The sequence below is a fragment of the Leptodactylus fuscus genome, chromosome 1 (genome assembly GCF_031893055.1).
Source record: "Leptodactylus fuscus isolate aLepFus1 chromosome 1, aLepFus1.hap2, whole genome shotgun sequence".
Lineage (NCBI taxonomy): Eukaryota > Metazoa > Chordata > Amphibia > Anura > Leptodactylidae > Leptodactylus > Leptodactylus fuscus.
In genome coordinates, this window is record NC_134265.1 from 336,101,980 (window position 1) to 336,163,453 (window position 61,474).

General features: G+C 40.7%; 4 protein-coding genes across 5 annotated transcripts in view; 2 read left to right on the forward strand and 2 right to left on the reverse strand.

The window, feature by feature from the left end:
* Positions 1-17,936, forward strand: part of SMYD1 (SET and MYND domain containing 1) — a 21,744-nt gene extending 3,808 nt beyond the window's left edge. The window contains exons 2-10 of one of the 2 annotated variants that reach the window (XM_075261304.1): positions 4,400-4,576; positions 7,105-7,318; positions 8,507-8,637; positions 11,072-11,110; positions 13,473-13,665; positions 15,294-15,386; positions 15,772-15,935; positions 16,857-17,025; positions 17,561-17,936. In XM_075261304.1, the coding sequence (XP_075117405.1) occupies positions 4,400-4,576; positions 7,105-7,318; positions 8,507-8,637; positions 11,072-11,110; positions 13,473-13,665; positions 15,294-15,386; positions 15,772-15,935; positions 16,857-17,025; positions 17,561-17,719 (1,339 nt within the window). In that variant the 3' untranslated portion in view covers positions 17,720-17,936. The remainder of the gene's footprint in view (positions 1-4,399; positions 4,577-7,104; positions 7,319-8,506; positions 8,638-11,071; positions 11,111-13,472; positions 13,666-15,293; positions 15,387-15,771; positions 15,936-16,856; positions 17,026-17,560) is intronic. The other variant, XM_075261307.1, reaches the window with a different exon arrangement.
* A 5,481-nt stretch (positions 17,937-23,417) lies between these two features.
* LOC142196214 (fatty acid-binding protein 1, liver-like) lies at positions 23,418-29,261 on the reverse strand. The gene is made up of 4 exons (XM_075266433.1): positions 29,195-29,261; positions 25,933-26,105; positions 25,662-25,751; positions 23,418-23,468 (listed from the first exon to the last, which is right to left on the reverse strand). Exons 1-4 carry the CDS (start codon positions 29,259-29,261, stop codon positions 23,418-23,420), a joined length of 381 nt encoding a protein of 126 aa, XP_075122534.1.
* A 2,986-nt stretch (positions 29,262-32,247) lies between these two features.
* Positions 32,248-37,203, reverse strand: LOC142196235 (fatty acid-binding protein, liver-like). Its single transcript, XM_075266451.1, has 4 exons — positions 37,137-37,203; positions 36,487-36,662; positions 35,283-35,372; positions 32,248-32,301 (listed from the first exon to the last, which is right to left on the reverse strand). The coding sequence occupies exons 1-4, from the start codon at positions 37,201-37,203 to the stop codon at positions 32,248-32,250; spliced, it is 387 nt and encodes a 128-aa protein (XP_075122552.1).
* Positions 37,204-45,188: 7,985 nt separating this feature from the next.
* On the forward strand, positions 45,189-46,441 carry LOC142196224 (solute carrier family 35 member E1-like). Its single transcript, XM_075266442.1, has one exon. It carries the CDS (start codon positions 45,251-45,253, stop codon positions 46,412-46,414), a length of 1,164 nt encoding a protein of 387 aa, XP_075122543.1. The 5' UTR covers positions 45,189-45,250; the 3' UTR covers positions 46,415-46,441.
* Positions 46,442-61,474: the final 15,033 nt, after the last annotated feature.

Here is a 61,474-nt window from a genome sequence, read left to right on the forward strand (position 1 = left end):
GCATATTCTTCCCATGGTCCTTTGCAAAGTGGAGTGCTAAAGGCTTAATAAGCCTCCACACACCTATATGGTGGTCTCTCCCTAAGGAGTGATAATATCCTCTTATGTGCATGTAAAGGCAACCTTAAGGCCTTTGATAAGAATATTACTATGCTGAATCGGATCCTGGAGAGCAATGGGCAATGTTCTTTCACAAGGGTCATCTGATTTACCAAATATTTTTAGTATCATAGACATAACGATTGTCACCGACAATTAGAAAAATAATGTCTATAGCCACTTTATTACCAAATATTACACTAGCCATTATCATTTTAGGTTATGTATTTAGGATGTTATATGTAACAAGAGTATTAATGTCATGTTGGGCCAATATATGTTTCATGATTCCATGATGTATAGTGCTATATACTCCTGATGAAAAATGGGAAAGAATAGAGATGAGCGAACAGTAAAATGTTCGAGATTCGAGATTCGTTTCGAGTAGCCCCTCAATATTCGACTACTCGAATCGAATATCGAATCTTATTATACCCTATGGGGGGAAAATGCTCGTTTCAGGGGTAGGCAACGTTCGATCAAGTTACACTTACCAAGTCCACGAGTGAGGGTCGGGCTGGATCCTCCGAGAAGTCTTCTCCCTGCGCAGCGTCCCCGCGGCGTCTTCCGGCTCTGAATTCACTCTACCAGGCATCAGGCCTGGGCAGAGCCGACTGCACATGCCTGCACTACAAGCGGACAAGCTGGCAGAGTGAATTAAGAGCCGGAAGACGCCGCGGGGAAGCTGCACGGAGAAGACTTCTAAAGGTAGGAGAAGAACCAGCGTTGATTGGCCGACTGTATAGCATTCGGCCAATCAATGCTGGTTCTGCATCGAATTTTTCCATTCGAATAGCGAGTGGTACTCGATCAAGTACGAGTATTTCGAATACCTACTCGATCAAATACTACTCGCTCATGTCTAGGAAAGAACATTCCAGGTCAAGAATTACTGGGCACAACTGATCCAATGTGTTATGCCTTGATGGGTGTGAGGGACATGACACAGGGACTCCACTATCGGATTGTGACCCCTGGACCCAGCAGATAAAATAATTCTGGGCCTCACCCTCCAAAAAAATAGACAATAATACCCTCCAATTCTGGTGTCTCTGCTAGACAATGACAGTATTTGAGCCTGGTACTCTGATGGCCAGGGCATCAAAGGAAACCCCTGTCTCATGAGCCACTTCCTTGGATCCTGTGTGGGGTATAACGCAGTGGATCATCTTTGTTCAGAGTGTTCCTTTAACAAGAAGACAAATACAAGGAAATTTTCAAGTGTAAAAATGGGAAAAGAGCAAACAGAATGATCTATTGAGATGTGGAGAGAGAAGTCTGCGGTGCCCTTTAATAAAGCTGTCATAGGCTCATTCACTAAGAAGCCAGACAGTCTATGTTTGACTTCAGAAACATCTAGGAAAACAGTCTCCTAAGCATTTGCTATGGTCTGCTTAGCATCCAAACATGAGAAGAGATTCCATCCCTGTTGTATTATTCAATGTTTTATATCTCTATGTCACCAGACTGAATGTTACACCAAAAACTATGTTCACATCTGCCCTGGAGACTTCATTTTATCTGGTAAAATACTGACACCCCGATGGAAACCCAATAGGCCCTACTACAGTCACTGGGGTCCACCAGGATCCATTTATATCCATCATTTGACAGATCTGGTCCTTCTATATTTGCTATGTTTCCTATAATGGAGCAGAATAATGGAAATAGTTAGTGCAGATCTGAACACAGACATACACTTCGAATTCTAGACATATTTGCAGACTGGGAACAAAGATTTGAACTGAAATAATAGGTAAAAATCACATGTTGCCTTTAAAGGGGGTCTCTTCAGACACTGGAGTATAATAAGCGGAGGACTAGAGGAGGTGCTTTGGTGTCCGGACGCCCCACTTGTCTGCTGAGGCCCAATCACAGGCCTAAACAGTCCTCCGGGGCCTGTGAAGTTACAGAAGAAGCCAGGAGAGTCTATGGCAATGACTGTACATAGGGGCACTATATACTTTAGCAGAGGTTTGGGAAACTGGAACTCAGAACTAAGAGATATCAGCGAGGCACGTCCAGCCCTGCGGAAGAAATAGCTGGGATGAACATTGCTCAATGACATCACACTCTATGAGAGTGGTTTTCAAGGAAAAGTATATCGCCTGCTTATCTTTAGGATAGGACTTCAATATCGGGTGGTAGTTGATTCCCGGCACCCTCTGCCAGTCAACTGATTGTGGGGCTATGGCCTTCCATCCCACATACTTATCTCTATTTACTAGGAACAACTCCTCAGCAACTCACTTAACCCCTTCGGAAAACACAGATGGTAGGGACAGTGCACATAAAAGAAGATGACCAGTCACAATAAGGACATCATGGCCAGGTTTCTAACAGGTCCTAGATCATAGAAAGTTCCTGTATTCATGGTCATATCCATTGCCAACCTCTGAATTTTTTTTACTTATTTATATTTATGCAAATTTTAAGTTTTGTCTATGTATTTGCATTGGGTTGTGCTCATGGTATACAAAACTCTCATGCACATGAGTGTACAGGCCAAGGGAGGGGAGGGATGATTTTATAGTGGAATGCACGAATGCGCCATCTGAGTGACTTCTGTACCCCATTGATTTCAATTTAGAATTCCGTTGCATTCTGTTCCAATGTCATGATGCAGGATAGAACCGGGTATATAATGATAAGAATGGAGTGGATCATTGAAAGTCCCCTTGGATGACACACTTGGTCATGTGCATGGGGCATTAAAGAAGTTTTCCACCAAAGCTAGTTTCATGGATCTATGGATACTTGGGGAACGTTCAAAATGGAGCATTTGCTATATTAATTTCAATGGAAGGCCAGGGATAGCAGACTGCTGTACTTTGTCTATATCTATTCTCCTTATTGGTTGGGGTCTGAGAAGTCGGACCCCTACTTATCTGCAAATTATTCCTATTCTATGGATGGCGATAATTTGCTTTGGTAGGAAAACTTTTAAGGGAAAGTTCACATGGAGGAATTTGGGGAAGAATTTGAGGCAGTCTTTCACTTTAGATTCCCGTCCAAATTCCAAACCAACAGAAATAAAGGGAAGAGAGTCTGACCAGAATTCGGAGGTAGTTTTGAGCCAGAATCCACTTAAAAATCAACCCCTTCAATCAAAAGGTTAGTTTTGGAACCAGAGGTTAGAGACCCCTAACAATTTGATATTGGTGGCTTATTCTAAGCATATCCTAGTCCTGAAACCCCCTTTAACAATTTATTGAGAAATTGTAGTTTCAAAACGGCCTGAAACTTCTGGACACCAATGCAAAATTAGCACCAGAGTCCCTGATCACCCGAGAATGGTTGTGAAACCTTAAAGTCTCCAAGGCCCTTGTGCAAATATTGGCACACCCATGACTGCAAATGGAAAGTAAATGTTTGTGGACTCCAGATGTTTCGATGTCTTAGCCAATGGCACTCTGGCTTGCACCTTTCTTGTGCCTATATGAGCTATCGGAGTGACAACTTATTTTAGCTCTTACCATATAAGGAAATTCCTGGAGGTTATATAATCCGCCACAAGTTGTTTCTACTGATAACACTTATCTATATCTTGACTATATATAAGGTGAAGGAACCACATGCCAGTATTGTTTCTGAATTCCCCAACTGCTGTGCAAACCCAACAATTCTGACACCATTATCCATTATCATAGGGTCTACTATTTAGTTCAAAAGTTCCAAAAAATTCCAAAAGTCCAAAAATGAACTACAAGAAATATGGAAGGTCTTAAACATACAATTTATCAGAAAATAACTAAAGGTTTTAATTTGTATACTTGGGGGACAGGCGTCCATCAAATTCACCCTATAATCCTACAGCGTTGATCCAGAAGAAGACAAAAACCTCTACGAGACAGATGTCAGTACCCTAATATAAGGGGAAAAATTCCTTTCTCTTTCCATATCGCTCAATCAGAATATATCTTCTGATCTCGGAAAATGTAATTATTATAATAAAAATTAAATTGCAGTAATATAAGGAAAGCCTATATGGACCTTTTTATGAATACGCACCATGTACCGTCACCCCATAGACACTGCTATACTGCACTTGACTTGCTACAGACTGATTATAAATAGGATCTGTAACATATAAGAGAGAAATATAATCCCCATTCACAGATTACTTCATAGAGCTAGCATATGACTGATGAGAAGTAAGCAAAAGTCATGGAACAAGAGGACTAGAGTACAGAAATAGAGGACATGCCAAGGAATGACCTGGGGACAAGTAGCTGGTAAAGAAGGTGTTGATGGCATTATGGTATATATAGTACATGTCATGTTATAATTGTCTTTTCAGCCTTACACATTGTGTGTGCCATTCATGCTTCAAGAGGCAAGAAAAGCTCCAGCGCTGTGGACAGTGTAAATTTGCGCATTACTGTGACCGCACCTGTCAGAAGGACGCCTGGGTAAACCACAAACATGAATGTGCAGCCATCAAGAAACTCGGTAAAGCTCCGAATGACAATATCAGGTAAGACTGTGGTTCTAATGAAGATGCCCTGTAAAATCTGATGAATCTGTGGTCCAAACAAATGCCTTCATGTTTGCCAAATTTTATTTATATAGCGCCAACATATTCCGCAGCGCTGTACAATTTGTAGGGTTCAAATATAGACTGAAAGATGCATTACAAAGAAAATCATTTCACACAATGGGACTGAGGGCCCTGTTCGCAAGAGCTTACAATCTATGAGGTAGAGGGGGTGACACAAGAGGTAGCAGGGGCGGCATTGCTTATACAGAGGTCAGACAATTTTATAATAGAGGTGACTGTCATTACACAAACATAAAACTTTATGAGCCGTCACTAGTGGTGTCCTGTAACATGTGGATAGAGCTTGGACCTATAAAGTTATCCTGAAAAGACATCATATCATGTGGGGTAATGTGGGAGCGGGACAGAGGAGGGTTACATTTTGGGGATTCTAATTATAGTACAGAAGGGTTTACGTTAGAAATTGTGATAGGCCTGTCTGAAAAGATGCATCTTTAGTTTGCGTTTGAAACTGTAGAAATTGGGAGTTAATCTGATTTTCCGGGGTAGAGCATTCCAGAGAAGTGGTGCAGCTCGGGAGAAGTCTTGTATACGAGCGTGGGAGGTTCTGATAATAGAGGATGTAAGTGTTAGGTCATTGAGTGAGCGGAGAACACGGGTTGGGCGGTAGACAGAGATGAGGGAGGAAATGTAGGGAGGTGCGGCATTATGGAGACCCTTGTGGATGAGAGTGATAACTTTATATTTATTCTATAATGAATAGGCAGCCAATGTAGCGATTGGCACAGACCCGAGGCATCGCTGTAGCGTCTAGACTGATAGATGAGCCTGGCCGCTGCATTCAGAATAGATTGTAGAGGGGAGAGTGTAGTGAGGGGAAGACCGATTAGTAAGGAGTTACAGTAGTCAAGGCGAGAATGAATCAGAGAGACAATAAGTGTCTTTAGTGTATCTCTGGTAAGGAAAGGGCGTATTCTGGAGATGTTTTTGAGGTGGAGGTGACATGAGCGTGCGAGTGATTCAATATGAGGGGTGAAGGAAAGGTCTGCGTGAAACCTGACCCCAAGGCAGCGGGCCTGCTGCCTAGGAGTTATAGTAAGGCCTGAGACTGCAATGGATATATCAGGGACAGATCTATTAGATGGTGGAAACAGTAGTAGTTCAGTCTTAGAGAGATTTATTTTCAGATAGAGCGAGGACATGATATTAGAGACAGCAGAAAGACAGTCACTGGTGTTCTGTATGAGTGCAGGGGTGATGTCACGGGAAGATGTGTATAATTGGGTGTCATCAGCATAAAGATGGTACCTGAAGCCAAATCTGGTGATGGTTTGAAGATGGTGAAAAGTTTCCTTTAAGGCAAATAAAAAGAGACTTGATGGAATCCAATGTCCTAAAGCAATGCACTGCTTCTGTCACTAAAGTTGGCCATATACATTAGATATTACAGATTTCATCAGGTTCTCCTGATCCTATAATGTATAGGGGAGCTTCCCTACTTCCCAAATGGCAGATGTTGGGGAAGATTAGGTTTGAGAATTGGATATCAGCTACCTGATCCTTTTGTTCTCTGGGCAGTAGAGGACTCTGGATGCAATTTTCTCCTTTCTCTCAGACCAGTTCACAGTCATTGCCTGGCCGAGATGAGTGTACATGTATAGGGTGAGTCCGGCAAGATAGCTGTAGCTGTCAGAGGAATGAGTGTTTGGCCAACAGCTATCTAGAGCATAATATTGCCTGCCAAACTTGAGTGAAACTTTCTTACGATTCTCCCTATTTGGGGGGGGGAGAAGTGGGGCCCTATTTTTCTCTATTGTCTCTCTTTGAACTTAAAAATAGCTTAGTAATGGCTATTACAGCCATCTGGAAGATGTCCTACTTTAAAGTGGACCTGTTATTTCTCCTGACAGTCTCCTGGTCCTGTTATTCCTCCTAGAAATTCATGAATACTTTGACAACGATGCGTCACCATTCCTGTTGTCAGAGGGACATAATAATATTTCATGGGGAATAGAAGTATTTACTGAAGCAGCCATGTCAGGAGAACAGAAAGGAACCTGTCGGGACACGGTGTCCCATTTTATGGAAGCGATTTGTATGTTAAAAGGAGTCTATCACCACAACCCAGCACTTCAGCCATGAGGATGAATAGGTTAGGGTTACCTGAATCCATCGATGTTTTCCACTTGTGAGTCGGTTCCTCTATTGCCAAGCTATAGCTATTTTTGTCATTACGTCAATGAGATCTTATAAGCAACGAGGGCATTGTTATTTCTCTAAAGAAGGAATCTCATTTTCATATTCACAAAAATGGTGACGTCCTTTAATAAGTGTAAGCGTTTGGTCATTTATAAGAGGAAGTGTTTCCATGAATGATAGTATGTGTCCACAATGTAGGTCCAGCGCACAATAAAACCATAAAAACATAGTACATTGTATGGATATTGTACATTATAGTCATATGACCAGCCCTAAATAATGAATAATATCTGCGTTGTGGCCAGGCTTGCAGCTAGAATCCTGTGGAGGATAGAGAGAGAAGGAAGTGGCCTGACAGAAGGATGCTTAGTCTCCGTGGAAGATCTTCAAAACCACATAGAAGACTTTGATACGGAGGAGAAGAATGGACTGATGGAAGACGTTCAGAGTTTTCTGGATTATTGGCCCAGTCCAAATAAACAGTTTAGCATGCAGTACATCTCACACATCTTTGGAGTGGTAAGTGTTAATTGGGAAGACCAAAGTGATGTCTATCTATGGGCTGAACTGGATATTGTCAGTGGAACAGCTAAAAGGAGTTAATTCGTTGAAATACAGATGCCATTAGATAGTGACCATAATATCAGGACCAGAAGTGAACTTGGGAATTTTGTAATTAGGACCTGTGTACTGTAGGTCTCTTGTACAAGACCATATTGTGTATCCATGTGCTACAGATAGTTATTATGACCCTCTGTAAACTGTTAATGTACCTTAGATTTTACATGGAGACACCACGTGGCACCACATAGTGTTGTTGGTTCTATAATAAGAACTTGTAAGCACTACATGTGTTGCTAAACAGGGCCCAATGCACTTTTTGATATAATTTTCATCTATACTATTATGGTGCCAATTAGAGAGGAGTGAACTGATTCCGATGATCGAACTAGATTGGACCCGAATTATCAAAAAGTTTTATGCTTGGCCAAAACCCAAAACTTTGGAGCTTCGTCACTCATGAACCACTATTATAGTCTGGGGTCTCTTCAGTCTTCACATAATATTAAGCGGAGGTGTGGAAACAATATATAGTTATGCTCAAATTCCCCTATCTTTCTTGGGCATCCTATCAGCATCTGGTACCCCTTTCTGGGTCCTCTTCTGGTCTCTTGGCTGATGTCACATGCCTCTGTGGGTCCACAAGACATTGGAATACCCCATGAGGTCCCATCACAGGTCTCAGGGTTCCCCCCACTGGGTGTATGATGTCACCCAGAAAGCTAGAAGACGAACCTGGGGGACACTGCATGGAAACAAAACAAATCTTCAGAGGTTCACCAATCTTTAGTAGCAATGAAGGTGCTTGGATCTTGGAGAATGAGGTAGGTCAGAACATGATGAGATATAGTCATTGCATCATCACTGTAGATAACCTCAGACTACCATTCAGTGACCTCATACTTCAGTGTCTGGATAGGAGTATACGCTTATCTTTCCTTGAGTAGATGCCATTGGATGCCAGTAAGTATTGGCATTGGGTGTTTGGCAGCTACAGCAATTGTTTAGACCGGAATTGTTGGTGGGTATGACACTGAGCTTAGAAATGTTTTTATTGAGCTGATGTAGTATCAGGTCACATATTTACTCACTAATGTTTTCTCTTTTATGTCTTCTTGCCTCCCTCTGGTATTTTTCTATGGAAAGATAAGCTGTAATGGATTTACTTTGAGTGATCAGAGAGGTCTTCAAGCTGTCGGAGTTGGAATTTTCCCAAATCTCTGCCTTGTGAACCATAACTGCTGGCCAAACTGCACGGTGATATTCAACAACGGCAAGTACGTAGATGATTTCATGGAACAATGGAAAAAATAAAATAATAATTACAATAATAAAATAATGCAAGGAATCTGAGAAGTAAACCATTAAATACTAGGTCATGGGGAAGTTGGGCATTGATACTGGTCACAATGAATTTGGGTTCCATAGATTTAGACATCAAACTAGTGGATGGGCCTCTGAATAACTAGGACCGGGACACTACTGGAAACCAAAATACCGAGCATCAGGGATCAGAAGATAAACCCAATATGGCCACACTCATGGGAATTTGGCACCTGGGATTGCTCTAGTTTTGCTTTTGAAGGCTTCAACATGACAAAGGTACTTAGTATGGGCGTTATATTCTGTTTTATTGGAAAATATCCCATTCAAGACATATATATTCCTCTATGTGTAGGATCTTCTCATACGACCTTTGCCAGAAGAGAGTACAGTGAGGCAAGGTGGAAGTATGTTCTGTAATACTATCACACCTATCATTTACCAGCTCTTCTTGGCTCGGCCCACTACAGGGAGCTGTGATACATGAATATCTGTTCCTCTCTATTAGTGAGTTAGTTCAGCACACAGAGATAAAGCCAATTTATGAGGCTTACCCTCCGTGCTCTTATCCCTTGACATTTATATGACATTTCATTCATAGAGATGTCACCTCCCCTGCTTAACCTCACCGTACTAAGAAACGACCCCTGTTTCTAGCTGATAACACAGGGAAGGTGGAGGAGACCTTAAATAGTAGCTAGCTATGCTTTATACGCCACATACAGAGCTGTGTTGTACATTTTAGGGATTTTTGTATACAAGAATGACATATTACTGTCCTTTTATTCCGAGAAGAATAGCTATATGGGGTGCAGAGGTACACGACCAATTTGTGTCCTGGTGCATGAGGGTACCCTAAAACCTTCTACACTTGTCTACATTATATATTACATAATAGTATAGCACAGGTGAGGTCTAGGGTTGAGCTTTCAAGATCGATTTTAAAATCCGATTTCCGATCATTTTCCAGCCAATCTCGATTGTGAAATTTGCTCGATCGCCGATCGGAATCCGATCTTTTCCGATCCTGATCCTCAACCCTAGTCAATGCTTTTCTATGTGAAAAGTCACTTTTGGGGTTGAGCCGATCTTTTGATAACCTCCGATCTCGATCCTGCTGGAAAAGATCGGGTCGGAATTCCGATCGCGATCGTGAAATTTACTCGATCGCCGATCGGAATCCGATCTTTTCCGATCCCGATCGCTCAACCCTAGTGAGGTCCTGTTACAGATTTTGCACAGGTACCCAGGAGCTTCACGTTATTCTGCCCTTTTGGATGGATAGTTTTTGTTTACCATTAGCTTTGGCATTCACACCATCTAAACAAGTTATCCATAGGATAGGAGAAAAGTTGCAGATTGATGGGGTCCAAGCCACTCACACACCCATTGATCGGGAGAACAGGGGAGTTCTGCATGGAGTGGTGTGTGGGCAGTGTGCACACTGCTTATGGCAACGCAAAAGATAGGTAAAGTACAGAACCTGCCTCTCCCATTAAAATGAATGGAATGATGTGCAAGATGCCTGACTACTGGTGTATTCAGAATAGGGGATATAACTCTCCTGTTCTCCTGATTGGTGGAGGACCTCTTAGACCCTCAATGATCATGAGAACAAGGTAGTTTTGTCCCCATTCTGAATGGTCCAATGGGCGGGCAGCATGTTCACTGCTCCATTCATTTCAAAGAGAATACCGGGGATAAGCGAATTAAGAGTGCTGAGCTATCACTGGTATTCCTATTTAAATTAATGGAGCAGAGGCTACCCAACCCCTAGCGTAAAAGCAGTTCAAGATAGGCCAGCGCTTCCTCTCTCCTCCCTCTCCTTGCACAGAAACTACTGCACATGTCACTGAGCATGCTCACCACACCTTATCTGAGAAATCAATATGACATTTTCTTTTTAGTTTCACGTTGTATCGTAAAACAAGTCTCGGCTAATGCTGTTTAGATAATTGTCTAAAGAAAAGATCAATTTCCCTACAAAGTCCTTACAAAGTCCTTTTCCTGACCTAACCCACTTTGTTCGGTGTGCAAAAAAAGTAGAGTAATTGTGACTTCTTTCCATCTATACGGAAAAGACTTCTATTAAGGTAATGTACAAATATGGCGTCCAATGGCTTTAATGGTTTTGGGGGTATAAATGCTGAAATGGTACAGGCTATGTATCAAACTCTTAACGATATGTTAATTATCACCACCACATAGATTTTATACAAAAAAGTGGCTACTAAGCCCAGTACATAGTGAACGTAGTGAAATTTTGCTCCTCTGGTGCCCATACTGGAAGTTGATGCATAGCCTCCATTTATATTGTGATCCCAGAATCTCCCACCCTTTTCGATGGAAATTTTTGTACCCATTGTAGACTCTTGTTTTGTTTTTCAGTCATGAGGCTGTTAAGTCAATGTATCATACACAGATGAGGTGGGTCGGTGTCACAAGAATCGTTGTGAAATCCCGCACTCCTCCCCCCTATTGTTTCTCATGGAATCAGTAACCCACACAATGTCTCCACTCCCATATCCCATCAAATTCTACCAATATCTTCCTTCACGTATAACTTTACAGTGTATGAGACCTCCATTAATACTCACCATCCTGTCCTAATCCCACCCCCTGTGCTGTGTTCTCCACCTCCCACCTCAATGAATACTTGGTGCACAATGGCGTCCCATGTGGTCCTCTGAAAGCATGGAGCATTGATGATGATGTTTGGAAGTCGCCATTAGACTTTTCTATTAATGTGGTTCTGACCGACTAATTTTTTTCTAACAAGAATAAAAATACTAAAGTTTTTCACACATTAATGATGCCAAATTTAATGACCGTATATGTCAATTTTTTGAACGATGAAGATAGTCATAGGTAGACCTATAATGGAAATTTGCAATGAAATGGTTGACTGGATTGAGTTTTCTGAGTGTCTAGATGACCCATAAAATGATATAGTGAAAATACTTGTTGTTCTTTCAAGTATATAAATTTTTAATTTATACGTGAAGCTGTTTGGTGCATCGGGGGAGTGGCTATGTCTACCAAAGCACCTATTCTTGCCTATGGTTTCCAAACATCAGGACTAGAGATGAGCGAGTAGTATTCGTTCGAGTAGGTATTCGATTGAATACTACAGTATTTGAAATACTCGTACTCGATCGAATACCACTCGCTATTCGAATGGAAAAATTTGATGCAGAACCAGCATTGATTGGCCGAATGCTATACAGTTGGCCAATCAACACTGGTTCTTCTCCTACCTTTTGAAGTCTTCTCCGCGCAGCGTCCCCGCGGCGTCTTCCGGCTCTGAATTCACTCTGCCAGGTATCGGGCCTGGGCAGAGCCGACTGTGCATGCCCGCGCTACAAGAAAATGGCCGCTTTGACTGTAAGCGGCCATTTTCTTGTAGTGCGGACATGTGCAGTCGGCTCTGCCCAGGCCCGATGCCTAGCAGAGTGAATTCAGAGCCGGAAGATGCCGCGGGGATGCTGCACGGAGAAGACTTCTCGGAGGATCCAGCCCGACCCTCACTCGTGGACTTGGTAAGTTCTATTTGATCGAATGTTGCCTACCTCTGAAACGAGCATTTTCCCCCCATAGACTATAATAGGATTCGATATTAAATTCGAGTAGTCGAATATTGTGGGGCTACTCGAAAAAATATCGAACATTTTACTGTTCGCTCATCTCTAATCAGGACCTATTAATCTGTATAGAATGTTAGGGGGCTATTCTGGGGGACAACCATAGGTGAAAATAGGTACTCGGCCAGAACCCACCATACCCTGGGTCATACACACTTAACAAAACTTTAATCGACTTAGCTGGTACTGTATTGCACTGCGAAAATTTGCAGCTAACATGCAGAAATCCTGAGGCTTCCGCATTACTAAGAAACTTATTGCGCAGCGCATTGACTGTAACAATGCAAAAACGACAAGCGCATGTACCAAAAATACCAATTTAAAGGATAAAGGGGTGTTCCAAGTCCTTGTTTTTACCCCCTATAGAGGCTTAAAATAATGAATGGAGACTCCGCGCCCAAGCTGAGTAGTGGGTATATAGCATTTAATTTTTTTTTAAAGGGGTAAAAAATAGTTCTTTGAATACCCCTTTAAAACTAGCAGGACTTACACAAAAACATACATGTGGCAAATTTTTGCCTCTTATTAATCCATTGTATTGAAGGAACGTATTACTCTATGCATATTTAACCCTAATAATGATCTAAATCTAATAATCCCAATGATAATGATATCGGTAACATTTGCTTTCATGAAACTTTTTGTAAAATGATGTAACAACAATAAGAGAGACTAATTCTCTGACTGTTTTTCTTTTGGCTAATCCATTGTATTTCCGATATGTCCTGAAATTAAACAAGAACAAATGTATGTTAATCCATTCCCTATGCTTCTTGAGCATGGTTAATTCTTAAAATTTTTGGGAAAAAACAAACCAAACTTGTGAAAGCCCCAAAAGAAAATGTACACTCTATAGAAGTTCTAACCTATGCAATGACCTAGAGATGATGGTGATGACTGGGATGATGAAGATAATGGTTATGGTTTGGTCACATCGATGACGCATGAGTATCAAAGCATCAAACTAATATTCATTCACGTACTCAGAGAAACCTTGGTGCACGGCCAGGAAACCTTTGGCACTCTAACAGTTGTTGATAGGTCAAGGATTGGACAGCTGGAGTGTCAAACGTTACCTGACCTACACTGAAGTCTTCTCAGAACCTCTTACTGAAATATTAATTGGCCTTCTGCTTATCCAATGACAGAATCGAGCTTCGTTCCCTTGGAAAGATCAACAAAGGAGACGAACTTAGTGTTTCCTACGTGGACTTCCTCAATCTGAGTGAAGAGAGAAGAAAACAGTTGAAGAAACAGTACTATTTTGACTGCACGTGTGAACATTGCACAAAGGGGACCAAGGATGATCTGTTACTGGCTGCCGTGGATGGAGAGAATAAGGTAAGAACGTTGTCTTAATAGTCATTTGCATCTATGGCATGTAGCAGCCTTATAACCTGATGGAGAAAAAGTACTCAAGTCGTGAAAATGGGATGAGGGATGACGTGGCGATAAATTTGTTGGTGTGAAACAGCTTTTATCTTTGCTATGGGTCTATGGATCCTCTGTGTACACTACTGGAAGTATGAGTAGTATTAGAAGAATGAAGTTAGACTGTCCATTATATGATATGGTTTGAAGAGTGTGATAAGTCTTGCAAGGAACTCAGGTGCCTTGAACCATACCGATGCTAAAAGCCTAGAGGTAGCCATAGACTGAAGATAGCTGGCCTAGAAGTACTCTTAGCAGCTATATCTCACAGCTTTCCAACCCCCTCACACATGTACGTGTAGATTGGCTAAGCAAACATGTATTCTAAATAAGGAAGGGGAAATAAGCCACTTCCAGATACCGCTGATGGCTACTTATCTCTTTTAAGAACAGGGATTGAGCACAATGAAATCCAATATGTCTAAGTCTTCTTTCCCCCAACATCTGCCATCGGGAAGAGTCAGGAGGACACCACCATAAACATGTGATAGTCAACTTGTCCTACAGATTCGGATGATATTTTTTTTAATGACCACGGTCACCTTTAGCATTGTATAGAGGCCCCTCTATAAATTACCTAGTATTTCCTATGCAACCTCAGTTCTTGGGTATTCTTCAGTATTGGAGTTGCCAACATGTACCCCAAGCTTGAATTGGATCATTTTTGGACCCAACTGAAATTTATTGACATAGTCCGAACCATGTATATTTTGTAGAATTCATTTTGTATGTTGAACATATAGCGTAATGAAGTATGAGGAGTGTTTATCTGAAAGAATAAAATGAATACTCAACTGGGAAAACATTCAAAATCTCTCCATTCTCTCATATGGAATCAGAGACCACGGAGAATACGGTAAGTATCCCATGGGGTTCAAATAGACTGGAAGGACTCCACGGTGTTGTTCAAAGTGGCTACAAGGAACTCCAGGCTCTTAACATCTTTAATACAAGCAACCAAAGAAGCGTGGAAGGCAGGTTGAGGAGGTAGATCAAGGGGTCTAAGGGGACACCTTGGAAAAAGAGTGCATCAGTCATGCGCTTAACTTCTACCCTGAAGGGGTGAATCAAAGGGCAGCTCCAAAATATAAGCTACAATGTTCCCATACCATTTCCAGCAGATTTGGGGAACACTGGGATTGAGAGTATGGAGAAGGACCAGGGTATGGTACCAATGCATCAAAATCTTATATTGAGTTTCACGAAAGATTATGCAAGTAGACGACTTAGCAGCACGAGACCAAATGATCGGCTTGCCCAAGGCGTCATTCCAATGAACCATATATTTGTGGGTCAGATGGGACCGTCCTTCCGGTGAGGATAGTAATTGATACATGTCTGAAATCAGACCCTTAGTGGAGGTGCCTGTGCAACACAACCTCTCAAAGCGGTGGAGCTCCAAACATCCTGAGCAAGAAGTGATTCATCTGTTGGTAGTGGAACCATTCCGATCCAGGCAGGCACAGAGCAGAGGTGAAGGAGTCAAAGGCCTCACATGCATTTTTATAGACTAACTTATCTCATTTCTGGTTTTGCAGCCTGCCGAAAATGTGGTAAAAGAAGTCATCCAGTTTTCAAAGAGTACCCTGGAGAAAATAGACAAAGCACGGGCTGAAGGCTCTTACCATGAGGTGTGTACAATAAGTATGTAAAGGAAACATGGACATTTTGCTAAAATTTAGACAGCTGTCTAGGAATTTGTGTCAGCAGCAGTGGGTGAAAACATTTTATCTCCATTGTCCCTCTGTGGACTTATATGGTGTCACCCATCATAATATAGAAAATCTGCTGTCTTGTATCTCCGTCAATGTTAAGATGACTTCATAGCCTGGCCACCTTTCTCCATCACTGTCAAATCTTTTTAACGCTCTAGTTCAGTCGAGTATGACAGTGGTCATCTGTTTTTATGGACTGACCCTTAGATGAAGCTATGTCTTCTTGGTCACCTTCACTCAGTTGTTCCATGAGATTTGGTTCTTGTTTTTACTAAAATATATTTTCCCATTTTGATATCAGGTGGTGAAACTTTGCCGTGAATGTCTCAAGAGACAGGAACCCGTCTTGGCAGACACCAATATTTACATGCTGCAAATCCTGAGCATTGGTTCTGAGGTGCTCTCCTACCTTCAGATGTTTGAGGAAGCTGCTGAGAATGCCAAAAAAATGGTGGACGGCTACCTGTAAGTAGTTAAAGCGGAAGATACAAGTAAATGAGCATTTGACAAATATTCAATGGAAGATACCAGTTTGGAAAATGGGAAAAATATGTAAAATTCCAAAAAGGAAGAAAGAAAATTGTTTCTAGTGATACCTATAGGCGGACAACCTATGTCAATATCCAACCAAGCATTGTTTCAGAGTTTTGGTAGTCATCCTATATATCACATTATATGGTACATATATATACACTCGCCATGGCGGTATTATATGAGCACTGTGTTATATTATTCAGGCATTCTCCATTATATGGAAGTCTCACATACTATGTCCTCAGGTCTAACCAGACCTTGATACAAGTAATTGTTTAGTAATTGTAGTTTTTATTATTTTTATGGGTTTGTAAGGAATTCTAGATTGGGTCAACCAAGCCAAATGGGATTGCTCAAATGGTTTGTTCCTACTGACATGTAGATATGAAAATTATTTGGGTGGGCCGCACCAATTGATAAGAGCCATCTCCATTTGGAGGCATGGTTATAGCCCAGCCTTTACTCCAGACACTTTCACGTAAGACTAAAAGGAAACGTTGTCAGCTTATCTAAAGTGCATGACTTCTTTTTTGGAGATTTTACATACCGCCACATCTCAGCCCATAAAGAACCCCCTTTTCTCCAGAAAGTCCCCTGTTGTGGTGATATATGGTGGCATGTAGAAGCTTCTAATAAAGGAGATCTGGTTAGTGGAATGGTCTCCATGGCAGAAAGAGCAAAACCTAAAACTGGAACAGTACAGTGCTAGATTTATTTTTGGTCATATGGTCAAGGGAAATATGGAAGTACGGTAAAAGTCACACAGCTCTGGGACCTAGTGATGATTTTTCTATAGATATTTAAGTAGAAAGGAAAAGTTAATTTGATTAATGATTCCCATTTATCTTATAGGAAAATATACCATCCAAACAACGCCCAGCTTGGAATGGCAATTATGAGAGCCGGAGTCACACACTGGCATGCTGGGCTCATTGAAGTGGGTCACGGGATGATCTGCAAGGCTTTTGCTATTCTTTTAATTACTCATGGGCCTACACACCCCATCACCAAAGATCTGGAGGTGAGTATATTATATCTGTCACTGAACTTTATACACAAATTGTATATAAGGGACAGTATTATATTACATATATTCCTGTACATAGGAGGTATAGTAGTTATATTCTTGTACATAGGGGCAGTATTGTAGTAGTTATATTCTTGTACATAGGAGCAGTATTATAGTAGTTATATTCTTGTACATAGGAGCAGTATTATAGTAATTATATTCTTGTACATAGGAGGCAAATTAGAAAACAATGTAGAAACTAGTGTTAGGGAGCATTCACACGGCGTAACGTCCCACGAGATTTGGCACGTGTACGCCGCGTGACCCTTTGCATTTATTCACGGCCGCAAACTAGCGCGGCGCATACGCTCCCCGCTCCCATTGAAATGAATGGGAGCGTGTACGGCACGCAAAGGGTCACGCGGCGTACACGTGCCAAATCTCGCGGGACGTTACGCCGTGTGAATGCTCCCTAAGTGAGAATATTACGCAGCAAGTTTTTGCATGTGACAAATCTTCAGTTACATCTGGGAACGTCTCATTTCAGGCTATGCGTGCACAAACAGAGATGGAGCTTAGGATGTTCCAAGAGAATGAATTTGTCTATTATAAGATGAGGGAAGCCGCTCTCTCCAACAAACCCTTTCAAGTCATGGAAGAGCCAACTAACGAGGCCGCACCAACCGTTTTCCATAAGAAATCATAGGCTGACATGATTCTTTCCCTCATTGGATCCTTCCTTTCCCCCAACCAGGGCCCAGCAGTGTCCAGTGCACGGTGCAGATCCCTGAAGTATCTACACTGAGAAGTTATATAGGCTTGATCTGCTTGGAGTGATAAGTGATATCTGAAGTCAATATTTGTAAATGATGAATTGAGATTCTAATCTCTCAATAAAGACTGTGTAACAAGTTTAAGTTTCAGGAGTATCTGCTGTCTATTAAACAGAGTGGTATTTATTACTGAGGCTAACTAGACATTTGCCTATTTCAAACTTATCAACTATCATGGATTCAGTGGGACCACCCGGGTTTTGGGTGCTGGTCTGCTGTCCCAGGCAGTGGGTGGCATGTCCTCAGGACTCAGAGTTGGATACAGTGGGGATGCTGTTGCCCCCTCCTGCTTCAGCCTTTAGCCCCATCACTGCTGCCGGTGGCTTGGCTGCAGGCAGATGCAATATAGAGGCATCACTATATCATACATGCTGCTCCAAGCCACTGAATGTGGAGAACGTGTAATGCATAGCAGTTGTAAATCCAGTTACCCAATTGACTTGATCGAATTATTCCCGGGGGCATTGTCAAAGTGCCTCCTTGTTTTTCACCTTTAAACCCCTATACAGGGATTTGGTCTTTTGCTGCTTCTAAAAAGTAATCCAAATGTAAGTGACAGCTCACTTGGGCTGGTTGAGAGACAGTGGGATATGGCACCAAGGGACATAATACTGTGTGCAGGGGCCACTAAGGGACATAATAGAGTGTGCAGGAATGCAGAGGAGGGGGTCGGTCAAGGTCTTCGGTGTCGGTTGGGGGGGGCTCATGTCAAAAGTTCGCCACGGGGCCATTCCTAGTTACGCCACTGTCCCTCACATTATCACCTTGGGTGCCAAACATACTGATGCGCCATACAAACAGTAATGTAAGTTTGTAGTAAGGCATTGCTTTCCTATATTTTGCACAAATTTCTTGGTTTCCAAGGAACTCCTTCTAAGGGGCACACTCCATCATGGTATATCCACGGTGCAGGGAGATCAATTTTTTATCATGGTGAGGGAATAGTATAGTGAGGGAATGGGGTCCCCTCTACTGCTGGAGATTAAATAAAACTCAAGCCTGTTATATTGTATAATGTGCTAGTCAGTGTCTCGTGTGCAGAATTAGATGTTGCCGTCCATTCACAGTCTCTGCCAGTAGGGGGCAGGAAATCACATTACACTGTCTTATTCACAGCAGAGTTTTCTATTACTGAATAGGACTTTATCCACTAATATGGGATCACCTCAGTCCTCAGCTCACCTGGGATTGTTTTTACTGTTTTTCTACTGCAACGAAGTCCTGCAAAGTACCTGCTACATGACAGCCAGATACATGAGGTACAGTCTGTAATGGAGAAACAACTACTGGTACCAGAAATGTGCTGAGATAGGTCCAAGTCAGTCCGGTACTATGCAGTGGAAACGTGTCATCTATCTATCTATCTATCTATCTATCTATCTATCTATCTATCTATCTATCTATCATCTCCTATCTATCTATCTATCTATCTATCTATCTATCATCTATCTATCTATCTATCTATCTCCTATCTATCTATCTATCTATCTATCTATCTATCTATCTATCTCCTATCTATCTATCATCTCCTATCTATCTATCTATCTATCTATCTATCTATCTATCTATCTATCTATCTATCTATCTATCTATCTATCTCCTATCTATCTATCATCTCCTATCTATCTATCTATCTATCTATCTATCTATCTATCTATCTCCTATCTATCTATCTATCTATCTATCTATCTATCTATCTATCTATCTCCTATCTATCTATCATCTCCTATCTATCTATCTATCTATCTATCTATCTATCTATCTCCTATCTATCTATCATCTCCTATCTATCTATCTATCTATCTATCTATCTATCTATCTATCTATCTATCTATCTCCTATCTATCTATCTCCTATCTATCTATCTATCTATCTATCTCCTATCTATCTATCATCTCCTATCTATCTATCTATCTATCTATCTATCTATCTATCTTTCTAATATCTATCTATCTATCTATCTATCTATCTATCTATCTATCTATCATCTCCTATCTATCTATCTATCTATCTTTCTAATATCTATCTATTATCTATCTATCTATCTATCTATCTATCTATCTATCTATCTATCATCTCCTATCTATCTATCTATCTATCTATCTATCTATCTATCATCATCTCTTATCTATCTATCTATCTATCTATCTCCTATCTATCTATCTATCTATCTATCTATCTATCTATCTATCTATCTCCTATCTATCTATCTATCTATCTATCTTTCTAATATCTATCTATCTATCTATCTATCATCTCCTATCTATCTATCTATCTATCTATCTATCTATCTTTCTAATATCTATCTATTATCTATCTATCTATCTATCTATCTATCTATCTCCTATCTATCTAATATCTATCTATCTATCTATCTATCTATCTATCTATCATCTCCTATCTATCTATCTATCTATCTATCTATCTATCTATCTATCTATCTATCTATCATCATCTCTTATCTATCTATCTATCTATCTATCTATCTATCAATCTATCTATCTATCTATCTATCTATCTATCTATCTATATATCTATCATCTTCTATCTATCTATCTATCTATCTATCTATCTCCTATCTATCTATCTATCTATCTATCTATCTATCTCCTATCTATCTATCTGTCTCCTATCTATCTATCTATCTTTCTAATATCTATCTATCTATCTATCTATCTATCTATCTATCTATCTATCTATCATCTCCTATCTATCTCCTATCTATCTATCTATCTATCTATCTATCTATCTATCTATCTCCTATCTATCTATCTATCTATCTATCTATCTATCTTTCTAATATCTATCTATCTATCTATCTATCTATCTATCTATCTATCATCTCCTATCTATCTATCTATCTATCTATCTTTCTAATATCTATCTATCTATCTATCTATCTATCTATCTATCTCCTATCTATCTATCTATCTATCTATCTATCTATCTAATATCTATCTATCTATCATCTCCTATCTATCTATCTATCTATCTATCTATCTATCTATCTATCTATCTATCATCATCTCTTATCTATCTATCTATCTATCTATCTATCATCATCTCTTATCTATCTATCTATCTATCTATCATCATCTCTTATCTATCTATCTATCTATCTATCATCATCATCTCTTATCTATCTATCTATCTATCTATCTATCTATCTCCTATCTATCTATCTATCTATCTATCTATCTATCTATCTATCATCATCATCATCTCTTATCTATCTATCTCCTATCTATCTATCTATCTCCTATCTATCTATCTATCTATCTATCTATCTATCTATCTATCTCCTATCTATCTATCTATCTATCTATCTATCTATCTATCTATCTATCTATCTGTCTGTCTGTCTGTCTGTCTTTCTCTCTCTCTTTCTCTCTCTCTCTATCTATCTATCTGTCTCCTATCTATCTATCTATCTATCTATCTATCTATCATCTATCTATCTGTCTGTCTGTCTGTCTTTCTCTCTCTCTCTCTCTCTCTCTCTCTCTCTCTATCTATCTATCTATCTCCTATCTATCTATCTATCTATCTATCTATCTATCTATCTATCTATCTATCTATCTATCTATCTATCTATCTATCCCACTTTACTACTATACACCCTATCATTCCCGGTGCAGGGTTCAGACCCAGGACACAGTCCCCAGGTGTCGGGATGTTATATTATTGACCGTATATGGGAGATTTGCAATGTCTATAACATAGATATTATCTCTGTGCATTGTATGGGGGATCTCATTGGGATAAGACAGGAATGAAATAGATTTTCTCTGCCCAGGAAGATCTCAGTCATCACGTTATAGTAGAGCTATCATTCAGCTATTGCCATATGTGTGATGCCTTCTCTCCCTACATATATTATACGTCAGGTGCCGTCGGTCATATCAGGGTGTTTTACAAACACGGCATTGCTGAGCCTTCTGCTTCCTGACTCATGGATGAGGTGATGAAAGGTTTGGGAAACTGCAGAGGTCAGATGGAAGTCACATACATGATGTGTGCAGATTGTTCCAAACAGGGGTGTAACAAGTGGGGGGCACACAGGTCATGGGAATGTGCCCACAACATTCATAGGGTTCTTGGGGGGGGGGGGGGGACTGGAATAGGGGCACTGCTGCTGTTTTTGTTGTAGGGGTCCTGATGATGATAAAAACAGATTTGGAGGCTACTTAGGACACTGCAATAGACATGATATATCTGAAGAATCATATACGTACACACATAAGCCTATAGGAATACTGTGGTAAATAAGGCGTAGTCCCTGCTAGAATCCCATCCACTATGCAGGGACTGTCAAATGTTGCTTCAGGTCGCCTCATAGGAGGTGCGGCGCTGCCCGTAACCAGTACAACCTGTCCATACATAATATATAATGACCATGGACAAGATGAATATTCCTTACACATATCAGGGTTACCTGACCCCAGGTGCCTTCACCGACACTGTGGTCTGTATATCCTGACAATATAAACACATGTAAACTTTGATGCAAATCTTTTTTCCTACGCTGCGTGCAAATTCATCCATTCTTTCAGGGAAAATAGGTAAATTGCAAAATATCAATGTCGACAAAAGCAAAGTCTGCGAGGACTGAAAACAAGTATCACTATCATTCAGGCAAAAGCAAACAGGGAATAGGACATAAAAGCCAGGAACAAAAAAAAAAAAAAAAAAAGTTGTTACACAATGTAATGATTGGGTTCTTGTAAAGGGTTTTTGTATTACAATCTGCACAAAATAAAGCTGGATGCAACTTGTCATATCAGAGAGGTAGGTAGCCTATTGTAGGCTTTGTCTAGGGCTACCCTTGAAATCCAATCTGAAGACCCTCTCTAGTTCTACATGCAAATATAACCTGCCACCTGTTTGCAAATTCCTAAAATGACGTTGATGAATACCTTTTTTTTCTTACTTCCTAGTCCTTGCCATTGAGTGTTTCTGTCTTGGGGGCCCTTGTTAGTAGCCTACTGATTTGTGTTTGCCACCAGTTAGGGCCCTCTTAGCTCTGGGATGAATCGGGGATACCTGGTCACAGACCAGCAACACAATGTAAGATGGTTGGAGCCCGGGCAAAGACTTCAAGAATGAGGTCAATAATTTAACCCCTTACCAACATCCACCAGTGCTGCAAATATCAGCACTTTAAACATGGCGCCTGCTGAGGAACTGAGCAGGCACCATAGCTGCGGTATTGCACATCGGAGACCTGACAGCAATGCCTGCCATCAGAGTCCTCTCTGATCACCGGTATTAACCCTTCCCATGCCTTGATCAAATGTGACCAAGACATTAGTTTTCTGGTGGTACATGGGCACTGAAAGGGGAATGTTTTCGTTGCACACCCTGGGTCCTCTGTTACCTGCATGTATGCTTATAATGAATCACAGTTCTAAAGGCAAACCCTACAACATCTTCAGAGCAATATATCATGCATCAAATTTGTAGGTTGTGACATTAATAATAAGACGCCTTTATTTCAACCTTGTATTATAATGACATACAATGTTCCTCTAAGTCTGCGCATATCAATCCAACACTGCGGACTTCTTTCTTCTAAACTCTTTTACTGATTTTCTTGTAGGCAATGTCATTCATAGTTAAAACCTGAAAAATATAAAACAGGCAGTGATGGTAACTCAATGTAAAATTTAAAGGAGAACTCCATGTCCGAAAAAAAACATTTCACAGTATAAATCCCCTTACTGAGTCACCTTGTAAATACTTTGCTTGATGTAAATTGTACAGAGCTAGAGTTGTATCGAGTCTCAGCCAGGATAGAGTCAGAGCTGTATTCATAATACTGCTGTGATCTGTTCATTGTGGGTGGAGCTTATAGTTCTAACAAGGTGGAGATAAGCTGCTGTTGGTTACATAGGTAATAGGAATAGGAAATAAAGATTCGAAACAACTGTAAGCCAGTAAAATAAATTGTCACGGCAGCGTATGAAAATCTGCATCGCAAATCTGTGGCAATTCTGTCTTGTCTGGACATGACCTCAGGGTCAATTTATTGGAGGGAATTTGTTAAAGTTGCCATTTCCTATGCCAGTCTTAATAAGGGCCTCGAGTGCTGCTATCTGTGCCTGAACTATCAAGAGGCGCGGGCCTCCCAGTAGAGGAGATTTATGCCAATGCACCGAAATGGAAATTTATGCTGGTCAGGTACTGAAGTAGATTTCATGTATACTGATGTGAGCTGTACTAAATATGTCAAGACATATCATCCCAACACTCATTGCTCAGAAGGTGGGATGTGGCACATCTTTGGTCCAAGAAAGGGTCAAATTATTTGTTTTTTTATGAGACCGAACACCGTGAGGAGGCCCAAAACAAGTAACGGAAGGTAAGTATGAAAGTTTTTTTTAATTTTTTTTACACCTCCCTTTGGCCTTCACCTATTATACTTTCATTCACACCTCAGAGTATAATAATGTCACTTTCACTTTGACATATCTACAGCTGTGTTTGTCTTAGAGAGCTAGGAAATGGATAGATAGGTTCCTAGGAGCCCTGACAGTGTCATACACTGTTTTATAGATAGAACCCTACGAGTCCTGACAGTGTTCTACACTATGTTTTATAGATAGGTTCCTAGGAGCCCTGATAGTGTTCTACGCTATGTTTTATAGATAGATTCCTAGGAGCCCTGACAGTGTTCTACGCTATGTTTTATAGATAGGTTCCTAGGAGCCCTGACAGTGTTATACGCTATGTTTTACAGATAGGTTCCTATGAGCCCTGACAGTAATTGTACACTATGTTTTATAGATAGGTTCCTAGGAGTCCTGACAGTGTTCTACACTATGTTTTATAGATAGGTTCCTAGGAGCCCTGACAGTGTTCTACACTATGTATTATAGATAGATTCCTAGGAGCCCTGACAGCGTTATACACTATGTATTATAGATAGGTTCCTAGGAGCCCTGACAGTGTTATACGCTATGTTTTACAGATAGGTTCCTAGGAGCCCTGACAGTAATTGTACACTATGTTTTATAGATAGGTTCCTAGGAGTCCTGACAGTGTTCTACACTATGTTTTATAGATAGGTTCCTAGGAGTCCTGACAGTATTCTACACTATGTTTTATAGATAGGTTCCTATGAGCCCTGACAGCGTTATACACTATGTATTATAGATAGGTTCCTAGGAGTCCTGACAGCGTTCTACACTATGTTTTATAGATAGGTTCCTATGAGCCCTGACAGCGTTATACACTATGTATTATAGATAGGTTCCTATGAGCCCTGACAGTAATTGTACATTATGTTTTATAGATAGGTTCCTAGGAGTCCTGACAGTGTTCTACACTATGTTTTATAGATAGATTCCTAGGAGCCCTGACAGTGTTCTACAATATGTTTTATAGATAGATTCCTAGGAGCCCTGACAGCGTTATACACTATGTATTATAGATAGGTTCCTAGAAACCTGACAGTGTTCTACACTATTTTTTAATTGTTCAATTTCAGGTGTGGTTTGTACGAAACATGTCTGATCCAAAATCACCTTGGACTTAGCCAACCAAACCCAAGCTGAAACAAATCCTGAGAGTTTTTCCCAGCTCTGATTATCACCCATCTATGACAGAGAACTAGATGGGATAAAAAAAAATTCCCCCTATTCTATCTAATGCTATCTGGATAAGAATGACCAATCTCTAATCAGATAATGATTAACAAACAATTCTATAAAATATAATATTGCTACATCTAAACACTGAATGCTCCACAATCTAAAATAAAGTCTCAAAACTTTAGCAAGTAAATCCATTCTTAATACATTGTATGATTCTTACATTGATAAGAAGATCTCCAGAAATCTCAGTGACTGAAGTGACCCCTTTAAGGTTTACGACCAGTTTTCCATCCACCAGATTAACAGTTGCCTAGAAAAAAATTAGACAGTAAAAGTTATATATGTTTCTATTGAAGGTAGTTATGGTATGCTGTAGATCAGTCTATTGTTTCAAGGATTGGATGGAGAGACAATGGAAAAGAAACAGATACAGACGGTGACGGTGTTTAGATTGGCGAGTATCAGGTGTATTATAAGCATGACCAATTTACCTTAACTTTTTCAGCACTGAAAGCTTCCAGTTCAGCCTCCTGTCCAATAGTGAACTCATTACGTTGGACTCTAGGTCCTGTAGTCACCGTGACCACAAAGTGATTGCCCTTCTGTACTATTTCTGTTACACTCTTGACATCTTTTCCTTTTTGGATCAAGTCATCAGGAATACCTAAGAACAAGAGACTGGCTGTTACATAGATAAGACTTAAAGGGGCTGTCCAGGACCTAGCAAAGTGACTGGTCGATAGGTCATCAGCATCCAACTTTGTTAGGACAACCACTATAATGCTCTTGCTACAAAACTGCTAATTTTTTGGACTCTTGTAAACATAGTAAATATGAACAAGGCTGAGTTCACATCTGCACTTGATCACCATACAGGGCTTCTGTCCTCCATTCTGCTTGAATGGGGGATGGGCGCAGTGGCGTAACTACCGGCATAGCAGCAGAGGCAGCTGCCACAGGGCTACCGCTGCTATCATTATACTCGGGGGTCTTTTAGGACCCCCGAGTATAATGATCTCGGCCCAGGAGAGGTAAGAAACATAAAAAAGACTGTTACTTACCTCTCCACGATCCGTGCAGACTTCGGCCTAGTCGTCTGATGTCTCATGACCCTGGCCTACGTCCCGGGTCATGTGACGTCTGACGTAATTGAAGATCGTAGGAGACGGGAGATAGGTGAGTAACAGAGTTTTTTTTATGTTTTTCTCCACCTGGATCTCCATTATTATACTCTGGGGTCTGAAAAGACTGGTAGGGGCGGAAACTGGGTAGAAACCTGGCGAACCCCATTATAGTCTATGGGGCATGCAGATTTCTGTGGGTAACCGCCTTTTAAGCGTATTGGGTTTCCGTTTTACGGGTCCCCAAGTGGACCCGAAAAACGGAAACCCCAATGCAGGTGTGAACCTAGTGTTGGAGACTTTGATTTTGAAGATGTTTTTACCCTTTAACATCAGACTAAATAGCTTCATGACATTGTAAGTTCTCAAATATGCTACTGCGTATAGGTTTGTAAGAAGCAATCCAGGTGAAAGAAGGATCCGGCATGTCAGACATGTTAGATTTCATCACTCGGGGCACATTTACATGTTCCGCTTTTGGCTTGTAGTTTTTGAAGCCAAAACCAGGCGTGAATCGTAATGGGAGGAGAAGTATAAATGACAGTGGTTACTCCTTTGATATTTTTTGACCCACTTCTGGTTTTAGCTGTAAATGCTGCATGGAGAAACCTGAGTATGTAAATGCACCCATAATACATCATATAAATGCACCAATACGAGTCATGTAAATGCACCAATAGTTGCTCTGTCTATAACGAACAACCATAAAATATCATGTTATTTGATCATTATGGTGAACACTTCATGAAGACACGTATTGTATGCCAATAATGGTGTCCCTTACACTAGCGGAGGATGCACTTAATTCATGCACAGTGCGCACCTTATCCTGAATGAAGTCCATATTCCTTGACTACAATCTATGTCAGCTCCTTACTAGAATAGATTTATATCACCATTTATGTCACAAACTAGGTGTAAATGATAATGAATATGTGGTGTGGCCACTCGCCAGCCATTAAGGGTAAGTTTACACAGAGTTTTTTGGATCGGAACCTGAGGCGGAGGCCGGGTAACCGCGACTGAAAGCCGGTGCACTACACCGGTATCCAACCGCGCACTCTGCTCCGGATTAGGCCCAATGAATGGGCCTAGTCCAGAGGAGGGAGTGTCTTCAGGCCGAATTCCGAGGCGACTCGGCCTGAAGAATGAGCATTTCGCTTCTTTTTTTCCGTGAGCCGGAAGAAACGGCTCCTGGAAAAAAGACCTGCGAGGCTCCCATTGATTTCAGGCGAATACGGCCTCAAAACCCTGACCAAAAAACTCCATGTGAACCTACCCTAAGGTTGCGTTCACATGGAGTAACATGCCGTGTGACCTGGCACGTATACGCCGTGTGAGATTTTGAGCGCCGTATACGCTCCCATTGATTTCAATGGGAGCCTGGATCGTATACGCCGCGTTACTTTGCGGCCGCAAAATCATGGCCGCAAAATAGTGCGGCGTATACGAGACTAACTCCCATTGAAATCAATGGGAGCATATACAGCGCTCAAAATCTCACACGGCGTATACGTGCCAGGTCACGCGGCACGTTACACCGTGTGAACGCACCCTTAATGTAGTGAGGGCGGTGTAACAGAAACACTTGCAAATAATTGAAGAGAATCTTTCAAGATAGTTTGCAATACAAAATGCCTCAAAGCTTCTAATGGATTGGTGGTTTAGTGTCTCACCTAGCTCTATTGTAGTGCTGTCTGTACCAACCTTAAAAAACCCCAAATCTTTAGGCTGGAGCCCCAGGGGCTGCCCACTTTGCGGTAAAATCCGCAGCACATACACGTTTCGATTTCCAAAACCCACTTGGTTTTGGAAATTGCAGCATGTCAATTAGATCTACAGAAATGCCAGCGGCTTTCCAGTAGCTATAATCATAACAGAAAGTCCGCGGAGGAAATCTCTGCGAACTTCCTGTCTAAAGTGCTGCGGAAAGAACCGCGATGCGTTGGTGCTGCGGTTTTTCCCGCAGCACTTTTTTGCCGCAGGACGTCCCATGGATCCTTAGCCTCAAAAGCGTTTTTGCAGTTCTACATTTGGTATTGCCATAAATGTTTGAAATAAACTTAACATCTCACTTATACCGCACAATGATTGCTGTAAAAATTAAGCCTCCAAAAACGAAACCCTTCAAAATTGAAGAAATACTGTTTTATTCTACTAAAACAAAAAACAATATTTTTAAAACATTATATTTACTGTTAAAAAATACAACTGTTCCCAAAAAAATCAACAGAAACACAAAAATAAAGTAAGAAACAAAAAAATAGGCCATGTAGATTTTAAGGACACGTTGATCCAGGGTTTTTATACTGACTGCCAGACTTGGAGTCGGGAAGGAATATTTTCCCCTGAAATGGGGCAATTGGCATGAGCCTCATGGGGTTTTTTCTTGCCTTCCCCTGGATCAACACTGTAGGGAATTGTAGGGTTATAGGTTGGACTTGATGGACTAATGTCTTTATCCAACCTCATCTACTATGTAACTGTGTATGTAATGAGTTTCCCTTAGACCCAATTCTAGAATATTCTATTCTAGAAACTCTATTAAGATATTCACCAGACGTTTTAGTTACTATACTAGCCTATAATAGATTATATACCCCATTGCTCTTCTAAAGGACGTCTAACTCACCTAGGGCTTTCATGAAAGCCTCAAAATTTTCATGGGATTGCTGCTGATAGGTTCCATTGAAAGCCATTTTTGGGGTCGATGTTCTTCAACCAGAGGTGATGAGAATGTAGAAGCTCTGCGCTCTGACCAGGGCCTTAAGTAGCTTCTTTCTTCTTCATGATCAGCCGGGAGATAACATTTCTTGATTTATATTTGGTTAAAGATTAACACTGACATAAAATGTGCCCTATACCACAGTAAAGCTGAGCGAACTGGGAAGAGTATTGGACACTGGTGCCATACTGGCAAGAGAGCAACCACAAGAGCATGTGAGCTATAAAGACCATTAAAGTCCATCATAATTCTGAAATATCTGTGATTTATGTATATGATTTTTGTAATATCAACCCCAGAAGACCATTATATTGGCATCCCGAGTCTGGTCAATGACTTGCTCTGTAAAAATATTAAAAACCTTTACGAGAAGCGTCTGACATTTATTGCTAAGAGTTCATAGAATCCCAGACACACCCAAAGTTTATTCTTTACTAAGACAAAATAAGACTATTAAAAAGTCTGCCTAAATGTCACTAGGTCATAAGCCAGGTAGAGCCATTTTATAGACCCCACCTATAAGAGTGGAGGAAATAACCCTAAAACTATTTTTATTTCATACATAGAATAAAAAAAATTAAATTTACCTCTTCCCGATATCCGTTATAATAGGATGTCGGGTTTTAAATAATGTGCCCGCTCAGAAGCTGAGAAGGTCCCATAACCTCTAGGTCTTTGCTGGTAATGAAATCCATGGAGATCCGGAGGTAATGACTGTTATCAGAGTCCTCAGGAAACTTTTCATATGGCTGCCCCATCCAATATCCCACTTGGTGCCATTCCCCCTTCTCCCTCACCCCCTCAATGTAGTACTATATATTCTGGAAAGAGGGTGGTGCAATGATTCTACCAAACTGGCAGAACCAGATTACACCTATTGTCCATGCAGTTTTGGTGTGCCAAAAGGCTTGTAGTCTCCTATACAAGTGGTTTTAAATCACGTTTTCTACCTGTTTCTTCACCATGTATTTTTGTTAAGCAATCTTGCGCTTTTTGCCTGCTGTGGCTAAATTTTAAAAAAAGTCATGAAATAAAAGTCGGATTTTACACGTCCATGTGTTGCGGATCCTTCAAACAACCTGTTTGGACCTTTTTTCTTCACTAAGAATATAACTACTATAATACTGCTCCTATGTACAAGATAATAAGTTATTATCTTGTACATAGGAGCAGTATTATAGTAGTTATATTCTTGTACATAGGAGGTAGTATATTATAGTAGTTATATTCTTGTACACAGGAGCAGTATTATAGTAGTTATTATTAATAACTACTATAATACTGCTCCTGTGTACAAGAATATAACTACTATAATATACTACCTCCTATGTACAAGAATATAACTACTATAATACTACCTCCTATGTACAAGAATATAACTACCATAATACTGCTCCTATGTACAAGAATATAACTACTATAATATACTACCTCCTATGTACAAGAATATAACTACTATAATACTACCTCCTATGTACAAGAATATAACTACCATAATACTGCTCCTATGTACAAGAATATAACTACTATAATACTACCTCCTATGTACAAGAATATAACTACTATAATACTGCCCCTATGTACAAGAATATAACTACTATAATACTGCTCCTATGTACAAGAATATAACTACTATAATACTACCTCCTATGTACAAGAATATAACTACTATAATACTGCCCCTATGTACAAGAATATAACTACCATAATACTGCTCCTATGTACAAGAATATAACTACTATAATACTACCTCCTATGTACAAGAATATAACTAAATACAAAGAGAAAAATATAAAGTAGCTCACCCTTGTCGTCCTTTATAGTATCAAGGCTGAGGCACACATTCATATGAATGTGTGCCTCAGCCTAAGGTGGCGAACTGATTTTTTAAGAAGATGAAATAAAGAAGTTGTTTTAAAAGCTCCGAGTTGCGGACCCTTACATCAAAGCTGCGGTTTTGGAAAAACTATTTTGTAAGAATATAACTACTATAATACCTCTCCTATGTACAAGAATATAACTACTATAATACTGCTCCTATGTACAAGAATAGAACTACTATAATACTGCTCCTATGTACAAGAATAGAACTACTATAATACTGCTCCTATGTACAAGAATAGAACTACTATAATACTACTCCTATGTACAAGAATATAACTACTATAATACTACTCCTATGTACAAGAATATAACTACTATAATACTGCCTCCTATGTACAAGAATATAACTACTATAATACTACTCCTATGTACAAGAATATAACTACTATAATACTACCTCCTATGTACAAGAATATAACTACTATAATACTGCCCCTATGTACAAGAATATAACTACTATAATACTGCTCCTATGTACAAGAATATAACTACTATAATATTACTCCTATGTACAAGAATATAACTACTATAATACTGACTCCTATGTACAAGAATATAACTACTATAATACTACTCCTATGTACAAGAATATAACTACTATAATACTGCTCCTATGTACAAGAATATAATTACTATAATACTGCTCCTATGTACAAGAATATAACTACTATAATACTGCCCCTATGTACAAGAATATAACTACTATAATACTACTCCTATGTACAAGAATATAACTACTATAATACTGACTCCTATGTACAAGAATATAACTACTATAATACTACTCCTATGTACAAGAATATAACTACTATAATACTGCTCCTATGTACAAGAATATAATTACTATAATACTGCTCCTATGTACAAGAATATAACTACTATAATACTGCTCCTATGTACAAAAATATAACTACTATAATACCGCTCCTATATATAACAATGTACATCATACATATGTATTTGAAGCTTTATAACTAGATGACTGTATAGGAATATTTAGGAAACATGAGACTCAGTTTTTCATTCTTTAATTCCTTGTTTATTTTACACAGTGACAGTAATAACCGCCTTCTCATCTACGCGATCCTCTTGCTCACACTTTTGTAGACGATGTCATTCAGTGTAATAACCTGAGAGATGAAACACAACATATAATTGTTTGACTCCAGCCATGAAATCTATTATATATACACAAATATAATATTGATATAATCATAATAATCCAGACTGAATGCCATCGTATGAAAACGCAAAAATAACAATGGAATTTCGGGTCTCTTTCCCATGCAGTCATCCCAAATACAATACTAAAGGTAAGCCTAACACTTCACAGATCATGAATGGTTAAAAATAAAAATATAAAACATAACTTTTAATGATAAATTTATAAACATTTGTGTAAGGACGTCTACTACATCAATCAAAGGTGATATGATAACAGAATACCGTAACACCAGGTGGGCTAATAATAATTCACGTTCACCCATATACCCATAGTGGGTCATATAATACTCAAACCCCCTAATGTAGGTGTACTATATGGAATACCATAACCACTTGTTCATAGAACCCTCGGTGGCCAAATAGTGTCAAAGTGCTAAATCTAGGGCAAGTGTCCACATCTAAGTAACTCCGAGACCCCTGAATGCACTCACATAGACACAGCTCACCCAGCCACCCGTTCCCAGGAGATACTGGTATATATTGTTAGACAACGATCACGTGCACCTACTCTCCAGGTGATATTATATATATGAGAACGTATGAGGGAATCTGAATCGTCATAAAACATTGTATGACCAAGGGAAAAACTGACACTATAGTCCCCTACAGCTCTAGCGATTAACAAAGTATATAGAGACGAAGGCTGCCACAGCTGCAATCTATATATAATCTGTAGATAATGATGTGCGGTGGTTACCGCATTTATTGGAGCACTGAATGTGCTATTCTTAGGCCCCGATCACACCTTCAGTGCTCCAGGAACTGCACATAATCACTGCACATAATTTTCATCTTTGATCCATCGTTTTAACACCACGGAATTAATATAATAATGTACAGCACCATGGAATTAATATAATAATGTACAGTATTATGGAATTAATATAATAATGCACCATTAAATTAATATAATAATTAGAGATGAGCGAACAGTTAAATATTCGATGTTCGTTATTGGTTTCGAATAGCATCTCAATATTCGACTATTCAAACGAATATAGAACCCCATTATAGTCTATGGGAGAAAATGCTTTGTTTCAGGGGATCCCACCATTCGACTCAGGAGGGTCACCAAGTCCACTAAGACAACCCAGGAAATGATACCAACACCTCTGGAATGACACTGGGACAGCAGGGGAAGCATGTCTGGGGGCATCTAACACACCAAAGTCCCTGTATTACCCCACTATCACAGCCTAACAACTACACACTTTCCACATTCAAAAAAACCTCTATCAAAGTGGGAAAATACCTGGAAACCTTCTTTCTTCCCCCAAATGGATGGACACAAACCCCAATTTAAGCTCAACAAACATTAACAAGCCCCCCTTTAAATCACGTGGCCCATGACAACCACAGATGGAATAGGCAATGAGAAATCCTTTAGTCCTCACCCTGAACTGTCATTGTGTGTGTGTGTGTGTGTGTGTGTGTGTGTGATGTGGTAAGACCTTCCAAAATTCACGTTTCTAGCCCTTAACGTGAGCCCTTCCAAATTAAGTTACAGGCCCTTAAACTGAGCTCCCAGCAGAGATTGAGGCCCTTCAGGTGACTTCAGCCTCTACCTGCAGAGTTTTAGGCCCTTTAACTTAGTTCAGCCTTGCACCAGCAGAGATTTGTTGGTTCTTTGGGTGAGTTGAGCCTTTAAAAAGCAGAGATTTAGATTTTGGCCCTTGGCGTGAGTACAGCCTTTAAAATACAGTGCTTTTGGCCCTTGGAGTGAGTAGATACTTTAGAACGCAGTGTTTTATGCCCTTTTGGTGACTAGAGCCATGCAACAGCAGTGTGTCATTTTTTTGGCCCTTGGGGTGACCCCTAAAAAATTAGAGTTCAGGCCCTTGGGGGTGAGCCCTAAAACATTCATTTTCAGGCCCTTGGGGTGAGCCCTAAAAAATTATTTTGCAGGCCCTTGGGCTGGAGCCCTAAAAAATTGAGTTGCAACCCCCTGGGGGGGGGGGGGGGGAGAGATCATGGAAATATATATATATATTTTTTAATATAAAGACAAAATAAAAAAATTTCACATTCAGAAGTAGGGGCTGGTGTTGTAGGAGGAGGATGAGGAGTATGAGGCGGAAGAGTAAATTGGGTGCTGGCAGCTTCTCTCCAGTACCTGGGCTATGGAGTGGATACCCAGCTGAATATCCACGTCCTCACCCATGTCCCCTGATGCTGCTGGCAGCCCCTCCCCAGTACCTGGACTGTGGAGTGGATATACAGCTGGGTATGCACGTCCACGTCCTCGCCCACGTCCTCTGCTGCTACGCTGCATAATGTATTAAGCTCTGAAAAGAGCTGTTATTTCCTGCATAACCAAAGCTATGAAAGCACTGTATCTAAATGCACTGTATCGCCCTCAGAACAAGCTCTCCCTATCACTCCAAAACTGAAATGACACGAATAGGGCGGCGGCCGTTCTTATGAATGGAAGGTCATATGTTTTCGGCAGCCAATGGGTTTTTTCAATTTTTTTCACTGCCTCTGTTGTTGTCGTTCCTGTCCCACCTCCCCTGCACAGTTATTGGTGCAAAAAAAGCGCCAGGAAAGGTGGGAGGGGATATGAATTTTTACTGCGTTTGCGGCCTTGTATTCGATTGGAATCGAATATCCCGAACGGCCTGATATTCGATCGAATACCTATTCGATCGAACGGCGTTCGCTCATCTCTAATAATAATGTACAGAGCCATGGAATTAATATGATAATGTACAGAGCACCATAGAATTAATATAATAATGTACAGCACCATGGAATTAATATTATAATGTACAACATTGTTGGATTAATATACTAATGAGAAACACAATGGAAATAATCTAATAATCTAATAATTAATAATAATGTAATATATAATAGTAATAATAATAGTAATAAAATTCAGTCTCACAGTGGTGAGGATGTCTCCTGAAATTTCGGTGACGGCGGTGGCCGCTTTCAGCTGTGAAACCAGTTTGCCATCCACGAGATTAACTGTAGTCTAGAAAAATAAGAAAAGCTTCGGTCAGCAGTTACTGCCAATATGTTACGGTTCATAGATGTTTCCAAAATGACGCTGAGCAGAATATATGATATTTTAGGGCAAGCTTTTCCAATTCCAGACCTGTTAGGAACACTGGGAAGAGTAAAACTTGGCTCATAGCTACTCCTACTTTTCACTGCAAGGCAACAGTGCGAACCACTGAGCCACCATGCTGCCCATTGTCACATATGGCAGCTTATCCTGCATAGTCACTTGAAATGACGTATATACTTTAATGCTTACCATGGATTTTCTGGCAGCGTGTATGTCATTGATACATGCTGTAATATATTCTATCACAGGCTGGAGGGCAGTCACTTCTAATTCTAACTTGTAATTTTTGTGCACAGTACTGTATATTTGTTAGAAGGGCCCCCTCCACCCCAACTTCCTCACTTTCCCTGGATATACAAGAGCCCTTATACCAGTACAGTATTAAGTTTACAGATTTCAGCTGGTTATAGGGAAAGGAGGAAAAAATAAAGAGATGCAGGATTTCCCATAAAGTATATTACACAATTTATTAATCCTAAAGAGGACCTTTTATGTCCTGATGAAGGTGTGGATTTATATACCACTAGTGCTAAGATATGCACCCCAGTAGTGGAGATATTGGTGCTGCTAGTTTCGGCACTGATATCTCCCCACTGTCAGAAGGGCGTTCCTCGTAGCTCAGTGTCATTGCTGGGCTGTAAGGAACATCCCCCCCAACAGTACTCTAACGTAGCCCTGTACGGTCAGAGCGGGCGTTCCTCACAGTGATAACACTAAACTAATGCCCTTCTGACAGTGGGGAGATATCAGTGCCGAAATTATGATTATTTTACAGGCAGTAAAGTTACAGGGGTCGAACAGGATTAAAAATCAGGATTTCTTCCAGAAACAGTGCCACACCTGTCTATAGGTTGTGTCTGATATTGCAGTTCATCTCTACCACTGTGAATGGTGTTTAGCTGCAACACCATATACAAAATTGCCCTTGATTTTGGAAGAAAGGAGCCAAGTTTTTCCAATCCTGGAAACCACTTTAATATTTAGTGTTCCTTTAAGACAATGACCATGATCTCCTTACCCGGACTTTATCTCCTGTTATTGTGTTCATATCTGTCTCTTCACCAATGGTGAATTCGTTACGTAGGACTGTGGTTCCTTCCGTCACCACGCTCACCACAAAGTGATTTCCATTCTGCTCCATCTTTGTGGCGCTCTTGACATCTTTTAGCTTCTCGATTATATCAGCGGGAATTCCTGAAACCAAGAGCATTGACAATCATCTCAAAACTTCTTAAGATCCTAGGAAACCTTTAAGACATTGCTGAACCCTTCAGAACTTCAAAGGTAAGGTTTGATAGTTAGACCGAGGTAAAAATGTCCGATCACAGTTGCCAAATACAACACATATGTACAACTCTTGATGCCAAAACCCATTATTATTGACTCCACCACCATGTAGTGTAAGAAGACAACTCATCTTGATACAGACATCATCCTTCTCCCTACGTATTTCTTTACCATCCCTTGGTTGGCTCTTTACATAACCATCATGATACAGTGACATCACTGACAGTGAACTGCTATTGAGGACCTAATGAAGGTTTCTTCTCCCTCCCCTCAGCTTTGGTCCATTATTAGATGCCACCTCAATGAACAAGCTCTCGACCTGTGGCTACTACTCTACTTTCTCACCTCTTCCATTACAGCTTGAATTTCTTTGCCACTTACCACTGGCTTTCATGAAAGGTTCATAATTTTCCTGGGACTGCAACTCAAAGGTTCCAGAGAAAGACATTCTTGAGAGAAGTCTTCAACTACGATGTAAGTGAAGGATGTAAAGAATGAATACATGAGCGGAGGTAGAGCTTATATGGTTAGCTTTATCAGGAGTATCAGAGGTGACGGGATGTCATTTGTACTGCACTAGTTTGCCATATAAAGTAATAGTCAGTAGTCATGAACGCAAAGCCAATACTAGAAGATAAAAACTCTCCAGTTACTATGGAGAGATAGTGGGAAAGGTCAGAGTCTTACATGATTTCATCAACCTTAGGTGACGTCTTATTTATTTTTGCTTTTACATTTTCAAGGAATGTGTTATATACAGATAAAGCTCTATTTACACATCTTTCAATACCATATTAAGTCATATAGAGTTGGGTCATCTACTGTGACTCTCAACCCTTGGCATTATAGACTTGGCTTTCTCCTGGATCCTTTATATCTCACTATCAGCACATTTAGCATCTTCCTTAAGACCCTGGGACTTCTCCAGTTCACCCTCAACCTTGGCCTACTCGTACAATCCCATGGTTTTCAATACCACTGTTGTGCCAAGCACACTCAGATATATCTCCCTGGTACAGACATTACAACTTTTCTGTCCAGAGTTCTAGAGTATCCAGTAGTCATAGCCTCCTTCTTCTCCTCTCACTTTCTAAACTCAACATGGAGAAAACTGAGTTTATCATCTTCCATGAAACCTCACACAAACCTATCTATCAAAGATAATGGTGTCACAATTGCCCCAGTCCGTTGCTTGGGGGGGGGGGGGGGCGTAACCTGTTATTCTACCCTATCTTCCTAAGGAAAGGACCCAGGATGTCACTCACATATGTCACAGATTCCTTTCCTTAGGGTGCTGAGGCCACTGATTGGCCTCAGCAGGCATATGCATTGAGGGTTTCCTCCAGAAGACCTCGGGTGATGTGAGACTGCACAGCGGTGGGAGACATGGCGCATCGGGGACAGGTAAGTGTTTGTTTGTTTTTTTTCCTGACCTCTAGGACCTCCATTTCCTGAACAACCCATCTAACATTACTATTCACTAGAAAGAACGAGCAAAATCATTAAAACTCTCCCAAATTTTACAGTATTCTCACTGCATTCCGGCATATAATAGAGCAGGAGAGGCTGATCAATAGGTTATATAGTTTTCTGCAGATTCCACAACATTTTCATGGTGACAGATTCCCTTTAAGTCTTTCCATGACCCACATTTCATCTTAAAGATTAAAAGACAAATTATTACCTAACCACAGGACCCCACAAGGATGAAGCGATGGTCTCACAGTTGGGACACGGCTCCATTTTTATGGCCAAATGCAGCGATTACTTACCTACAGCGGCCCCTCAGTATTGGATGAAGTAGCCGCATAATAAATATCTTAAAAAACCCTTTAACAAGTGTGTCCTGTTTAATCTGTAGCAAATATTGATGGGATTTAGATTTTTCTTTAGTATTAATTTTAATTGACAAAAATAACCTACTGTATATACTCGAGTATAAGCCAAATTTTTCAGCACAGTTTTTTTTTAAAATGTAGATTGTGAGCCCACATAGAGCTCACTTGGTGGGATTTGAACACCAGGACACCAGCGCTGCAAGGCTGCAGTGCTAACCACTGAGCCACCGTGTGGCCCCTTTTTTCAGCACAGTTTTTGTGCTGAAAAATCCCCCCTCAGCTTATACTCGAGTCAGCAAAAAAAATAAAAATTATGACCACCCGCAATATCAATGTATAGAATCTCCCATAAAATAGTGGAAAAAAAAAAGAAGCTTTCAAAAAATTAAAAAAATAAAAGTTGTAAATCCCTCCTTTCCCTAGAATACATGTAAAAGTAGAAAATTACTGCAAAACACATACACATTAGGTATCCCTGTGTCTGACAGTGCCCGGTCTACTGAATATAGGGGATCTGCAGTGCTCCTGTTCCATCTGGAAGGGGTTAATAGGAGCACTGCAGATCCCTATATTCAGCCAGGCTGAATTCCACATGGGGAAAAAAAAAAACCCAGTCCTCAAGCTCAGGGAAGGGGCAGACAGACAACCAAAACACCCCCTCCCCTTCCCCAGCAACTACTGCACCCAAAAACTCTGACCATTTTCATTTTTGAAATTTTCCAGCAGCTGCTGCATTTCCCCCCCTTGGCTTATACTCGAGTCAATAAGTTTTCCCAGTTTTTTGTGGTTAAATTAGGGGCCTCGGCTTATATTCGGGTCGGCTTATGCTCGAGTATATACGGTATTTACATCTCTATTTTCTAAATCATTCTTACTTTACTATTTTACTTTACTTTAATATTTTTTCTATTTTTTACTTTTTTATTTTTTCCCACCTCTGTCTAAAACACATGAATGTATTTCCTAACACAACCTTTATAGATGAGTCTAGGGGGGCTCCTCCTGACATATTATTAAAATATTAGTGTAATCTATAATTATTTCTTTTGAAGGATTAATTTTATATTCCCTAAGAATTGTAAATTTCTCGCTTTTATGATAAAATGAAGGTTATGTACCAAAAGCTGTTATACTAATACTCACGCCTTATGCTCACTGTAAACTCTGCTGACCTAGACATAGGCCTAGATTGGCTACATGGTAAGGTTGTCTTCTTTGTTTGACTACTAGGAGTCACCCAGACAGATGTCACCAGAATTTTACCCTTCCAGTATCCCCCACAGAACTGGGACTAGATAAACCTGATCCTATATCCTGTGTATTAGACTCAGAATCTCCTTCTACCTATATCTATGACCCTTAACCCTTAGTATTAGCAGGAACCACTGACTATTGCTGCTGTTAGTTTCCCAGAATACACTTACGGTAATCTTGTGGAGCTGGTTGTGTAACTGATCGCTGTCACCTTTGTCATAGAAATATCAGGAGATATCTTCACCACTATGAAATAGCTTCAGGGGGTTAAAATGATCAAAAATAAAAATGATGGGGTGTTCATTACAAAGGAGGGCTCAGTTATTTCCGTGTTTCCTTACAAAACAACCATGAAAAACGGGCGCCAAACATGAAAAGGGGTATTTATCTGTGTGATTGTTTCTACATTAAAACAAAAATGTATATGTACCCTATATTTATCATCGGTGGGGGACTCAGCATCGGTCCCCCAAAATCTACAATTTATCCCATCTCCTATAGAGCCACATTAGTGGACAAACCCCCCTTTAAGGTTTTTCAAGAAACTACTTAATATCAATTGAGGAGGTCCAGAAGACGCACCAGAGTGTGACCATGCATGTACATTCAGTTCTTCATTAAAGGAACACAATATATATATATATATATATATATATATATATATATATATGAAAAATATCTAAATCTTTATTTTAATATTAACGATAAAATATATACCGTATATACTCGAGTATAAGCCGACCCGAATATAAGCTGAGGCCCCTAATTTTACCACAAAAAACTGGGAAAACTTATTGACTCGAGTATAAGCCTAGGGGGGAAAATGCAGCAGCTACTGGAAAATATCAAAAATTAAAATGGTCGGAGTTTCGGGTGCAGTAGATGCTGGGTACTGGGGAAGGGGAGGGGCTGTTAGGTTGTCTGTCTGCCCCTTCCCTGAGCTTGAGGACTGTTTTTTTTTTCCCCCACTTGGAATTCAGCCTGGCTGACTATAGGGTATCTGCAGTGCTCCTATTAACCATATTAATCATCCTGACAGAACAGGAGCACTGCAGATCCCCAGTGGCGGATCCAGGGTTTGCGGGGCCCTAGGCAATTGACTTTGGTGGGGCCCTACGCGCAGCGCGCCGCAGCAAATTAGGCCCCACACACTTTTATGTTGAATCCGCCCATTCTCATTAATTTTTCATGTGATTCCACACAGTATAATCCTCCTACAGTCACCCGTAAATTATATGTCCCCCCTCCATCTCTCCCCATTTTCATATACACCCTTCATCTACCCATAGTTTCATGTCCCCCCCTCTATCTCTGTCCCCAGTGTCATGCCATTCTCCCCCTTTATCTGCCCACAGTTTCATGTCCCCCCTTGTCTCTGCCCCAGTGTCATGCCATTCTCCCCCCATTCATCTGCCCCAGTGTCATGCCATTCTCCCCCCCTTCATCTGCCCCAGTGTCATGCCATCCCCCCTTCATCTGCCTCAGTGTCATACCGTTCTCTCCCCCTTCATTTGCCCCAGTGTCATGCCGTTCTCGCCCCTTCATCTGCCCCAGTGTCATGCTGTTCTCCCCCCTCCATCCACCCCAGTGTCATGCTATTCTCCCCCCTTCATCTGCCTCAGTATCATGCCGTTCTCCCCCCCCCTTCATTTGCCACAGTGTCATGCTATTCTCCCCCCTTCATCTGCCACAGTGTCATGCTATTCTCCCCCCTTCATCTGCCTCAGTATCATGCCGTTCTCCCCCCCCCTTCATTTGCCACAGTGTCATGCTGTTCTCTCCCCCTTCATCTGCCCCAGTGTCATGCTGTTCTCTCCCCCTTCATCTGCCCCAGTGTCATGCCGTTCTCCCCCCTTCATCTGCCCCAGTGTCATGCTGTTCTCCCCCTCCATCTGCCCCAGTGTTATGCCATTCTCCCCCCTTCATCTGCCCCAGTGTCATGCTGTTCTCCCCCCTCCATCTGCCCCAGTGTCATGCTGTTCTCCCCCCTCCATCTGCCCCAGTGTCATGCCGTTCTCCCCCCTTCATCTGCCCCAGTGTCATGCTGTTCTCCCCCCTCCATCTGCCCCAGTGTCATGCTGTTCTCCCCCCTCCATCTGCCCCAGTGTCATGCTGTTTTCCTCCCCTCCATCTGCCCCAGTGTCATGCTGTTCTCCCCCCCTCCATCTGCCCCAGTGTCATGCTGTTCCCCCCTCCCCTTCATTTGCCCCCCAGTTTCTTTGGGCCCCCTCCATCTTTGTCCCCAGTTTCATGCCGTTCTCTCCCCACCCCCTTCATCTTCCCCAGTGTCATGCCGTTCCCCCCCTCCCCTTCATTTGCCCCCCAGTTTCATGGGCCCCCTTCATTATGTTCCACCTTAATATTTAATACAAAACAAACACTTACACTCACCTTCTATCACTCACCTTCCATCGTTCCCCCGACGCTCCTCTCTCCAGTCACATACGCGATGCAGGAGCTGTGACCTCAGCTCCTGCTTAGCTCCGGCCCGGCTTGCATGTGTAAGCGTGATGTGATGACGTCATCGCGCCTACACACGCAAGCCAGGCCGGAGCTTTAAAGCAGGAGCTGATCTCACAGCTCCTGCATCGCGTATGTATTCCAGCTCATCGGCGGATGGACGCCGATGAGCTGAAATCATGACAGGCAAGTGCCGGGGGCCCCCAGAGGCTCTGAGGGCCCCGGCACTTGCCTGACTATGCCGAGGCTAACCGGGACCATTGTGTTAGGGCCGGGCCGCGGGGCCCCGCTAAGCGCGGGGCCCCGGGCGGTTGCCCGGCTCGCCCGGCCCTGGATCCGCCCCTGCAGATCCCCTATATTCAGTAGACCGGGCACTGTCAGACACAGGGATACCTAATGTGTTTGTGTTTCACAGTCATTTTCTACTTTTGTATGTATTCTAGGAAAAGGAGGGATTTACAACTTTTTTAAAAAAATGTAAAGCTTCTTTTTTCCCCCACTATTTTATGGGAGATTCTATACATTGATATTGCGGCTGTGCTGAAAAATTCAGCTTATACTCGAGTATATACGAGATAAGAAAAGGAATAAAGTAGTTAAGGATCACATAATATAAGGGTGCTCAGGATGTAGTGTATCGAGTGACAATCGCATAGCATGCCTGTCCATAATCCAAGATGATAATAACCACATAACAGCTTGTGCTAAGCACGTATATATACAAGCAGTGCAAGAATAAAGCAGGCAGATATCATATTACTGCACATACAAACATACATCTGCCACAGGTTTGCTCATATGATTCTTCTGGGACTACATAATGGCTAAAGTCACGTTACAATGCGTGTACCAGTGGCCCTTTGAGAGTCTCTGTGATGTTGAGGAGGCCACACTTGTTTGTGCATGGAAGAGCATGAAAACACACACACATTTCATCATGTTATAGCTGTCACACACTGAAAACTGACTAACAGTGCTAGGCTAGTAATATGAAGATATAACTACAATAGTGATGTGAATACAGCTACTATAATTCTGCCCCCTATGTAGAAGAATATAACTACCATAAAACTGCCCATATGTACAAGAATATAACTACTATAATACTACTCCTATGTAGAAGAATATAACTACCATAATACTGCCCATATGTACAAGAATATAACTACTATAATACTGCTCCTATGTAAAAGAATATAACTACTATAATACTACCTCCTATGTACAAGAATATAACTACTATAATACTGCTCCTATGTACAAGAATATAACTACTATAATACTGTCCCTATGTACAAGAATATAACTACTATAATACTGCTCCTATGTACAGGAATATAACTACTATAATACTGCTCCTATGTACAAGAATATAACTACTATAATACTACTCCTATGTACAAGAATATAACTACTATAATACTACCTCCTATGTAAAAGAATATAACTACTATAATACTGCTTTTTTAGAAATAAAAGTTCTAAATCACTCCTTTCCCTAGAATATATATAACAGTAGAAAAAACACTCTATGCGTCCCCGTACAGCTGCAGGGTCACCTGTCAATGTGGCCTTGCAGCTGTTGCAAAACTACAACTCCCATATATTAAATATTTTACCATTTTTTGCTTCAAAATTTTTTTTCCCTATTTTCCTCCTCTAAAACCTAGGTGCGTCTTATAGTCCGAAAAATACGGTAACTACTATAATACTGCTCCTATGTACAAGAATATAACTACTATAATACTACTCCTATGTACAAGAATATAACTACTATAATACTGCTCCTATGTACAAGAATATAACTACTATAATACTGCTCCTATGCACAAGAATATAACTACTATAATACTGCTCCTATGTACAAGAATATAACTACTGTAATACTGCTCCTATGTACAAGAATATAACTACTATAATACTGCCTCCTATGTACAAGAATATAACTACTATAATACTGCCTCCTATGTACAAGAATATAACTACAGGTAGTCCTCGACTTACGACGTTGATCCGTTCTTGTGCGGCGTCGTAAACCGAATTTCGACGTAAGTCGGAAACCTACCATACCGACGCTGCATAGGAACGGATCACAGTGATTTAGTGTGCAGCGGCTCATAACAGCTAGCTGCCAGCTCTCTTCCGATGAGCAAGGACAAGCCAGCTGTAGAACCAGCATTGATTTGCCGCAGGCTAGTCCTTGCTACTCAGGAGTTCTGGCAGTTTTCTGTTACAAGGGAGCTCTCATCTCTAGTTGTAACCACGAAACGTCGTAACCCGAGACCGTCGTAACCCGAGGACTACCTGTACTATAATACTACCACTATGTACAAGAATATAACTACTATAATACTGCCCCTATGTACAAGAATATAACTACTATAATACTGCCCCTATGTACAAGAATATAACTGCTATAATACTGCTCCTATGTACAAGAATATAACCGCTATAATACTGCTCCTATGTACAAGAATATAACTACTATAATACTGCTCCTATGTACAAGAATATAACTACTATAATACTACTCCTATGTACAAGAATATAACTAGAAGTATAATCTTGTCAAACCGAAGGTTCGATATAAGGGTCCGCGACTCACAGCTTGTAAAAACTTTTCTTTTTATTTCATCCTTTTAAAATTTCTGTTTGCCACCATAGGCTGGAGTATACATTTAAACACAAAAAAACATAGTGTAGACAAGGTAGACACTGGACATGGTGAGTTAAAAACCGCTAGAAAACTGACGCGTTTCGGGACTATTGAGGCGTCCCTTACTCATAGTGAAACTAGCCTGAACATTGTAAGCAGTGTGAACTTAATATACACTCTGAGATGACTAAAACTAGGAGGATCCAAAACTTCCACGTCTCTCGTGTGTGTGTGTCCCGGTCTGGTGTGACGCTTCCCCCTAGGGGAAGAGGAGGAGGATTGGGGTCATGGCGGTGGTGTCCGGAGCGGGGGGTGGCGGACCGGCGGCGCTCGGTAATGTACGAGAGGGGGCCCGGGTGGCCATGCTATGCCTTCTCTGGTACTCTGTCAGCTCTGGTGGCAACGTGGTGAACAAGATCATCCTGAACAACTTCCCATACCCAGTGACTGTGTCCCTATTCCATATCCTGGCCATCTGCTGCTTCCTGCCCCCGATGCTCCGCGCCTGGGGGGTCCCGCACACCCAGCTGCCCGCTCGCTATTACCGCTGGTACATCATCCCGCTGGCCTTCGGGAAGTACTTCGCCTCAGTGTCTGCGCATTTCAGCATCTGGAAAGTGCCCGTGTCTTATGCACACACCGTAAAGGCGACTATGCCAATATGGGTGGTACTTCTTTCAAGGATTATAATGAAGGAAAAGCAAACAACTAAGGTGTACGTTTCTCTCATTCCAATCATAGGAGGTGTCCTCCTGGCCACAGTCACTGAGATCTCCTTTGACATGTGGGGTCTGATCAGTGCATTGGCTGCAACTCTCTGCTTTTCTCTGCAGAATATCTTCTCCAAGAAGGTGCTCCGAGACTCCCGCATTCATCATTTGCGCTTACTCAACCTCCTAGGCTGTCATGCTGTCTTTTTCATGATCCCCACTTGGGTGCTGTTAGACCTGTCATCCTTTTTAGTGGAGAGTGATCTGACTTCTGTTTCTCAGTGGTCATGGACGCTCCTCCTCCTCGTGATCAGTGGAACATGCAACTTTGCTCAGAATCTCATTGCATTCAGCATTCTGAACCTTATCAGTCCACTCAGTTATTCTGTGGCAAATGCCACCAAAAGGATCATGGTGATCACAGTGTCTCTCATAATGCTTCGTAACCCTGTGACTATAACCAATGTTGTTGGAATGTTAACTGCAATTCTTGGAGTATTTCTTTATAACAAGGCCAAGTATGATGCTAACCAGGAGGCAAAGAAGCAGTTACTTCCTCTTGCAAGTTCAGAAATTCAGGGGTTGGACCACCATCGTGAACTTCCAGAAAAGCTCCAGAATGGCATGCCCTCCTTTACTCCTGCAAGGGACTATCAGTATGGTCGGACCAGTGTTCTGACTGATCACTTTCAGTACAGTCGACAGAGTCACCCCAACACACATAACAGATATGATGTCTGAAGCATCTTTCCCGATGAACATTCCTTCTTCCTCATAGTGAAACTAGCCTGAACATTGTAAGCAGTGTGAACTTAATATACACTCTGAGATGACTAAAACTAGGAGGATCCAAAACCTTTCTACATCATCAGCTGATCATTAACCCCTTCCTGGCAAGTTTGTGGATCTCACTTAGTTTTGTTTTAAATAGAGACAGGGATAGAAGTAAAAAAAAAAAAAAAAAAAAAAAAAAAAGAAAGAAAAAAAAACAAAAAAAAAACACTTGTTTATTCGAGATTATTCTGTTGCACGAGCATAAAAGAATAAATATCTCAACTCTAACTAAAGTTGATATCAAAAAGTTAGCTACTTTCAATACTAAACTGAAGCAGATTACCGCAGTACCTCCCTCCATGTGAATTTAGTCCTACAAAGGTACAACAAGCCTGACCACTCCCAAGGTAATTAACTTGCAGAGTTAAGGGCTGAAATCTAATCTAACAGGTAAACTGACATGTAACACTGTTCTCACTAACTTTAACCAAGCATCTAAGATAGACATCAGATTCGCTGATACAGATACCTTAATTCTCAAAACTTTTCAACACATCCCTTAACATATCTAAAAGTTTTTTATATGTTTTTTATATAACACTAAGATAAATAATGATATAAAATAAAACACATTAATTTAGTAAGGTTAGAAATGAAAAGTTTGTTAGTCAAAAAATAAAAGCCAGGTCTGACTTAGCATTCATACCCTCCGGTTGCCGACAGCCAAACCGGAGGATCCATAATGCTTCTTTTTTAAGTAAGATCTTTTTTTTATTGCCTCCTCTGATGTTATCATTGACTGTTTCAATTCCCCAGAAAGAGAAATTATCTGTCTCTCCACCATGTTTACTCAAGAAATGTTTTGATGCACCAGAAATACCATCCGTACCCTGCTTCTTACTGTCTCTGATATGTTCGGCTATTCTTACCTTCAATGGCCTTGTGGTACTGCCTACATAGTCCATTCTACAAGCTGAACATTTGATGCAGTATACAGTATATCTGGTGGTGCAGTTAATGCTGGAATTAAACTTTACTTTGAAATTTGTTTTAAAACTGCTTAATTCTACCGTATTGTCAGTAAAGGGACAGCTCTTACATTTAGGTCTGCCACACCTAAACGATCCCTTTCTATCCGGTATTAAACTAATGTTGGGGGATTTTAAGAAACTAGGGGACAAATCATTCCCCAAAGATACACCTCTCCTAGGGACAAAGTGAAACCCATTTTTAAGGATTTTTTTAACTGTATCATCAAGCTCCAGGATAGGTAAATTGTTTTTGATTATTTTCTTTATTAAATTGAACTGTGGACTGTAATTTGTAGAGAACACTGTGGCGTGTTCTAGATTGGTATTAATTTCAGTTTTTTCCTCCAATAATTTTTCTCTATCCCTCGATTGTACTTTCTCAAATGCCTGATTCAATATTTTCTTAGAGTAACCTCTGCTTTGGAGTCTGTTGATTACCTCCTGACTTTCTTGTACAAAATCCTCCTCATGATTGCAAGCACGTTTTGCTCGGATTAATTCCCCCACGGGGATCCCTCTAATAGTAGCCGCCGGATGGCAGCTATCTGCCTTCAAAATAGCGTTACCAGCCGTAGGTTTGCGATATAATTTAGTGATAACCCTATTTGAGTCCACACACCCCAGCAATGTAATATCCAAAAAATTTATTGTCGAAAAACTGTGTTGAAATGTAAAACCTAAACCATATTCGTTTTTGTTCAAAAAAGAAATAAAATCCGGTATGGGCGCCACATCTCCGACCCACACTATGAGTAGGTCATCGATGTAGCGCCCATACCAGAAAACAGAATCAACAAACGGATTGGCAGGAGAGAAAATGAATTTCTCTTCCCAAAACGATAAAAATAAATTTGCAAGTGAAGGTGAGAAGGGGGCTCCCATAGGAGCCCCCTTAATCTGCAAATAAAAAGTGTCCAAAAAAACAAAATAATTGTGTGTTAATAAAAATGAAGTGATGGATAGAATATACTCACACATTGCTGGGGTGTATAGGCTATATTTATAAAGCTGGTAGGCTAAAGCATCGAGGGCATCCCCGTGGGGGATACTAGGATAAAGGGAGCTGACATCACAAGAAAGCCAGGACATATTTTCTTCCCAAATAAAGTTGTCAAATATTTTTAATATTTCTCGGCTGTCTTTAATATGACCCATGGTGCGGTAAACAAGAGGCTGAAGTATTTTGTCCAACCATGCCCCGGGCCTCTCATTAAGGGAATTACGTCCGGATATTATAGGACGTAACGGGACAGGTTTGATATTTTTGTGGACTTTTGGGAGACCGTATATAGTTGGTATGGTAGGAGTAGGGTTAATAAGGTATTCGCTATCCATTTTATCAAAGATCCCTAATGCCTCACCTTCTTTGATAAGGGTTTCTAAAGTTTTTTTATATGCTGTTGTTGGATCTTCCTTAAGTTTTAAATAGGTGTTATCATCATCAAGGATAGTATGACAGCCCTCCACATAATCCTTATAATCCATAACTATTGTCATCCCCCCCTTGTCAGCCCTCTTTATAATAAGGTTATGGGATTCTTTTAGTTTTTTAATGGCCTCTCTTTCTTTTCTAGTTAAGTTATTATTCCTTTTAGCTCTGCTTTTTTTGAGTTTATTTTCCAGCTCAACCAATTCCTCCTCCACCTTCTGTTGAAAGAGGTGGAAGCAAGGATTTCTGGTTTTTGTAGGGTAAAAATCTGGGTTTTTTCTATCAACACCCACATTGTCAATGGTTTTGATTGTCATATCATTTTCATAGTCTAAATCCACCAAACACTGTGCTGCTACATGATCTTTCAAAGTTGCATTTAATGGTAAGGAGTTTCTATGACAGATAATGTTATCAAAAGTGCTAGAAATCGATGTCTGTCTATCCGTGTCTTCAAAAAAATGTTTTTTTATTGTCAAAGTTCTGATAAACTTATTGATGTCCATTACTGTCTGAAACATATTGAATTGCCTAGTGGGAACAAAGTTCAGACCACGATCCAACAGTGTCAATTCAGCCTGTGAAAGATTGATTGAGGAGAGGTTCAACACACTGCACGTAGTGCTGGATTCCAGCTCTTCTGATTTAACTAATTCCGTGCCCTCATGGTGTAGCGGGGTCTTTTGTTTGTTTTTTCTTTTCCCTCGTCTGGTGACGATTCGTCCCCGTTTTTTGACCCAACTGACTGGCCGTGTTGTCTTCGTCTGCTTTTGTAGGACTCCATACTGTTGTTAAAACTTTCAAAGGTATCCCCTGAATCCCTTTCCATTGTTGAAAAGGAAATATCTGTTTGTTCCACTGAGCTGAATGAAACATTTCTCTTGTTTCTAGGTCGTGCACCCTTTTGATTGTTTTGTTTCAAAATAGGTCTTGGGAATGGTGAAGATGTTTTAGGGGCTTTTTTATAAATATACCCCGAGGTATAATCTTGAACATCACGTTCAAACTTCTTTTTCTTGATCTCCATGATCTTGTTTTCAATGGTATCAAGTTTTTTGTTTAAATTATCTTCCCATTCCTTCAATTTATCTGTCATTTTGATCTTATCCAATTTTTCTTGCAATAGGCTTATTTCCTCCTTCACTTTGATGAATTTAGACTCTTCATGTTGTACGATGAGCTTCATCAATTTTAACGAACAATCACTTAAAATATTGTTCCACGATTTTAAGAATACTTCATCGTACATAAAAGTGGGCAGTTTATGTAATCTTAGTCCCCTTGGGATCATTTCCCTTTCTATGTATTGGGTTAAGGTAATTTTATCCCAGAAAAGTTTGAGCTCTTGTATAAGTAATTTTTCTTTACTTCTTATCAGATCTTTAACGTCTTTTAATTCATCATTCATTATCCCGGCTGTATTGCCAAACACTGCTACAATTTTCTCACGTTTGGTGGCTATAGTACTGTCCATTTTAAATAGTAATATAATTTGATACAAAAATTACTATAAAAATTCACTTCTTAGGGGGCTTAAACTTTATAGAGTCAAAAAAATACAGAAAATACAAAAATAGAAAAAGATATAAAGTAGCTCACCCTTGTAGTCGTTCAAATGATGATTGTTGGTGCACGACCCTATTCTCCTTGACTCATTGGAGTAAATAAATGGAAGTATAATCTTGTCAAACCGAAGGTTCGATATAAGGGTCCGCGACTCACAGCTTGTAAAAACTTTTCTTTTTATTTCATCCTTTTAAAATTTCTGTTTGCCACCATAGGCTGGAGTATACATTTAAACACAAAAAAACATTCATTTCAATTTAATAAAGAAAATAATCAAAAACAATTTACCTATCCTGGAGCTTGATGATACAGTTAAAAAAATCCTTAAAAATGGGTTTCACTTTGTCCCTAGGAGAGGTGTATCTTTGGGGAATGATTTGTCCCCTAGTTTCTTAAAATCCCCCAACATTAGTTTAATACCGGATAGAAAGGGATCGTTTAGGTGTGGCAGACCTAAATGTAAGAGCTGTCCCTTTACTGACAATACGGTAGAATTAAGCAGTTTTAAAACAAATTTCAAAGTAAAGTTTAATTCCAGCATTAACTGCACCACCAGATATACTGTATACTGCATCAAATGTTCAGCTTGTAGAATGGACTATGTAGGCAGTACCACCAGGCCATTGAAGGTAAGAATAGCCGAACATATCAGAGACAGTAAGAAGCAGGGTACGGATGGTATTTCTGGTGCATCAAAACATTTCTTGAGTAAACATGGTGGAGAGACAGATAATTTCTCTTTCTGGGGAATTGAAACAGTCAATGATAACATCAGAGGAGGCAATAAAAAAAAGATCTTACTTAAAAAAGAAGCATTATGGATCCTCCGGTTTGGCTGTCGGCAACCGGAGGGTATGAATGCTAAGTCAGACCTGGCTTTTATTTTTTGACTAACAAACTTTTCATTTCTAACCTTACTAAATTAACGTGTTTTATTTTATATCATTATTTATCTTAGTGTTATATAAAAAACATATAAAAAACTTTTAGATATGTTAAGGGATGTGTTGAAAAGTTTTGAGAATTAAGGTATCTGTATCAGCGAATCTGATGTCTATCTTAGATGCTTGGTTAAAGTTAGTGAGAACAGTGTTACATGTCAGTTTACCTGTTAGATTAGATTTCAGCCCTTAACTCTGCAAGTTAATTACCTTGGGAGTGGTCAGGCTTGTTGTACCTTTGTAGGACTAAATTCACATGGAGGGAGGTACTGCGGTAATCTGCTTCAGTTTAGTATTGAAAGTAGCTAACTTTTTGACATCAACTTTAGTTAGAGTTGAGATATTTATTCTTTTATGCTCGTGCAACAGAATAATCTCGAATAAACAAGTGTTTTTTTTTTTTTTTTTTACTTCTATCCCTGTCTCTATTTAAAACAAAACTAAGTGAGATCCACAAACTTGCCAGGAAGGGGTTAATGATCAGCTGATGATGTAGAAAGGTTTTGGATCCTCCTAGTTTTAGTCATCTCAGAGTGTATATTAAGTTCACACTGCTTACAATGTTCAGGCTAGTTTCACTATGAGTAAGGGACGCCTCAATAGTCCCGAAACGCGTCAGTTTTCTAGCGGTTTTTAACTCACCATGTCCAGTGTCTACCTTGTCTACACTATGTTTTTTTGTGTTTAAATGTATACTCCAGCCTATGGTGGCAAACAGAAATTTTAAAAGGATGAAATAAAAAGAAAAGTTTTTACAAGCTGTGAGTCGCGGACCCTTATATCGAACCTTCGGTTTGACAAGATTATACTTCCATTTATTTACTCCAATGAGTCAAGGAGAATAGGGTCGTGCACCAACAATCATCATTTGAACGACTACAAGGGTGAGCTACTTTATATCTTTTTCTATTTAAGAATATAACTACTACAATACTACTCCTATGTACAAGAATATAACTACTATAATACTGCTCCTATGTACAAGAATATAACTACTATAATACTACCTCCTAAGTACAAGAATATAACTACTATAATACTACTCCTATGTACAAGAATATAACTACTATAATACTACCTCCTATGTACAAGAATATAACTACTATAATACTGCTCCTATGTACAAGAATATAACTACTATAATACTGCTCCTATGTACAAGAATATAACTACTATAATACTCCTCCTATGTACAAGAATATAACTACTATAATACTGCCCCCTATGTACAAGAATATAACTACTATAATACTGCTCCTATGTACAAAATATAACTACTATAATACTGCTCCTATGTACAAAATATAACTGCTATAATACTGCTCCTATGTACAAGAATATAACTACTATAATACTGCCCCTATGTACAAGAATATAACTACTATAATACTACCTTTTATGTACAGTGTTGGCCAAACGTATTGGCCCCCCTGCAATTCTGTCAGATAATACTCGTCTTCTTCCAGAAAATGATTGCAAGCACAAACTCTTTGGTAATATCTTCATTTATTTTGCTTGCAATGAAAAAACACAAAAGAGAATGAAAAGAAAGTCAAATAATTGATCATTTTACACAAAACTCCAAAAATGGGCCGGACAAAAGTATTGGCCCCCTCAGCCTAATACTTGGTAGCACAACCTTTAGACACAATAACTGCGCACAACCGCTTCCGGTAACCATCAATGAGTTTCTTAGAATTTTAGACCCTTCTTCTTTGGCAAACTGCTCCAGGTCCCCCCTGAGATGTGAAGGGGGCCTTCTCCAAACTGCCATCAGGAGATCTCTCCTCCCCCACAGGTGTTCTATGGGATTCAGGTCTGGACTCATTGCTGCCACTTTACAAGTCTCCAGTGTTTTCTCTCACCACCATTTTCTAGTGCTGACCTGAAGTGTGTTTTGGGTCATTGTCCTGCTGGAAGACCCATGACCTCTGAGGGAGACCCAGCTTTCTCACACTGGGCCCTACATTATGCTGCACAATGTGTTGGTAGTCTTCAGACTTCATAATACCATGCACATGGTCAAGCAGTCCAGTGCCAGAGGCAGCAAAGCAACCCCAAAACATCAAGGAACCTCCGCCATGTCTGACTGTAGGGACCGGGTTCTGGAAGAAAATGAGTGTTATCTGACAGAATTGCAGGGGTGCCAATACTTTTGGCCAACACTGTAACTACTAATACTACCTCCTATGTACAAGAATATAACTACTATAATGCTGCTCCTATGTACAAGAATATAACTACTATAAAGGTAAGTTCACACGATGTAACGTGCCGCGTGATGTGGCACGTATACAACGTGTGAGAGTTTGCGTGCCGTAAACGCTCCCATTGATTTCAATGGGAGTTAGGATCGTATATGCCACGTTATTTTGCGGCCGTGATTTTCCACCTCTTAGTTGGTGACCGCTATATGGGGAGGTGGGGTGGGTGGTTTGGGGTATAATAGTCCATGCGTCTCATCTTCCTCTTATTTGGTGACAGCTGGAATCGTATTGGGCAGCGATCTCCACAGTGGCCTCTTCTTCTCCCAGTAGGATGTAGAGTTTCCTCTTCTCGTCTGCAGATATGAAGTCTGGGATGTGGGCAGAGAGTCTTTGGAAGTAGACGGCCCTCACAGCTGAGTATTTGGTGCAGTGTAGCAGGAAGTGGGCCTCATCTTCTAGGGCCCCCTGGTCACAGTGCTGGCACAGTCTGTTCTCCCGTGGCTTGTAAGTCTGCCTGTATCGCCCCGTCTCCATCTCCAGGTTGTGGGCGTTCAGTCTATACCGGGTCAGGGTCTGTCTGTGTTTGGGGTGGCGTATTCTCTCCAGGTAGGTGGCCATGGTGTAGTCTCTTTGCAATGACTGGTACACGGTGAGTATCTTGGAGTTATTTATTGCGCTTTTCCATTCCTCGATGTACCGCTCTTTGTCTCTCTCAATTACTCCTTTTATTTGAGCCTTGTTCAGGGCATGTTGAGGGCTTTGGCTTGGCAGATGGCTGATGCTTGGTTGGTGGTAAGAGCCAGGACTGCTGCCCTGTATGTGAGTCCAGAATGATAGCGCCCTCTTCTGCATGGTGAGCCATAGGGGGAGTCTGCCTAGCTGTGCCCTGCAGGCTATGTTGGTGGTGTTGCGATGGACATGGAGAAGGTACTTGCAGAACTCCAGGTGGAAGGTCTCTTTTGGGCTGGAATCCTACTTTGACTGGTCTGGGTAGGTGGCTGGGCCACAAACCTCACTGCCATAGAGAAGGATCGGGGAGATGACTGCGTCAAATATCTTCAGCCAGACCCTCACCGGTGGTTTGAGGTGGTACAGTTGTCTTCTGATGGCATGGAAGGTTCTGCAGGCTTTTGCTTTCAGGGTTTCTATTGCTGCTTTGAAGCTTCCTGATTGGCTGAGCTCCAGCCCCAGGTAGGTGTAGCTGTTGGTTTTCTCCAGTGTGGAGCCATTCAGTGTGAATTGTGGGGTGGGGGCTTTGTTGTGGCCCTTCTGAAATACCATGACTTTGGTCTTCTTCTGGTTGATGGGTAGGGCCCATGTGGTGCTGAATTTTTCCAGCACTGACAGGCTTTCTTGGAGGTCTTTCTCAGTGGGGGCCAGGAGTAGGAGGTCATCGGCATACAGCAGGAACTTCACCTCCCGGTCGTTCAGGGTGAGGCCTCCAGGGCTGTAGCCAGTTCATTGATATAGATGTTGAAGAATGTTGGGCTCAGGCTACAGCCTTGTCTGACCCCTCAGGCCTGTTGGAAGTATGCTGTCCTTTTCCCATTCACCTTCACACTGCACTGGTTTCCGGTGTAGGAGCTCTTGATGACGTTGTACGTTCTTCCTCCTATTCCACTCTCTAGGAGTTTTAGGAGTAGGCCTGGGTGCCATACTGAGTCGAACGCCTTCTTAAAGTCCACGAAGCAGGCGAATATCTTGCCTCTCTGGTGTTGTGGACGTGCGTCTTGATGAGGCTGTGCAGGGTGTAGATATGGTCTGTGGTGCGGTGGTTTGGCATGAACCCTGCTTGGCTCTTGCTGAGGACCCCGTGTTGTGTGAGGAAGGTGAGGATTCTGTTATTGATGATGCTGTTGAACAGTTTCCCCAGCGTGCTGCTGACGCAGATCCCTCTGTAGTTGTTGGGGTCATATTGGTCTGCATTCTTGTAGATGGGGGTTATGAGGCCTTTGTTCCAGTCTTGGGGGAAGTGTCCGGTAATGAGGACGAGGGTGAATCGTTTTGCGTGTGTTGCTGGAGGGCTGTATTTGATCATCTCTGGTAGGATGCCGTCAGGGCCACTGGCTTTTATGCCTTTCAGCACGGCAATTCTTTCCTGTATATCTTTTATGGTGATTAGTGAGTCCAGAGAGTTCTGGAAGTCTTTGATTTTGATTTTCTCCATATCCCTGTTTGGTGGTTATCTGTTGCTGTTCTGGGGTTAGGTCTTCTTCTGGGATGTTTTTGTAGAGACTTCTGAAGTAGTTGAGCCAGATATTGCCATTTTGGATGTGGAGAGAGTTTTTCTTGGGCTTTGTGCCCATGTGGTGCCAGGTCTCCCAGAATGAGCTGTCCTGGAGGGAGTCCTCTAGTTGCTCTATTTTGTGGGAGAGGTACCTCTGTTTCTTCTCTCTGAGGGTGCCCTTGTATTGCTTGCATAGATTGTTGTAGGCTTCCCTCGTCTCTCTGTTGTTGGGGTCTCTGTGTTTCTGGTTGGAGGCTGCCCTTAGAAAACGGCGTAGAGCTTTGCAGTCGCTGTCAAACCATTTGTGAGACTGTTTGTTAGTCGGTCTCTTGGGCTTTGTCTGTTTCAGGCCTGCTAGTTCTGCTGTGGTGTACAGGATGTTACTGAAGTCCTTCACTGCTCGGGTGACCCCTTGTTGGTCTGGCTGGTAGGAACTCATATAGAAGTTTGTGAGCAGTTCCTTGATTTCAGGTCGGTTAGCCGCATTGGTGTATTCGGTGGCCCGGTGACTGGCCCATTTAAAGGATGGTGGTAGGTTGTAGAGACCAATCTGGTGGGGCTGCTGTATGAGTGGCTTGTCAGTGGATCTTATGTACAGCAGGATCTGGTTGTGGTCTGACAGGTGTGTCTCAGGGGTGACTATGAGAGCATCTATGTCTGCTGGGTCTGCGTCTGTGATGACATAGTCCACCACGCTGTTGCCCACAGTGTGAAGCGCCCTTGAGAGTCCCCTCTGGTACGCCCGTTCATTATGTACAGTCCCAGACTCCGGCACAGGTTCAGCAGCTGTCTCCCGCTCTTGTTGACGACTAAGTCATAGCTATTTCTTCTTGTCTGTGCAGACTCCAGGTGGTGGACCTCGCCTACTGGGATGTGCAGGTTTCCATCAGAGGACAGGAAGTCTTTCTCTGTGCCAGTCCTGGTGTTCTCCACAGGTTTTTGTCTTGTATGGGGTATGGGCTGGGGGTCTCTGTTGAGCACTATGTCTTTAAAGGGGTTGTCCCATCACAAGGATCCTATCTATACTGCTTGTTAATGTGGATGTAAGACTTTTCCTAAATACACTGCTTCAGCAAAACTGCTTTGTCTGTCCACTATCTTACTTTATTCAATTTTTTTGTGGCCACAGCCCTGACTTATCTACTCATGAGTCAAGTGATGTATCTGCTGCTCTCAGGGGGGAGGGAGGAGGGGCTAAGTGCAGGGAGCGAGCCTGTGTATCTAGCTATTCCTGTGTCTACACCATGTGACCTAGATCCTGCACTCAGATAGAGGAGCTGCTTTCATTTCTTCTGTTCTCCCAGTTATCAGGCTAGCTAATTCAGTTGTGTTCATTATGGCAGAGACAGGCAGTGTCTGTATGTAACACAGAATGGAGTTGCTGCTGCCTGTACTTCATAGTTCAATGTGGGTGGGCGGAGCTACACGTGAATTTGGGGGCGGAGCTAAACGGCAGGTTGCCTGTGAAACCCCGCCCACCAAATGATGCAACAAACCAGGAAGAAAGAAGATTTTACAAGAGTGAAGACTGCTGAGTATGTGAGGTGGGAATACCCCTTTAAGTTCTTTGGCCAGGAGACTGACTTCCTGTTTGTTGAGGTGTTTGTCATCATATAGGTGACGCTTGTCTATGGAGGGGTGTTGTGCCAGGGTGATGCCTGATGTTGATCCGATTTTGGATGCTAGTTCTGAATTGATATCTCTGATGATGTCTTCAGAGATGTCTTTTCATGGGAGCAGAGATGACAAGATGATTTTACAGTCTGGGAACTGTTGTTGCGCTTTCTCGGGTCAGCTGTCCTGCTATCTGTTGGTGCTGGTCCTGGACCTCGAATGTAACTACTATAATACTGCCCCTATGTACAAGAATATAACTACTATAATACTGCCCCTATGTACAAGAATATAACTACTATAATACTGCTCCTATGTACAAGAATATAACTACTATAATACTGCCCCTATATACAAGAATATAACTACTATAATACTGCCCCTATGTACAAGAATATAACTACTATAATACTGCCCCTATGTACAAGAATATAACTACTATAATACTGCTCCTATGTACAAGAATATAACTACTATAATACTACCTCCTATGTACAAGAATATAACTAGTATAATACTGCTCCTATGTACAAGAATATAACTAGTATAATACTGCTCCTATGTACAAGAATATAACTACTATAATACTACTCCTATGTACAAGAAAATAACTACTATAATACTGCTCCTATGTACAAGAATATAACTACTATAATACTACCTCCTATGTACAAGAATATAACTACTATAATACTGCTCCTATGTACAAGAATATAACTACTATAATACTGCTCCTATGTACAAGAATATAACTACTATAATACTGCTCCTATGTACAAGAATATAACTACTATAATACTACTCCTATGTACAAGAATTTAACTACTATAATACTGCTCCTATGTACAAGAATATAACTACTATAATACTACCTCCTATGTACAAGAATATAACTACTATACTACCTCCTATGTACAAGAATATAACTATTACAATACTGCCCCCTATGTACAAGAATATAACTACTATAATACTGCTCCTATGTACAAGAATATAACTACTATAATACTACCTCCTATGTACAAGAATATAACTAGTATAATACTGCTCCCATGTACAAGAATATAACTACTATAATACTGCTTTTATGTACAAGAATATAACTACTATAATACTACCACTATGTACAAGAATATAACTACTATAATACTACCTCCTATGTACAAGAATATAACTACTATAATACTGCTTTTATGTACAAGAATATAACTACTATAATACTACCACTATGTACAAGAATATAACTACTATAATACTACCTCCTATGTACAAGAATATAACTAGTATAATACTGCTCCCATGTACAAGAATATAACTACTATAATACTGCTCCTATGTACAAGAATATAACTACTATAATACTGCTCCTATGTACAAGAATATAACTACTATAATACTGCTTTTATGTACAAGAATATAACTACTATAATACTACCACTATGTACAAGAATATAACTAGTATAATACTGCTCCCATGTACAAGAATATAACTACTATAATACTGCTCCTATGTACAAGAATATAACTACTATAATACTGCTCCTATGTACAAGAATATAACTACTATAATACTGCTTTTATGTACAAGAATATAACTACTATAATACTACCTCCTATGTACAAGAATATAACTAGTATAATACTTCTCCCATGTACAAGAATATAACTACTATAATACTGCTCCTATGTACAAGAATATACCTACTATAATACTGCTTCTATGTACAAGAATATAACTACTATAATACTGCTCCTATGTACAAGAATATAACTACTATAATACTGCTCCTATGTACAAGAATATACCTACTATAATACTGCTTCTATGTACAAGAATATAACTACTATAATACTGCTCCTATGTACAAGAATATAACTACTATAATACTACCACTATGTACAAGAATATAACTACTATAATACTGCTCCTATGTACAAGAATATAACTACTATAATACTGCTCCTATGTACAAGAATATAACTACTATAATACTACCACTATGTACAAGAATATAACTACTATAATACTGCCCCTATGTACAAGAATATTACTACTATAATACTACCTCCTATGTACAAGAATATAACTACTATAATACTACCTCCCATGTACAAGAATATACAGGTAACTACTATAATACTGCTCCTATGGGGCCACACGGTGGCTCAGTTGTTAGCATTGCAGCGCTGGAGTCCTGCAAGGAGTTTGCATGTTCTCCCCGTGTTTGCATGGATTTCCATCCCATATTCCAAAAAAGACATACTGATAGGGAAAAATGTACATTGTGAGCTCTATGTGGGGCTCACAATCTACATAAAAAAAAAAAATACTCCTATGTACAAATATATCATGTATATTGGGTACATTATGTATTTTCTGCCACTCTACCTATATTTCTAAGTAAATGCAGACATTGAGCAATGTCCCTGCAGAGTTAGGGAGCGTTCACACTACCGTCGGTGTCCGACATGTAGTGTCCGCTCCTAGTGTCCGCTCAAAATCTGTCACGGACACTAGGAGCGGACACTAGATGTGTCCGTGACACCTGTCATTCACTTTAATGGGCATCGGGTGCGTTCTTTTGCACTCCGTGCCCGTCCTTCTCTGTCCGCAAGAGAAGATGTCCGACTTCTCAAGCGGACAGAAAAACCCTGCATGCAGGGTTCCTCTGTCCGCTTGAGAAGTCGGACATCTTCTCTTGCGGACAGGAAAGGACGGGCACGGAGTGCAAAAGAACGCACCCGATGCCCATTAAAGTGAATGACAGGTGTCACGGACACATCTAGTGTCCGCTCCTAGTGTCCGTGACAGATTTTGAGCGGACACTAGGAGAGGACACTACATGTCGGACACCGACGGTAGTGTGAACGCTCCCTTATATGTAGACCATACAAACATTTTAAGATGTTTGGCTGTCTACATATGAGCTTGCTCTGTAAGAACCACTGGACAGCAAGAGGATTATGCTCTAAGTATATAGGGACTAGATGTAATAGAGGAATCCAAGCCTAAAGACCTTTGGGAAAGTCCTCTTCCGTACTGTAGAGACTGTTATGTGATGTAACTTTGAAATAATTGCGCCCTCCTATGAACCGAACACGTGTAAATAATGTCTACTGTAAATAGGACGTGCTGTCATTGTAAAGTAGGCCTCTACCTGCATTTCCATTGCTTGCACATTGTCCATACACCTCATTCTTATTAGGCTGTATTCACACAGAGTAACGCCAAGCGTTTTTTGTGTGCTTTTTGCACATAGCGCCGCGTAGCGCCGCGTTAACGCCACCACAAAATAGCGCGGCGCTACGCGGCGTTAACGCGGCGCTATGTGCAAAAAGCACACAAAAAACGCCTGGCGTTACTCTGTGTGAATACAGCCTTATAGTTTTGCCTATATCATGGATGTGATTTCTTTGCATTATATTTTTCATTATATATCGACTCATCTTTGATCATATGAACCTGCTCATGAAAACTCACATTGGCGAAGACGTCTCCTGAAATTTCTGTGGCTAAGGTAACTATTGTACAACAAGCCTTCTCCCCATAGGATTAAGTGTATTCTAGGAAAATAACAGCAGCCTTAGTCAGTGGTTACTACTAATACCGAGGGGTTAAGATATATATATATATATATATATATATATATATATATATATATAGAAGTAGCTTCTGAGTACAATATACAGTATACTACATCCAGAAAGAATATATATATATATATATATATATATCCTATAATGTGTAGCATTAGTAATAACCGCTGACTATTGCTGTTGTTATATTCCTCAAATACAGTTATGGGGAGGAATCTGGTTGTATAGCAATTACCTTTATCACGGAAATTTCAGGACAAATGTAAACTATTAAGACTTCTATTTTTTACAGTATTCTAAGGCTCCGTTCTCGCGGAGTAACGCGCCGCTCATTTAGACACGTATACACCTGTCAGAGCGCGGCGCTTCAAAACAGATCCCATTGATTTCAATGTGTTGCACGCGTAAACCGGCA

Coding starts and splice junctions, on each gene's coding strand:
- LOC142196235 (XM_075266451.1), bottom strand. CDS start 37,203: ATGTCTTTCTCTGGAACCTTTGAGTTGCAGTCCCAGGAAAATTATGAA. Junction 36,663..37,136: donor ACCTTTCATGAAAGCCAGTG/GTAAGTGGCAAA, acceptor TCTTGGTTTCAG/GAATTCCCGCTGATATAATC. Junction 32,302..35,282: donor CAGGAGACATCCTCACCACT/GTGAGACTGAAT, acceptor TTCATCTCTCAG/GTTATTACACTGAATGACAT.
- LOC142196214 (XM_075266433.1), bottom strand. CDS start 29,261: ATGGCTTTCAATGGAACCTATCAGCAGCAATCCCATGAAAATTTTGAG. Junction 25,752..25,932: donor TCAGTGCTGAAAAAGTTAAG/GTAAATTGGTCA, acceptor ATTTTTTTCTAG/GCAACTGTTAATCTGGTGGA. Junction 23,469..25,661: donor CTGGAGATCTTCTTATCAAT/GTAAGAATCATA, acceptor TATATTTTTCAG/GTTTTAACTATGAATGACAT.
- LOC142196224 (XM_075266442.1), top strand. CDS start 45,251: ATGGCGGTGGTGTCCGGAGCGGGGGGTGGCGGACCGGCGGCGCTCGGT.